The sequence below is a fragment of the Nansenia antarctica genome (genome assembly GCF_963989245.1).
Source record: "Nansenia antarctica genome assembly, chromosome: 5".
NCBI lineage: Eukaryota > Metazoa > Chordata > Actinopteri > Argentiniformes > Microstomatidae > Nansenia > Nansenia antarctica.
The window spans coordinates 25,054,169-25,124,339 of NC_137690.1; the positions used below are offsets into that span (position 1 = coordinate 25,054,169).

General features: G+C 45.7%; 5 protein-coding genes across 5 annotated transcripts in view; 4 read left to right on the top strand and 1 right to left on the bottom strand.

Moving 5' to 3' along the window:
• Nucleotides 1-6,916: 6,916 nt before the first annotated feature.
• LOC308157916 (neurofilament medium polypeptide-like) lies at nt 6,917-12,950 on the top strand (the record flags this gene model as incomplete). The annotated part of the gene is made up of 4 exons (XM_080531511.1): nt 6,917-7,702; nt 7,957-8,081; nt 8,411-8,925; nt 12,886-12,950. 4 exons carry the CDS (start codon nt 6,917-6,919, stop codon nt 12,948-12,950), a joined length of 1,491 nt encoding a protein of 496 aa, XP_080387637.1.
• A 215-nt stretch (nt 12,951-13,165) lies between these two features.
• On the top strand, nt 13,166-36,974 carry niban2b (niban apoptosis regulator 2b). Its single transcript, XM_080530779.1, has 14 exons — nt 13,166-13,281; nt 21,054-21,184; nt 22,234-22,362; nt 22,683-22,788; nt 23,101-23,268; nt 28,471-28,586; nt 30,175-30,279; nt 30,375-30,537; nt 31,071-31,258; nt 31,507-31,662; nt 32,546-32,659; nt 32,808-32,915; nt 33,315-33,426; nt 33,861-36,974. The coding sequence occupies exons 1-14, from the start codon at nt 13,227-13,229 to the stop codon at nt 35,594-35,596; spliced, it is 3,387 nt and encodes a 1,128-aa protein (XP_080386905.1). The 5' UTR covers nt 13,166-13,226; the 3' UTR covers nt 35,597-36,974.
• Nucleotides 36,975-38,049: 1,075 nt separating this feature from the next.
• On the top strand, nt 38,050-55,929 carry npdc1b (neural proliferation, differentiation and control, 1b; the record flags this gene model as incomplete). The annotated part of the gene is made up of 9 exons (XM_080531513.1): nt 38,050-38,155; nt 47,973-48,125; nt 52,032-52,136; nt 52,288-52,512; nt 53,880-53,946; nt 54,819-54,903; nt 55,289-55,368; nt 55,556-55,655; nt 55,858-55,929. The coding sequence occupies 9 exons, from the start codon at nt 38,050-38,052 to the stop codon at nt 55,927-55,929; spliced, it is 993 nt and encodes a 330-aa protein (XP_080387639.1).
• Nucleotides 55,930-59,443: 3,514 nt separating this feature from the next.
• Nucleotides 59,444-60,382, bottom strand: LOC308157207 (alpha-(1,3)-fucosyltransferase 7; the record flags this gene model as incomplete). Its single annotated transcript, XM_080530717.1, has 1 exon — nt 59,444-60,382. The coding sequence occupies one exon, from the start codon at nt 60,380-60,382 to the stop codon at nt 59,444-59,446; it is 939 nt and encodes a 312-aa protein (XP_080386843.1).
• A 4,335-nt stretch (nt 60,383-64,717) lies between these two features.
• Nucleotides 64,718-70,171, top strand: part of abca2 (ATP-binding cassette, sub-family A (ABC1), member 2) — a gene marked incomplete at its 5' end in the record, with an annotated part of 58,585 nt that continues 53,131 nt past the window's right edge. Inside the window, one exon of the mRNA XM_080530983.1 lies at nt 64,718-64,783. Within this exon, the coding sequence (XP_080387109.1) occupies nt 64,718-64,783 (66 nt within the window). The remainder of the gene's footprint in view (nt 64,784-70,171) is intronic.

The window sequence follows — 70,171 nt, forward strand, 5'->3', positions numbered from 1 at the left end:
ACTGTGTGATAGATAGATAATTTGATATTTTGAAAGTGTGATCGATCGATAGATAGTTTGATTGTGTAATAGATAACTTGATATTTTGAAAGTGTGATAGATAGATCGATAGATAAATAAATTAAAAAGTGTAAAAAATAAAATAAAATAAATAGGTATCTTTATTAACTTGCATTGCTTTTGTCACAGCGGTCTGGCTGGCGCAGTGGTTAAGGCAACCAGCTAGAGTTCCGAAGGTTGCGAGTTTGAGACTTGATTTTAGCGATTTTTTAATTTATTTTTTACATTTAACCGAAACCTTCATGCAAAGGCTTCAAACACCATTGTAATCGTGTCAGTTCTTGTAAATTAGCCTGCACCATAATTTTATAGCCTACATACTTTTTTAGATTAGATTTTAGATTAGATTCAGACAACGAAATGCAGTGAAAAGTGCGTCTGAAGAGGGATTTGAACCATCGATTTAAAATGACGATTAAATACTATGGCAGCGGTCGATACCACTAGGCCATTGTGACGATATGACGGCTTGTAGCCTGCTGCTGATATCACCACAGTAGTAAATATTAATTTATTAAAATATGAACATATAACAATAACTGGGGCTAGTATGACCTACGCATTTAATCGGTCAGCAATTTCTTGCCAAACCATTTCCATCGCCTTGTTAATTGCGGCAGTATTGCACTATTTTACATCTTATTTTTCCGTCCTCATAAAGATCAATAATTCGGAATGCTGCGCAAATGTAGGACCCCTGCAGAGTGGAGTATCTTCATTTCGACAGATCGACTCTTCGGGGCTCTTTATGTCTGCGTGCACGCGCCCATATCGAGGATTTCGAAGCTGGTGTTCTGTGAACACTGATGACACAAGCCTGATCCTCGTTCGAGGAATCACCTGAGGCTTGAATTCCAATCCCGAGTTGCCTGATCGCCTGATTTATTTAAATCGCCGATATACTAATCCACTTTAGTGGAACGGCCCCCAGGCGATAACATTCGCCACAATACTGAATTTCATCAATATTAATCAACGGCGGCCAATCAAAAGAATACGTTGAGGTCTGAGCTGCCTTGTGCGCATGCACTGATGTTATACCAACGAACCAGATGTGCCAACAACGAATTGCAATTTCAGTTTATTCACAATTGTATGTTTAGAACTTATTGGGGTACATTCCATTCCTCTGATGTACATTTTTACGTTCACTCATAGTAATTTAAATGTTCCTGTCTGAACAATTCAGAATACTAACTCTACTGAATAAAGCGTAGTTGGTTTTGTTGGGAATTTGTATTAAAATAACTAGAAGTGATAAATCATGTACTATGTGCTCATTTAAATAATATGTGACTGAGGTCAGTTGAGAAAAATAAGAAGGTCACGCAAAGCCAAAAGAGAGTTTCTGTTTTTGAGCGACATGAAGAAGAAAAGCTCCTGACTAAAAGAAAGTATTATGATTCAAACCGCCTGTAAATTACTTATTTTTACCTATGTGCTAACAACCATTTTACACCTGCTGTTATGATATTCTATTTTCCTGTACTGATTTTATACTTTCATAACTAATGATTAATGATAAGTCTATTCTTATATACTGTATTTTAACTTGTTAATCGAATCCCAAGTCTTGGGACTCTGTGGGCCGGGCAACAGTATGTTTTCACAAGCTATTCTGATAAAGGACACACTGACCTATGAGGGAATGGGTTTGAAGATCAAATAACTGGCCAATTAGTGCTTTAGAACGCACATAGAATTAACTGTATAAAAATGTCTGTTCATCCTAAAAATATAACTGTGCTTAGGCTACTGATTTCTTAATGCTTACTGATTTCTTAAAAACATAACAGAATGTGTGTGTGTCTAACGTTGCGCAAGATTAGGCTGCTCCCACAGGTGGATACAGCCGACAAAGTGTGCAACCACTCTCACCATGACTAACGGCCGGGGGCCAGAAGAAGAAGATAACACACAGTACACTCGCACACACACCGAAAGGAGTTGAAGGCCACATAACTAATTAAAACACTTGCTTACTAATCAAATGGTCACAGCTGCAACAGATTTAATGCTGACAATTAAAAACTACCAGATAGGGGGAGGAGGGACAGCCCAGCCCCAAATGTTAAATAAAAAATGTATAAAGACTATGTATCAAGGCGAAACAGGTCTCTTGTCTGGTGAAGCTTCTGCAGTTAACCTATTGACGACTAGCTGATACTGGCCTGCGGAGGTGAAACTAGATAGGACCCCTTTCCATGGAATGAAATGCTATTGCTTGCTGATGCTATTGCATGCTGATGTGCTCGAATAAATATTCTCTTAAAGAACAGTTCAGTAGTGGTGCCTAATATTTGATTGAATCATTTTATCTTAGAAGTTATATCAAGGACGTCAGACGCTTATGAATGATTGACGGTTGAGAGATGATTCAAAGTAAATTATTGCTCTTAGAACTTTTCAGTCAAAACCCACCACTAAAGCCGTACACAAATGTCCCTTTCACACAAAAAGACAATTACAGTACCAAAGGCTTTCACAACATCAAATGAAAATAAACAAAATTAGTGCAATCTGATCTAATACATAGACCTGACCATTTTTTTACACACCAACCAATTTCAGATTATACCAAAGCAAATCATTAATGCACTGTTCCATCCCATAGGGGCTAAAATAGTCATCAAGGTTCATCATTCCATATGGGCTGACAGTCACACAACACAGCAACACTATTGGATGCCAGCTAGAGGCCAATATTCAATGCAGAAACAGATGTACATCAATCAAATCAGTGACTGAGATGCATATGCTTCATACACATGTTTGAGGGGGAACAGATTAAGGCTTGAAGATTGATCAATTTGGACTCCACAAAGGCAAAGTGAGGTCATCCCATTCTCTTGCGCACTCACAGAAAATGTGCACGTGCCAAGTAGCGTAGATCTGCTGTTGAATGACACACATTTTGATCATGATATTATTTTCGAGGGCTTTAATGCTTTAATGATCGGAATGAGAGATGAATAGATATGGGGATTTTAAATATTGTAATTTTTATTATTATAATTTGGTAAAACGAACAAACAATGGAGCTGTTACAGTCCCATTAAGAGGGAATTTAAGGAATCAAATGAATTTTACTGTATTTCGCTTCTTACACTTTCCATTAAAGTGTACTGCTTGGGTATTGTAACGTATTTATAATAATATTATAAAGAATCCTAGAGGAGAAAGAAATGGAAGTGAAAGAATGGAAAGAGAGGATGGAGCAACAGGTGAAACAGATGAGAAAGATTACAGAAGATGATGTGAAGAGGATGAAAACAGAAATGGAGAGAGAGAAGGAGAAGATTGAAAAGGAGAAAGAAATGGAAGCGAAAGAAGTGGAAGAGACAAAGAGGTTAGAAGTCGAGAGAGAAATGGAGAGAGAGAGGGAGAATATTGAAAAGCAAAGACTAATGGCAGCAAACCTGGAGTTTGCCAGAGAGAGCATGGAAAGGGCTTTCCCTAAAGGGTAACAAAATACAGGTATGCCCGCCATTATCTGCTAGCATGATTCTATTGGCTTCTCAAATGACCTCAAAGTAATTTATATTTTATCTACACGAATGATAAGACAGTTCTTCTATTTCAGATATTTCAAGGCTGAGGCAATTCTGGCAATTCTTGAAAGGAAGTGTTCGACTTACACATCACACCCCCTCACCCCAACAACTCTTTCCAGCATGCTAAAAAAATAACGTGACACTTTGTGAGTTAAATACAAATGTTGCCAAGACAAAAAAAGCAGAGACAGCTAAGAGAAATGGTCTCATTGGCCGTCTCTTAACCTCTCACAGACAGGGAGCTGGCCAAGCAGGAGATGGCCAAGGAGAGCGAGGTTGGACAAGGACAGAGCCTGCTTGAAGTCACAACCAAAAGTCTTCAACCAAAGGTATATCACTTATTTGACAAAAGACTGGCATTTCTTCTTCTATTGTACTGCAAATAACAAGTCTAGCTTCATACTACACCATCAACTTTAACCCAACTAGTTGAGAAAACATCTTTCAACAAGATCATTTCAAGCATTTAATTGTTGACCACATTCTCATCTCAGAGGGAAAAATATTTAATTGGCCTGTACTTGTTTTGTTTGAGGGTGAATGTTTCCCAGTGATAAGCAATGGCCATCTGATGCTTTTTAGTAAGTGATTTGGTTATGTTTTTGAGTTTTTTAAAATAATCTTTAAACAGCTTGTGTTTCGCTTCAAACCTCATACACCACATATGTAATAAGGGCCCAATTGTCCTTATAGAAGATGGGTAATGGATCATATAATGATGCTTTGGTATCAAGTTTCTATGTTTGATACAAGTGCTTAAATAGTTTGTGGTGGTCAGCAGTCAAACGCTTTAAATATATTGTCATACCTACAGTGAGAGAAGGTGAAAAAACAAATTCAAGTTTTTGTTTCCTAAAACACTATCTCAGAGGTGCTGTCGTTTCCTAATTTTAATCATATAGTTATGAAAATAATGAATGAAGTCACTGTAACTGCAATTATAGAAAATGTTTTAAAACATGCAAAACAAGTACACTTGTTGCCTCATCTTTCAGCAATTCATGTAGTCCCACAATTAGTCATCACACACACACACACACACACACACACACACACACACACACACACACACACTTACAGGTTAGAGAGGTCTACTCATCTCACCTTATGAGGTCAGGAAAGGTACGACTCTGGTTGGGAAAGAAGGGGTCATCAACAATGATCGCCAGTGAAACACATTGAACTTGCTGTAGGCCATATAAGTAACAAAAATAATAGGCATAATACAAGATAAAGGTACAGGTAAGACAGGATACACTAGGGGTGCAAATAGTGATAATAGATAGTTCAGTAGAAAAGTGTCTGTGAGCTTAAGGTTTCTGTAGTCCGTATACATGTGCAGTGTTTGGGGAAGATAGTCAATTGTCTACAGTGGGCTTGTTCATGAGCCTGATCGCCTGGTCCAAATGCTGATTAGACAGCATGATTATTGCACAGATGTGCCTTAGGCTGGTCACAATAAAAGGTCACTCTAAAATGTGCAGTTTTATCACACAGCACAATGCCACAGATGTCGCAGGTTTTGAGGGACACAGATTAACACACTAACACAGATTTAAACAGATTTGTGGACACAATTCAAGAGAAATAGTTTGCTACATTTTCCAAACATTAGCCTACATGTTTTATGTGTCAGAATATAACTCCTTGGTAAAACTAAGGAAAATGTATAATCAGGAAAGTAATATCAGTCATATAATATTCCAATTTCTATTATTCACTCAAACATATACCAGATACTGTATAGGGCTTGGTACAAGGTGTGAAGTCTGCAGAGTTGGAACCCATCCAGGACATTTGCATTGGCTTTTCAGCGTGCCAAGCTGACTCATCCTTTCCTCTTGTAGACTTGTCAATTTTTAAAAAGGTGCTGTGAAATGAGAGCTTATGTCAAATTGACTATACTCCACCAACCAATAATAATTAACACAAAGGTCTACAAACCTTTACACAGGTCTATAATCTGGATAGACTGATTATAGAATATAGATGTGCTTAATTTACTGAAGTTTTCAGACTGTTATTAACGCTTACGTGCATCCACTTGCACTGAGATAGGGATGAACCAAGTGTAGAATCTTCTTGTCGGTAATTAGATGTTATGGATCGATCTATCGAGGATTTCGTGATCTTAAATGCGTTGTGTCATCTCAGAATAGATCAGGTGCGCAGCATACACGATTTGACAAGAAAATAGAATGTTCAACACGGGTCGGAATCTCTGTACTTGATTTATTAAGACAGTCAGCGAATGGTTCATCAGCACAGTACCACAGCATCCGGCATTCCACGACATCATTATGAAATACAGACAGGCTTAAATACTCTCTCTACCAAGGACAGATTGACTCCTCGGCAGCTTAACCCATCTATCTTGACCACCCTCTGTCTGTGCCCTGGCGCCTACCACCCCCAAGGCCTTAAGATAACAACCTCCCGAATCTGTATATTGTGGCGTTATTGCTGTATATTGTGGCGTTATTGCTGTATATTGTGGCGTTATTGCTAACCCTGAAGAGCAGGCTGACCTGGAAGGAACAGAATGTGTGTGTCTGAGTGACCTGAGAATAGAGTATATGTGTGTGTGTGGGTCTGTGTCATGTGTGTGTCTGAGTGACAGAAGCATAAATGTTGCTAGACAATCAGTAAGATCTAACACAAGTAAATGCATTGATATAGATGCTGTTATTGTGTTTACAACATAGGTCTCTGAGTATCTTGGGCATCCTGGTTGAAACTGTTGCAGTACAGTAGAGGCCTAAAGTATTTATTTGTCACGTACTTCACCAATCCACAAATAGCATTATCAATGACTCAAGACAACTGTGGGGTCTCATTGTGCAGCTTCAGACGTTTAAAGGTAAATGATGAGCTACGTCACAGCTGTCTGTAACAAAAAAGGAAAAGAAGTGATGGACAGAACGCGTGCACTGACAGACAGTCTGGCAACCAGCTGATTCTATACATTTTCAGCAGCATGAACAGTTTGATTCTGCAGCTTGAGTGGAAGAGGGAGGTATAAAAGGCTTGAGGCATCGCCTATCCTTCACATCTTCACTGCTGTTCTACACAGCAACACCATGAGCCACAGAATGGAGTTTGAATCGGGTTCTCCTCATAGAACAACTCAATCCTATTCACGATACCAGACAAAACTGACTGGGTTCTCCACTGCATCGCAACAGACTTCAAGGATTTTTGAGGCAGCAGCCGCATCTCTGAACAGAGGCAATGCACTGCAGAAGAGAGAGTTTGGCTCGGTTTTGAGAGCATCAGAGAGCTTAGATTTAGATAAACAGAAAATGAACGAGAAGGAATTGCTCCATGGGCTGAATGACCGTTTTGCTGGGTTTATCGAAAAGGTGCGTGATTTGGAGCATCAGAATCAATTGCTAGAGAGCGAAATTGAGGACATTAGGCAGAAGGCACAATCCTCTTCGTCTTTGGCACAGAAGTACGAACCGGAGATAAGGGATCTGAGAAAACAAGTCAATGACATCACTCTTCAGAAGTGTCAGATTGAAATAGAACATCAGGTCCTGGAGGAAGATCTCCTCAACTTGAGGGCAAAATATGACCAAGAGGCATGTAGCAGATCAGACGCTGAGAGCAACATTATAGTGCTGAAAAAGGACATCAACAACACATATTTGGCTAAGCTTCAGCTGGACAAGAAAGCCCAGTCAATGGTGGATGAGATACATTTCTTGAAGAAAAACCATGAGATTGAGGTGTCAGAGATGTTGGCCCAGATACAAGAGACTCAGCTAAAGGTCGAAGCACACCACTTTGACAAGCCAGACATCACTGCAGCTCTCAGGGAGATCCGGGCACAATTAGAAGGTCAATCCGTATCAGACATCCAGCAAGCAGACACATGTTTCCATGCCCAGTTTGCAAAGTTGAACAAAGCTGCTGAGACAAAGAGAGAAGCACTGAAGGCGACCAAACAAGAGATCCAGGAGCACAAATGGCGCCTGCAAGAAAAGAACATGGAATTGGACTGTGCAAAAGGCACGAGAGAGGCACTGGCAAAGCAACTTGACGAGCTGGAGAACTGCCACAATGCAGAAATGGTTGATTACCAGGTACAGTATGCTGCGATTTATTGTGTAGGCCTAACTCTACCCACTGTAAATAAATCCATAAAATCATTATAAAGATGTATTTCCGTATTAAAGACTCATATACGAGTACCCTCCTAAGTTAATGCACCGTTTGGGCCTGCCCTGTAGGCCTACACTTAGAGGATGAACTTTCTTCACCTTTTTATTAAAGGCCTAGGCCTAATAGCCTCAGAGGCTGATGAGATTAAACCCATGTCTTGATTGTTTTTATCCAGGATACCATCAGACAGCTGGAGAATGAGCTGACAAATGCCAAATGTGACATGTCCGGTCACCTGCGGGAACACCAGGACCTGCTGAATGTAAACATGGCTTTGGATGTGGAGATTCTTTCCTTCAGGTAAAACTTTTGCCTTGCATGTCTCAGCCGGTACAAATTACAATAATTCATAGTGACTTTCAAAGACAGTAAGAGACCACTATAACTACTATAGACTAAATAATAATAATACCTGAACAAGAAAATTACACTTGACAACATGAAACTATTAATTACACTGTTTAATGAATGACTTAAATGAACAGACCATAAATGACTCATGATCTCACAATTTTACACTCATTCAATCAATGATTTCATGCATACTGTACAATGTGCTTTACAGGACAAATGAATAAATACAACTGTAACTTTTATAAATGAAGACCTAATTATGTCTCTACCTGTAGGGAACTCCTGGAGGGTGAGGAGAGTCGTCTGTCCACCATCTCTGACACCTACATCTCAATGCCAAACATCTACCGCCAGTCCCCCATCTACACTCTCCCATGCCTGCCCCAGCAGGGGGGGCCCACCAGGAGAGCCGAGCCCCAGAAGTTTGTGGAAGAGATCATCACAGAGACCATCAGACAAGTAGAGATGTCTGAGTTTGAGGAGACAAGGTCAGAGGACACAGTTGGAGGAGAAGAAGTGTATCAGAGGAAGGGGGAGGAACATGACAAATCTGAGAGGGGAAGGAATGAGGAAAAGGAGGAGGAGGAGGAAGATAAGTCTGGTCTCTGTGAGGAGGCCCCAGAGAAAGAGGATGAAAAGGAGGCTGAAGATCAGCAGGTAGAAACATCCATGAAGCATGGAGGTGAAGTTAGCCCTGCAGAGTCAGAAGAGGGTGATGAAGGAAAAGAGGAAATAGCGGATGAGGCAGAGGCAGTTGAGAGGAAGGAGGACACTGACAAACCTATACAGAGTGAGGTTAAATCAGTTGAGGCCACCAGTGACGAAGAAAAGGATCAACTTAACACAGAAGAGTATATAGATAGTGAGCAATTCCAAAAAGATGATTCCTCAAAAGGAGAGATTCACAAAGATTCACAAATCGAGGCTCCCATTGACGATGAAATCTCAAAAGAGCCCAAAAAATCGGAGACAGAGGATAGCCTAAAACAATGTGCCTTTGAGGAGAAAAAAGATCTTGACCTGAAAGAGGAGAGTGCCTCAGCAGAGGAAAAGCAGGGTAGCAAAAAAGAGAGTCCATTAAAGGAAAGTCCATTAATAGAGAGAAAAGAGGTAGATCTAAACAAGGACATAACTCCTCTGCTAGAGCAAAAACCTGAGTTGGAGTCTACCGACCTGAAGGAGCTCAAAGATACAGACCAGAGTACAGAGCCAGCCAGCACTGTTACAGTACAAGAGGAGGCTGTCCCTGTGCTCTCAGAGGAGACATTCACTGACAAAACATCCACTGCGGTTACGACAGAGATGAAAACTACTCCAACGATTTGGGAGCCTTTGAAGTCATCAGAGGACACCAAAGCACCAGAACTCCCTAGCACAACACCTGAAAAGGAGGAAACGGAACCTATTCCCACAGAACCAAAGGTGAGCAGCAAGGATGAGAGTTTCAAAACCACTGAAGAGGACAGTGTAAAAATAACAAAAGATGAAACAAAGGATGAGAACATTTTGAAAGAATCTGCACAGTCCCCAAAACTAGACTTGACAGCCACTCCTGAAGGCAAGGATATAAAAGAGACCAGCGGTGGACATCATTTGGCAACAGGTGCAGAGGAATCTATTATTACAGATAAAATTACTGCAGTTGCAGAGAGCAAGGACTCACACAGCATGGCACCAGATGACAATGAAACTCAGTGCGACAAAGCACAAGAAATTCCAAGCACACCTGAAAGGGAGGAAAAGTCACCTAGTCTCACAGAACCAAAGGGGATCAGCAAGGATGGGAGTTTAAAAACCACTGAAGAAGAAATACCCAAGGGCAGTGTAAAGATAACAAAAGATGAAACAAAGGATGACTTAATAGCTGAGAAAAAGGTGAAAGAATCTGAGACTTTACCAAAACCAGATCTGACAGCCATTGCTAAAGACGAAAAGATTAAAGAGTCCAGCAGTGAAGACAAAGCGATGGCAGGTGCAGAGGAATCTATAATACCAGATCAAATGAAAACGACTGCAGTTGCAGAGAGCAAGGACTCACACAGCATGGCGCTAGAGAGCGATGCAACTCAGCGTGACAAAGCACCAGAAATCCCAAGCACAACACCTGAAAAGGAAGAAAAAAAATCTAGTCCCACAGAACCAAAGGGGATCAGCAAGGATGAGAGTTTAAAAACCACTGAAGAGGACAGTGTGAAAATAACAAAAGATGAAACAAAGGATGAGAACAATTTGAAAGAATCTGCAACGTCCCCAAAACCAGACTTAATAACGGCCATTCCTAAAGACGAGGAGATGGAAAAGGCATCCAAGAGTCCATCCAAGAGTCCAACAGAGCCAAAGGTGAGCAGCAACAAAGATAGTATCAAAACCACTGAAGAAGAAAGACTCAAAGGCAGTGAGATAACAAAAGATGAAACAAAGGATGACATGAAAGCTGTGAAGAAGATAAAAGAATCTGAGACTTTACCAAAATCAGACCTGACAGACAGTCCTAAAGAGGAGAAGATTAAAGAGACCAGCAGTGGAGACAAAGTGATGACAGCTGGAGAGGAATTGATAATACCAGATAAAACCGAAACTACTGCAGTTGTGGAGAGCAAGGACTCACACAGTGTTGTGCCAGAGAGCAATGAAACTCAAGGCCACAAAGCACGTGAATTTCCAAGCACAACAAGCAATACAACTCAGGAGAAATCAGAGGAAATTGCGAAATCAGAGGAAGAGCCTGAGAAAGTTCTGGATCCCAAAGATGTTCCTACAAAAACAGAGAGTTTCAAGACCAAGGAGTCTGAGGTACTAATTAAAAGCCAAAACGATGCAAAACCTGAACAGGTGGAAATGTCTATCATTAAGACATCACCATTGAAAGAGGATGTGGCAGCCATGGATTTGAAAGAGAAGGCAGTTGATGAGAAGACAGAGGAAGAAAATTTCAAAAGAGAGAATGTCTTTTCTGAAGATGGAGTGAGCAAAGATGAGATAACTGGGTCCAAAACTAAGGAGCAAGCTCAGCCAATCAAAGAGCTGAAAACTGAACCTAAATCCTCTCTCTAGAATCACCAGTGGATAGTTGTTCTAAATAACAGCATGATTACTACAAGCACTTAAATCAATATGAATCCCTCTTTTGCAATTGCCTGGTCTTACTCAACTGAAAGTTATAATGAATCACACATGCTTTATGCATATACTTCTGAGAAATGTGCTGTAATATTGAATGTAACAAATCAAATGTTGCATTCTCTTCTGCCCCACTGATGTAAATGGGGGTGTCTGGAAGGGTTCTGAAATAAATGCAATTCAAAGAGGAGTTTCCAGCTGTTGTTATATATAACCATGTTATTTCATCTTTAGTATGTATTACATTTTCTGAGGTGAGTTAGGTCGTTCCCAAAAAGAAATCGTCGTTCAAAAAATACATGTCTGGCTCAAAGACCTTATCCTTCTGCTCCCACCCTAACTCCAGTTCAGCACCATCATCTCCATTAGAGCACAGCATGTTGGAGGCACAACCAGATAGCTTGCTAGCCCCACTGCCATTGTCCACCTCATTAAACTTCATACCCATTCAGACAATGAGTCACTTAGCCAACTGAGAGAAAACTGTATCAAACCATATCAGAAATGAATCAATAAGGAGAGGGTCTCAGTTTCAACCATATCTGATGATTGTAGTCATGGTGGTAATTGTAAGATGGAGGCATAGATAGATAAAGTAAATTAATTAAGAGTAATTACACCCTTAATTGGTGTAAAGTCTAGCACAGGGGTGCCCACACTTTTTTGAACCAAGATCTACTTTTCAAGTAGCCAGTCTGCCAAGATCTACCACAACAAGCAATCATTATAATAGTAAATACCATTTCCATTCACTTTCATATGAACTACGAGAGTAGGATACAGGTCAGGTGGAACGGAAATGTACTTTTGAATGATTACCAGTGTCTTTAGAATGGCTTAAAGGTGACGTGAAGTGTCCAACAAAATCCCTCTGAATTTAAAGTGTGGAAAGTCCTCTATTTCAGTCTTCAATCACAAAATACTGAAAAAGAAATGAAATAGCAGCTAGTATTGATTTTTAAAAAAAAATGTTTTGAGAATTTTATTCTGTAGGGAGTAGAGTGCCCCCCAAATTTCACAATTAACTGAATTACCCGTTGACAAGATTATAGAATATAACCAGGTACTGCAGCTGCCTAGATGTGTTTGAAACTTCTCATCTGTGCTATAGGACGTCCACCGTCTATTATCTTTAAGTAAGTTGTGTTGCCATATTCGGTTAAATTACATGGTCTTTCCCAAACGTGGATAAATATTATTATAATTATAATAATTATAATTATTATTGGATTTGATGTTTGAACTTTAATGATGTTCAATGCATTAACATTAGCAATATCCACAGATGTCCACACAGGGGCAGCAGTGCCTATGCTAAAAGGGCTTCGCTTGCGCGTGTTGAAGGCTCTGTTCCAAAACCTCCAGTTTCTGCCGACCTTCATTAGTTTCCATCGGACCTACCCTATAGGCTACTCATTTGACAGGCAGCATACAACACGTTTATTGTTTTTATTTGTAATTAGACATAGAACAAATACCACATAATTAGAAAAGATATACATTATTTTGGGGGAATACTGTAGCCTATTGCTCTTATGATTCACATGCGATTATCAGACATTTGACACAAAAAACGATACGAAGTTTTCGTAATAGGTAAACAGGTAAACACATCTCCCGCCCTTGATAGGGGATTGGCCTCATCTGTCATTGCTCTGTCGAAACCACACCTTCGCCATGCCTTTAGAAATGTAAAAGTGGCATATTAAGTCAACACGCTCAACCAGTCGTGAGTCATATCGAGGGTGTGTCGATGTGAAATAGACGGCAGCTTGGGGCTCAACCTCTCCACAGACAGTTCTTTCACTAGTTTTCTTTCAGCCTCACACACTTATGTTAGGAGTTCTAGGCTGAGGGTGAGAAAGGTCCACCCGAGTTAAAGTTTGCTGCTTGTTCATTGTTGGTATACATATTTTTTCGCCCCTTGAACGAACGGGAGTGTTGTCATTGGATTAGGTTTGATTTGTCGCCATGGGGGATGTGATTTCGAGCCACCTGGATGAGGGCAAACGGGAGATTATCACAGGTGAGTGGGTGACTTGATAATGCGTGGACGTGATCACATTTGTCTGAACAGTTGCCTAGAAAATATAAACCATAAAGCGGTAGCGGTTGTATTAGAAACACTGGGTGTCGAATAGCCCCTATGATGCAGTGATATGGACATGGAAACTTGTGACGTTAGAATTATAAGGTTCTATCTCCATTTTGGGCAAAATTTAGTTTTTTACATAAGCTGATCCATTAGGTGTTTATTAATGCCTGTGTGGTGTTCTTTTTAAAATGTTTACATTTTTGAGTTAGTAATTCATAAAATACAAAGGTTCCATCTCACAAAACATAATGGAATGTAAAAACTTTGACGCTCAATATCTCTGAACTACCCTAAACGGAGATAGAACCTTATCATTCTAAGCTCACGAACTGTTGCAGACTGCATCGTAGTCACAAGTCAAGAGTAATGTTTGTGGACCAAGTTTTGCGAATTATTGAACTTGGAGTGTATATTCTTCAGTTAACTTTCTTAATTATTACACGTTATTGGGATTTGTTCATCTAAAAATCAGGCTTACAAGTTGATGATTCCTTTTATGCGTAGTAATATGGCCATGGGCGAGTCTTATCTGATTGTATGATCAAGTTGTAATGCATGTTGCGGTCTGCAGAATATCAGCTCCATGGATCTTTAGGCCTGTGGAAACGTGTTTGCAGGCGGCTTGTTGGATGTTGCTTGATCTGAGAAATATAAACTGTCATTTAGGCAGGTGAAGAAGGGTGTGGTGAGAGACCACCTATTAACACTGCCATTCAGTATCGACTTCATTGTCCTTCTTTGATCCTTGTTCCAAGTATCACTTTAAAGTGTACTCATTTAATTCAAATGTTTAATGGTGTTAGCAAGATTAATTAAACAGCACATAATAAATCAATATCAGCAATGTTCAATTGTCTATGAAAAGCCATCTATTGGGGATGAAAACGGAATCCCTATTTCAAGAGATATTCCAAGATGAGGCTGGGAGAACGGCCATGTTCTTGGATCAGGAGTCGTACTTTTAATGTCTTGGCTAGCTTATCCAGAGACACACATCAGATGTGGAATTTGAGGAATGCATGAAAAAAGGATGGCTGCCTGTGTGGCTGGAAAACTCTGGGCCTTGGGCCGGAGTCTCTCTCCTAGGACAGAGCGCCACACTGTCTCTGAAGAGCTGGGGGCCAGAATTAACACAAGCCAGCGTCTCCTCTGAACACACCGGTGGATTCTTCAGTCTGCTTAGGCCGGGGAAGTGTCTGTATTCATCATTATGTGCTGAGGCACTGACACACACACAAGGTTTACTTAACCAGCGTGCCACACTGCTGCCTGCTTTTTACTTCTCGGGCAGTACATGGGGAGTGTGAGAGAAAGAGAAAGGGAAAATCCCAGCCTCTGGATTTAAACTAATCAAAGAGGCCGTTGCCTTTATTAATAGGAAAGGATTAATCATTATATCCTGTCACTGACTTATGGGGTGCAGTTCAAAAGCCATGCTTATCTCTGAAAAGCCACGCCTGTCATCTTTCTGTTGAAAGAGCATTGCCTGGACTTGATAAGAACAGCGGTTTGGGAATCCCTTCATGCGGCCCCGTTGTTGTCTTCCCTTAACCTCTCCAGTGAGGTCAGCGTCTTGAGTGGGCAAGGATAGGATAGGATTTCAGCACCGCTAACCTTTCACTTCCTGTTTAGAGATGGTACGAGGATGTACCAGTAAGTCGCTAGAAACCTTTGCTGAGAGGAATGTTTCTCTCACACACACACACACACACACACACACACACACACACACACACACACACACACACACACACACACACACAGGGGTCTTAGTTGCAGGGGCTACTGATTCACAGGTAGTTCTAATTCAGTGGGTGGGGGCTGAAATACAGGAAATACAAGAGTGGAATGTTTGCCCTATGGCAGAAACAGGGGCTGTTTTAAGGTTTCTCTGTGTGGTGGGCCGCTAACAGGGTGGGTTTGTGTGGTGTGCCAAGGCGGGGCACTCTCACTCACACACACAACCTTTTGAGGACAGAGAGGCCTGTTTGAAAGAACAGGTACTGTAGCAGAAACACCCATGGGTTAGTCAGAGTGACTCCCACCCCCCCACTCATTTGTGTAGCACAACACATTAGACTAATCCAGTTTGTTCTCATTTACCCTATTATGTCTTTACAGCAGCATTTAAATGTAGCCCCCCCCCCGCCCCCTTTAACTGAGCTTTGATGGGAACAGGGTCTAAATTTATGAGTCAGCCTACGGGACCATCGCATTGGAATGTTTTTGTAAAGCTCTGTGGTGAGAGAGAAACATGGGATTCTATGTGCTTGTTAAAGAGGAGTCTTTTTTTTGGCCTTGCTTGACTTCTCTTGAATTTCATCACAGTTAGCTTGCAAATAGTACTTCAGAATTGTTTAATTGGCCACAGAATGTTGCTTATGTGTTGTGAAGCTGAATCTATGGCTGGGGAAGGAGCCTTTCGGCGAGGCCATTAACAGGTTGGTATCGTTTCCACTGCCATTGCCCCACACTCAGCACTGCTGAGGCCCCAGTGAGGCAATTAGTCTCGGGGGGTGGGGGGGGGGGGGGGGGTCAAGTCGGCGCACCATAATGAACTGCACAACAAGGAGTCAGCCAGACTCACAGAAACAGAGCTGATAGATGACAACTCTCTCTTCCTCTCATTCCCTTTCTCGCACTCCCTCACCACTCTCCCAAAATGGAGGAATAGGTGGAAAACAAAGGTTTTCTTTGAAAGGAGGTTTTTTTTTGTGTTTAAGGAGACCTATTTGGTCAAATGTGATGACTCTATTTCCCTCTCCACCATTGGTGGTACCACAGAGGTCTGGGGAGAGGGATCCTATAGTGAACACCGTCATAGACCTGTGATGTACTGCCTGACACTGACACATTCACACACGTTCAAGAATGTGACCCTTGGTGCCAAGTCTCAACTCTGGAGATGGGCTGGAGATGTGTACACAATGAATGCACAGAAAGATCCACTTCTTGAAAGTGTTTTGACCCCTGCCCCGTCCTGCACTATAACTTACTCTCCATCTGCCTAATTTGCTGTAATAGTGATTGAATTACGGCACTCTGATATGCTCTGCTTCAATTGCTCTTTTGTGCTTCGTAATTTGGTTTATACGATATCCTTTACAATTCCATGCTGGACTTCATGTCGCTGCAGTAGATGCATCAATAGGATTCAATACGTCACATGACAGCAGTAGAATTCATGCCTGCCTAGTACGAGTCTGACTCCAGCCTATTATCTGATTATCTAGAACCTGAGCCTAAGAAGTTTACTCTTGTGTACCCGTACATTGGATGTAATAAAAGCCATTCTGATTCTTAATCTGATTCAAATTCTGATCATCACGGTGTGAACATGACAGAATGTGTTAGAAATCCCACCACTACTCCTTACAAATCAGTGATCCCATGGATCTTCGAGTGCTTTAGGTGGACACATGGATTAGCTTGGGCGGGATGATTAACAATCTCCTCCAGAGCAATGGTGATCCAGTAAGTCCGTCATTGCTCATACTCTTTTTTTTTCTGTTGGTCTTTTTCCTCCACTCCTTCCCTCCCTTCTGTTCCTGAGAACTGTGCCTCCCCCACCTTGGCCTCTCATGCCCTGTCAGCACCCCTCCCTCCTCCCCCCCCCCCCCACACACACTGACATTGGGGGACGGACACTCCATCACTGCCAGCCCCCCCCCCCCCCCGTCCACACAACATGAAGAAACCCTTACCCTTCGCACTACAGAGAGAACTTCACACACACATCTCAACATCACATTTCTCACACGCCTGCTCCAGACTTCTGAGTCTCAAACGTATATGGGATCTGTCAAGTCAGTTTGGAGAGGCCCACAGCAGTTTACTTGACACAACCGAAGTTGTTGATTTTCCATTTGTGATTCATCAGAGGATAGAGGGAACAACATGGGCACAAGGCACCCGTTGGGCCACACTCAGTATTTAGGCAAGGGTCACCTGATTCGTCAGGAAAGTTCTCAGTTTAGACGTTCCTCCTCAGTGAAGTTCCAGGGGAGTTCACTCAAGTGTACAAGACACTATAACGACACTTGGAATAAGGACAGCATTGTCAGCAGACTCTCCAAGCTTAGCTCCCGCCGTCCGGTTTTACTTGTTCATAATGGACTAAAATGAATGAAGCCATTGATTTGTGTGTGTGTCTGTCCTATGAGGCCCTGGTCATCATGGGGTCATGCCAAGTGACAAACTCAGAGGACAGTGTGTTGAGTGTCTGTCAACCATGTTGAGCCCCCCCCCCAACTAACCACTGACAGCTCCTCTGTGACTCTTGCTACTAGTGCTATGAACTCTGCCAAAGGCAGTTCAGGGAGCGGTCTCACTGGATCTCATAGATGCAATTATAGAAGGCATGATAAATATGTCCACAAGGGTTCGAGATGTCATGCTGCCTCATGTTTCCCAAAGATTTCCTCTGTTCCTGCTAACTCACACGGTTTCAGAAGAAAAGTGTCTCCCTCGGATCACATGGAACTTAGTCAGTATGTGACACACACACACACAGAGTTGTCTCTTGTGGTTTAGGGCTAATTCCTCCGCCCCCCGACAGTCTCTTATTCTTTCTCATGGTTCCCGAGGCCATAGTCTACTGTAATGTTGTGGTTATGTCTCCTCTACTGTACATTGGGTCCCAGTCTAGCCCCTGTCGCTCCTTCCTTCACTCAGGGGGACCATAACCGATTGGACAGACTTCCAGCTTTTGTTCCACTGGCAGCACCCTGATGAAGATATAGGACTTTCACTTTCCCCCCGGAGCTAATGGTCACATTCCACGGAGACTTCCTCCCCAAATCAGCCAGCTGGCCAAGCGGTACATTCCCCCGGCTTTGTGTCATCATCACTTCCGCTAATAACTCTGGACGACCATCGTCGAGTGTCGCAGACTCTTTTTAAAAAGCTTTATTAACAAGACTGCTGACCGCTGACCGTAGCATTCACTTTGCCTGAAGTTAGAACAGACTCTCCCTAATGGTGACCTGAGAGAGACAAAGAAGTTGTGGAACTCAGTCGTTACCGACGTCCATGTCATTGGGCGTGAATTGTCAAAACGATGAAGGTAGTGTGTGTGAGAGTTTAGCAGGACTCTGTTAGTGGACTGTTGAGGACTGGGTTTGGGAGTGGACAGAACAGAGCGGCACGCAGCTTTGTCCACTTGCGGACAGGATGTTTACTCAAGATAATGTGTCATAGTTAGTCACTGCACTAACAGTGCTCCAGCTGCAGTCCAATAAGGCTGCCACCTGGATTACCTCCTCCTTATAACCCTGTCAGCCATGGTCCTTAAATCGTTCTCCACAGAATCAGTGGACCGATGCACAGGGAATGGACTGATAGTGGAGGGTTCAGTTGGGGAGAAGGAAGATGGATGGAGTTGTTCCAAAATGCATTATTTCACAGCACTGGCTGTCGCCAAAGTACACTACCTTTCTTGAAGGCCACAGTTGGGAGTGGCACAAGGTGCTGTATATTATACTCCAACACTTCCATTGCTCCATATACTATGGAAGAAATATAAAGGAAAATAGTCACCTTCTTGATCCTTTTCCTAGCCCAGTCCCTCTAGGCTACAGTATGACTGCCTGGCATGCTAATGGCTTTACCAGAGGGCCTAATTATATACCCCATGAAAAAAAAAGAATCTGATCCATCTCTCATTATTTCCCCCCCAACCACCTCTCCCAGCAAAAGAAACATTTCAGAACCACAATGCCGAACAGATGGGGGATCAAAAAGATGATCCCCTCTCTACTGTAATTAGAACTGTCAAACATTAGCATACTATACAACCGAAAGAGTTTAGAGTATGAAGGACACCCATTGAACACTTTATTAGGAACACTATACTAATGCTGGGTAGGGCCTCCCTTTGCTCTCAAAACAGCCTCGATTCTTCGTGGCATTGATTCCTCAAGATTTTTCAGGTGAACTTTCAAGCTGTGTGAGTCTCCCGTACTACCACTTCCCAAAGGTGTTCTATTGGATTCAGATCCGGTGACTGGGAAGGGCACTGAAGAACACTGAACTCATTGTCATGTTCATGAAACCAGTTTGAGACGACTTTTGCTTTGTGACATTGAATGTAATGGTGTGGGGAACACATTTAGGGCGGCTGTGGCGCAGGAGGGCGAGTCTAATGATCACAAGGTTGGCAGATCAGCGGTTTGAGACCCGCCTGGCCACATGTCGAAGTGTCCTTGGGCAAGACACTGAACCCCAAAATTGCTCCCAGTGAGCGGGCCAGCGCCTTGCATGGCAGCTTGCCGCCATTGGTGTGTGAATGTGTGTGTGAATGGGTGAATGAGAGGCCGTTGTAAAGCGCTTTGGAGCAGCTTTAGAGCAGCAAAAAAGGCGCTATATAAGTGCAGTCCATTTACCATTACACCACCTGAATGAATGAATGAATGAATGAATGAATGAATGAGATGGCGTACAGGTGTTCCTAATAAAGTGTCCCGGGAGTGTATTTGGCCCATTTCAGAAGTATCCTTTGGTGTGCATCCTGGATATGTACTGTAGAGATGTAGATGACTCATCATCTTGATTGACACTCCTGAGACAAGCTACAGCTAGTGGCACTTCACCTGGTTTGTGTTCATTGAGAGAGTGAATGTGGAGGCTGGACATTCACCCAGCTGGGTCCTGAAGGGTCTTAGGAAGAATAAGGTGTGTTGGCGGAAAATATAATTTTTGTTGGGAGGACCCTTGTGGTCCATCTCCTAGGAGAAGCCAAGCTGTTTGGCACCAGCAAGGCGGTTCTATCCCTCAGGCCTGGCTAAGGTCCAGCTCTCTCTCTCTCTCTCTCTCTCTCTCTCTCTCTCTCTCTCTCTCTCTCTCTCTCTCTCTCTCTCTCTCTCTCTCTCTCTCTCTCTCTCTCTCTCTCTCTCTGAGCTCCAGATCCCCTCCCCCTGCCAGCAAACTAATTCCTCCACACTACATTTACAGCTACGCACTTCTGAATAAAGAGGACTGAGCACAGAATTGTAAACAAACAAGGTATTTCTCTTTATTTCTGTGTCTACAAGACAGAAGTTAAGAGAGAGATTTGTACTAGGAATATCCTCTCTGGAGGAATATCTCACAAAGAAGGCTTAAACTGTGTGTTGGAGAGCTTCCAGGATATATATTTTGAAGTGAGGCCCTTTTTCAGTTTCATAAACAGGTTGATAATGTGCCTGGTTTGTTTCCATGCCAACTTCATTTTGGGCAACGTCACAGTGAAGGCTAACTCGGTGCAAGGCAAACATTGTAGTGTGGACTTTGTGATAAAGGACAAAAAGGACAGTGTGAAATGCTGTACCTTCTTGGAAGCCTGTGTTTAATTTTCAACTTGGACGTATTTGTTTGTTTGTTTAACTCAGTGATAAGCATAGTAGTGAGGTAACGCTGCATTGTCACCTTGGAAATGGTGATCATTTGCTCTCAAGGCCTATTATATTAAACTGAATATTACAATCATGCACTACTATTGAGGAAATGTTCATGTAATGTGGGGTGCTGCTTATTATCCTATATTTAGTCCAATGCTGTCTCTATTATCTTAATGATGGTCAAAGTTGGTGAATGAAAAATAAATGAATTAAGTCCTCCAGATATTATCCAATCCAGGATATCCAGTGGAGATGTTGGAGGAGATATTATGCTCTTGTAGAATGTCTTTGCTGTGTGAATAACCTCCTGCTCCTGTCTCTCCTCAGCGCGGACGGGCGAGGTTATGGGGGACTTTGGCCGCCTGTACGAGCAGCAGTATGCAGTGGCTCTCTTTAACAAGGTGCGCTTTGACATAGAGGGAGGAGGAGGGCCCCAGCCTCAGCTACTGCACCGCAAGGTAAGACATCCTCCTCTAAAGCCCTGCTGCTTTCCACATGGTCTGTTTTGGCTTGACACTGGTCACTGACATAATGTACACGTCCCCTGTAATGCAGTCTTCTACGAATGGCTGAAACGAAGGAACGTTAAGAGTTAACAGCGAGTTACACGTTTGCCCCCCGTGAATCACATTTCAGTGTAATGGAAATCTCTCTTCCCAGAGGACTGCAGGATCGATAGACGCGTGATTTACACTCATAGAACATCTGTTTATGCCTTGGGTTGTTCTAAAGATTTAATATGTTTAGAGTGGCAGACAGTGTATGGTAAATAAAACATGAGAGGGGCCCTGTTTTGCACTTCCACTGTAGTCTGGTGAATACAAGCGCACGGGAGGAGAGGGAGAGAGAGGGAGGGAGAAACAGAAACAGAGACTGAGAGAGAGCTCAATTTTCCTTGTTTGGTTCTAAGTTCTACCATGAATCTCCCCTCTCACGCCCATAACTGTTTACTGGGATTCTCTAGGGTGGCCAGTGTCTCCAGCCAGGGTTTATCCCAGCCCATTAAGGCCTCTAACAGTGGTTTCCTCCTTGTAAAGAGCAACAATGTTCCAGTCTGTGAACTGCTACGGCTACACAACGGCAACTGCGTGAAGCTGTGTGTTAATGAGTGGAGGTTCGGTAATGGGGGGGCTGGGTTAAGAGAGAGACTTTGGAGGAATGTGCAGCGTGCTGCAACTCTGCTCGCTGGGCGGGCGTGCGATGGGGTAAACACAGCTACTTACTCCACCGTCTAGGACGTTCAATTGAGACATCACTTTCATTCCTCACACGTCTAGTCGTGACGTTTACGCGCGTCTGGTTTTCAAGATGAAAGCGTGTCGTCGTTTTCGTCGCCTTCCGTTTTCTGCCTACAATATTGTGACATATGATACTGTATGTTTGTTGACATGAATACATACCAACCCCTACTGTAAGGGGTGAGGTCCCTTCATCTGGTTCACTATGGAGCTCTGACACTGACTCTCTCTCTGTCTCTCTCTCTCTCTCTCGCCCCTGTCCGGTGCAGGTTCCCCTGGCTGATAAGTCCATCTTCTCTGGGGCTCTGTTCCAGTACCTGGAGGAGAACAAGAAGTGGCGCAACCGCTTCCTCTTCGTCCCGGACTCCTATAACATCAACTACTATGACAACAAAGCGGTGAGGCTTCTCCCTCAGACATGCACACACACCTCAGCTCTTCTTCAACATGTTTATGATGCATCAGTAGTAATCGTAAGGAAAACAACAATAAAGAAAAGGCGTGCTCGACTCTAAAAAAAAGTTCTGATGAATGTGTCTTTGGGTGCTGTCACCCAGGGGGTTGATTGAGTAAGGCGATTATGATAGGAATTGTCCCATTTGAATAATAAGGATTCCTGCCAAGTACAAACTGTGGTAGATGTGGATGTTTGTGTCATGTTTCATTCATTCATTCTCTTGCTGTATGTCTTCTCTTGCCTTTTGTGTTCCCCTACCAGTCCCACGAGAGAGGGTTGCATCCCAAGGGGACCATCAACTGTGCTGGGTACAAAGTGCTGACCTCCTTGGAGCAGTACATGGAGCTGCTGAGCAACAGTCTGCCTGGTGAGAGGCTTGGGGGGAGGGGAGCGAGGTGGGGGGGGAGCAGGGGGGCATGGAGGCATGGAGGCTGGGGAGAGGTGAGAGGGAGGCTGGAGAAAGGAATGGGGTGGGGGAGAGGCCCACGTTGGGGCTGCTCACCCAAATGTCACGTGTAATCCTTTAAACAGGAAGAGGGGAGAGGGCTCTGACTGTACTTGTTATGGAGCGCTCGAGGCTCGAGGCATTCACCTACGGTGGAAGTTGTTTTTGTGTGAGCCTGGTAGAAAAGGGCCACCTGCTGACACAGGGAACGTTTGCTTTGTGTTTGTGTTTCAGGGGTAAAGGCCAAAGTAGGCAACGCTCCCTTCATAAAGTGTGCCACCCAGTTCCCGCTGATCCTGTGGCACCCGTACGCCCGCCACTACTATTTCTGTGTGGTCACTGAGAAGGAGCAGCAGAAGTGGCATGCTGTGTTTCAGGACTGCGTGAGACATGCCAACGACGGTGAGTCTTCCTGTCAAAACACACACAATCTCAAACGTTCCAAACATATTCATGCACACTATCCCAATCCAAACAAATGGGAATGAATACAGTATATTTTTGTAGTCGGTTTCGTGTTTTTCGAACAGAAGTGTTCAAACACACTGACGCCTCGCTTGTTGACACACTGTTATGGTTCCCAGCCTTGTTGTTTTGACGGATGTGGAAGAGACATGATTGGGCAATGCGATACGGTCACATGAAGGCAAGAGCGCACATGTCCCCTGTACCAATGACATCACAGTTGGAGTCATGTCAGGTTCTGATGACAGGTAGACGTTGTTTTGATGTGATGATTATGTATCAAACGGAACAATTTCTAGACGCATTCGTGAAGAAACTGTGGATGGATTTCTCTGTGAGTAGGCGTTCATATAAACTAGTTGGCGTACACCAGACCCAACATACAGGTTTGGAAGGGACTTCATTGAAGCCTTGCGGTCACACAGTGTTTTGGCTCTCGTACTGGAGCTCCCCTTGACTGTTGGCTCAGTGAGTTCAGTTGCGCAAGATGCACTCTCAATATTCCAGTCAGCATATTTTTCCCACCCAGTCATTGTCTACATTGGTAACTCCCCCCCCCTCCCCCCCACACACACACACCCCTCAAATATGCTGTATCCCACATTCTTCCTTCTTTTTCCATCGTCTTAACTTCCTCCTTACTCATTCTTTGCTTGCGTTTCTCATCATCTGCATGGCCCCCGAACCCTCTTTTTTTTCTTTTCTTTTTTCCTCTCTCTCCGCCTCCGCTATCCAAGTCCTCTAATCCATTCCTCCTTTTGACAATAAAAAAACCCTGACCGTCATAGCGTCCCGTATGGAGGGAGTACCACCAGAGCCAGTTGCTCTGTGCCTCTCTCTCACTCTCTGTTCTCCATCTCACGGTGGCGTTGCTCGGCTGCTCTGGTCTCCAGCGCTGCTCCTCTACGGGCCGTGTGCGGTTCTGAAGGGGACTCCAGCAGGGCAGCAGCGGTCACAGCTGCTCGGTAATACCAGACTACTATAACTCACGCAGCCAGGGAGTGAGGGAGTGAGGGAGAGAGAGAGAGAGGTATGAGATATGAGTGCGGGGGAGTGAGTGCAGGCCTCGTTTCACCGATGGTGATGTGCTGACGTCTCCGCTAAAGGCATTATGGCTTCCATCTGACCCCCCCCCCCCCCCCCGCCAAAGTCTGTGTGTTCTCACCAGTGTGGGTGTGAGTGTGTGGTGTGTGTGTGTATGTGAGCATCTGGACAGTGTTTCCTCACGATGGCTCTCATGAAAGCTCTTCTCCTCAGGGGTACTCTTTTTGAGTTCAGCGGGTTTACTCGAAAAAGTACAAGTAAGGTATGATCCGAATTGTAAACTGTTGACAATCTACAGGAGTTATTACGAATGTATGATGTGTCGTGTGCGTGATCCGTCCCAGGCCACCCAAGGATCGGCGGTGTCGGGCTGTGTTGGCACAGAATGAAGCGCACATAGTTTATACATAGTTCTTGGGTTTTGGCACGATGACATCGGGGTGTCATTTTCGTCTCTGCCGTGTAATTAGTGGCCAGAGCACTTGAACGCTGGCATCTGCACTGCAGTAACATCATTACATCGGGTCGTAAATATGTTCACGCAGACAGAAACTCAGGTGGATGATGACGGATGTGTCGGCGAGGTTTCGACCGTGGAACTGACTGTGCAGGTTAAGTATTCACCTGGTTCCCGTAGTGACAGGGGGAGACAAAGCGACTCAGGTAGAGTACCCAGCCATGCTTGTCACTCATAACTGGCGGCTTTGTTGTCTTTCCTGATGAGCTGTCTCCAGCGATGTTGACTCTTTGCGAAATTACGTAGTCGTTTTCTCACATGGATCATCCCCGAGAACCTGTATATTCATGACGAACGACTCATTCGTCATCGCTGGGTAGGCACCTGTCTGTGCAAGGTTTAACCACAGGTTTCTTCATGTATACTGGTATGTTAATCCCATTGTTTTAAATGTCCCTGTCGGTTATGTTTAAGGAACAGTACTTCCATCAGACCTAGTAGCATCAGAGGCGCACGGCGGGCAGCGCATGGGCCTTTACTCAGGGGGTGCTTTAATCCAAAACGTCTGGGATGGCGTAATGGGCATCATTATGGGGCTTAATTGAGTTCTGACCGGCCGTAGGTATGCCAAGCGCTGTTGGCATCGGTGCAGCCACTCCGTTGTGTGACTTGTATAACAGGCAAGGGTCTGCAGGGAATTTAACCTAAACTGGAAGCATGCGTCGGCCACATGTTGCTGCATGACTGAGTTATGAGTCCGAGGACAGGACCCAGGGGCTTTAGCCATCTCCTTTCTAAGAAAATGGCTCAATCAGACCTTTAACTCAATAGAGACAGGAGAGAGTCTGGTGAAGGGATCTTTGAGGAGTTGCCATTCCTGGGATTCCCCGCATAGTTATTTGTTCTCTCCTTCAGCGAGAGATGTCGACACACTGTAGAGTACAGTACCTCTTTTCTCATGCCAGGGAGTTTAGGTCATGTCACACAACTCTGCTACTCTGTCCATTTAAAGGAGCACCATGTTGTTTGGCGCTTTGCAGCCATCTTTGGCTGCACAACAAATGTAAACCCCCCCAAAAACATACTGTCCTGTATGCTAGGTTTTCTAAAAAGAGCAATTGTACGACCATAGCAAACCACAACCAACACCAAATGTAAGAAAACGCTTTATCGTGATCAAGACAACGCTCTTCACTTGAACATTCTTTAGCATTTGTGGTCTCATTCCTTGGTCGCTACTGATTTTATCATGGCCATTTAGCACTATTTGGTGGTTGTTGGAATCGACATACAGGACCTTTAAGCATTGTGATGTCTCTGTGCATCTGGGATCTCCATGACACAGACCTGGCTGCGGCCTACACCTGATGACATATTATCGGTGTTGAGGACAACCATGCTGTGTCGAAGCTCGAAGCCTGTGTCTTCTCATTGGTCCATGATCATAAAAGGGAGCCGGCGACGTTTGAAGCCAGTCAGGGTAGCGCAGTAGGCCTATACACACGTCTGGCCTGAGTGGTCAGAGCTGTGCTGTCGTCCTGCCCAGCACAGCACCATGTTTAGACTGGAGCCTCTATAAAGTCTGGTATGTGGCAGCAATTAATTTTTCCCCGGCTGCTTCTTTCTCTCTCTCTCTCTCTCTCTCTCTCTCTCTCTCTCTCTCTCTCTCTCCCTCCCTCTCTGGACCCCCCCCCCCCCCCCCCCCCCCCCCCCCCCCCACACACACACACACACCCCACGTAGGGCTAGGGGCATGGTCATGGTAGGACACAGAGGGGGCCCTGTCCAGCAGACACCCTGCTGACCCCACCCGCCACCCCACCCAAATGTAAACCTCTCCTTCAGGGGCCACAGGATCTAGCCCTCCTTCGTCACCTGTGGCCAGCTGTCTTACTTAGAGGGGTTATGATTTTCATCAGGTCGTTCGTCTTGTGTATCCACTGTTTGTTACAGTACAGTATTGTAATCCTCGTGCATGGTTCCTCGTGCAAGGTTTTTTAAACGAAGGAAAAGATCCCATTAACATGTAGCTTTTTACTGACAACTCTGACAACAAAAACAGACTATTAAAAAAAAACACAAAAAAACCCCAGAGTGAACAGAAACGCCAAGACCTCTGGGAACACAGGCGGAGGAAATACCCATAATAGCTAACATGCTTCAGCTGTGACACAGGCCTGCGTAATGTGTGTGTGTGTGGGGGGGTGTGTGAATAACTCCATATGTTTCCTATATGTGCCACACAGATGAAGGTTTGCAGGGTTCATTGCAACAATGTAACAAGGTGTTGCTCAAAGCCATTACCAGTCTCCAACAACATTTTCTTGTTGATTTTAATTGATTTTATGTACCTTTTTCCAGCATATTTTTGCGGAGGTGGGAATATCTTTTACTTTTAGACTTGTCGAAACCTAGGGTGGCAGAAATCCCCTTCATATTCTCATAAGGCAGTGCCAAAATAAATATGACCCCCTCCCTAACACACACACACACACACACACACACACACACACACTCTCGCTCTCTCTCTCTCTCTCAAAAAAGTCCACACAGAACTTTCTGAGAGGGAGTCTGGGGCTGTGGACTTCCTGCCTCTAGCAACACACACACACACACACACACACACACAGCCCTCTCACCCCACCCCACTCACCCCACCCCACTCACTTCCTGGCTTTGTCATGACTAGAGTCCACCACACACTCTTAACAAACACTCAGAACTAACACACTCTGATAACACACAAACCCACACTGCAATTTCTCTCTTGAATTCCCTCAGTTTTATCACAACACAGGATTTCACATGATTGTTCTGTTGTTTGGGAGTAGATCTCCCATCCTTTAGGGGCTGTTTTGGTGGTTACATGCCAGTATTTCACTTTAATGTACAAACACAGCTGGATAAATGAGTAAACACAACTGCTTTCTGTGGAGTTGAGGGATAATCAGTGTAAGAGAGGTCTCTGTAATCAGGGAATCAGGCGTAGTCTCTCGCCAACAACGTCTCAAAGCGTGACCAGGGCGACTCCTTGAGCGCCGACACAAAGCACTGTTAAGTTTCAGGCTATTTATAGTGGTCCTGCGGTTATTACGGACGCATTCTGTTCTTCAATATCCGTAAAACGATCCGGTGCATTTTAGAGAAGACGAGGGTTCGCTTCCTCAAAAAACCCTGTAACACTGGAACATCCCGGGGTCGCCATGGCAATGTTTTGAAAAAACAATTTTGGCAAGAAAGGGGGTGGTGGTGGTGGTGGCGGGGGGGGGGTGACCCAGGTCATACTGACATCACACTGCATGATCATCTCTGAGTCACTTTAGGGAGTTCTGAAACTGCTTTCCATATTTAGACCGGGTGACCCTCCACATCATTCTAGAGACGTCGGCGGTCAAGTTTCCACAGACTTTTCCGAGTCCTTCCTGAATTCCTGAATCCCAAGACTTTGTCTGAGTCTTCACAGCACTAACTAATCGAGAAACTAGTTCCATGGGAACGCATTCAAAAACCATAAGATGTACGGTATACCCAATTCTAGAATTGAGAAGGATTGGAACCTGTGTTGACGATCATAAACCTCACCCCTAATGAACCCGATTATAAAATGTTTTCTTCTTTCTTTCTCTGTGCCCCTGCAGGTCTGTCAGAGGAGAGCAAAGTGCAGACGCCGGCCTTCACAGATGCAGTGAGGCTCTACCGCCAAGCCCACGGCCAATACGGCACCTGGGACATGATGTGTGGCGTGCCGGCACAGGTAAAAAAACATGGCATGGCCTGCCAGCACCACTCTCTTTCAGGGCAATACTGTGTGAATGTCACTTTCTCTCTCTCGTCACTAATCAGCCAGTTAGCAATGTGGCTAAACCAGGCCCTCAGGGGCAGAGTAGAACAGTATATTCATAGGCAGCGCCTCTCGTTTTTTTGTTGTTTTCTTTTCACATTCATTTCATTCATGCTTTGTCTCTGCTGGAAGGCATAACCGAGGGTTTATATAGGCCCCTTCATTACAGTACTTAACCTTCTCAGGTGTGGTCGGTACTGTGAGTTTCTATAGCTCCACCACCAACCATCAGAACAGGTTTTTCGAGAACAATTTTTTTTTGCCGTCAACCCAGATATTCATTTCACAAGATGAGAGCACCACGTGATGTCATCTGACTTTCTCTCCCGTGTCTCGGGGGCTTTTTGAAGTCCAGAGTCCTCGGATTACCAGCGGGGTTGCGTCGGGGTTGACGTCCACACGGCAGAACCGACCTCACAGGTGGACGTTTGTGCGCAGGATAACGCTGAGCACCCAGTTTGTCAATGAGTCTCTCTGTTCCTCCCCTATTCCGCCTCATTTGGGGTTGGATGACTCACTGGCAGAATTGGCGCGTGCCGCTCTTATCAGTGTGTGTGCGCCTCGTTCTCGGGTCACACGGTGCGATGAATGCCTGCCACTGTTCTGTTTAACTCGCCGTGCCGTAGTGTTTGCGTTAGGGGCGGTGGCGGGGGCGGCCCCTGGTCTCTCCTGGTCGTATGGTGCTGGCGCTGCACGCCTGGGAGTGCATGTGCGTGTGCGGTGGGGAGGTCATCATCTATTTTCTGCCTGTTCTTGCTGGCACAATGGCTAGCTGTTCTGTAAGGGTGCGTGAGTGTGAGTGACACCACAGTTAAATGGATAATACTGCATAATAACATTATTTAGTTCCCGGTTGAGATATTGCAGTAATGCAGTTGTATGTCCCGTCACGGGCCACATGTGGTCTAGATTCTAGAGGAGTTACATAAGGGAAGGATGCAGTTTTATATCGGGTCATCCCCGTCCTCCATATCCACTTAGGATATTTCTGTAGTTGTGACGTGTTTGGCCGTGTGTGTGTGTGTGTGTGTGGTTGGTCGGTCGGTCGGTCGGTCAATGCCTCGAGAGTCTAGACTAGAGTCTCAGCTGACCTTTGCCTCCATTAGTAGTCTGTCTGGCAGCAATTCTAAGTCAAAGCCTGGAGGCCTTGCAACAGCAGCCCCAGCCATTCAGCCCAGCCCCCCCCCCCACACACACACACAGCTCTCCTCCTGTCTGACTCACTGTTCTGTGCGTCAGATCCCAGTGAGCTCATGACCACAGGATGCTGGGGTGAATCCAGGACAGGCGGTGGAAGGGGCAGGCATAATCACCTTGGTGACATCACCTCTCAGCTGCCCTCCTCTCTAATGTGCTTCCTGTTACTGTGGTCTGTGTGGTCGCCGTTCAGGAAATACACTTGTCATGACATTGGTGAACTGTTCAGCTTTTTGCTGACCAAGGGTTTTGTATCCATGTACTCATCCAATTGTGTGTGTGTGTGTGTCTCCCTGTACTGTAGATCCTGGCCAACCTGGCGATGGAGACCCTTCTCCCTGAGCTGAGGGACCTCATCTCCCCCCGACTGAAGGGCAAGATGCACGAGAGGCAGAGGAACTGGATGCTGGTAAGTCGCTGTCTCCGTCCAGACAAAGTCAGCTCCCGCTGTAGGAGGGAAAGCACACTGGATCACACTCGCGTCCCTCCGTGTGTCTTTGTCAGATCTCGGACGCGGTGTACAGCCTGGTCCAGAGGCAGACCCAGGCCCAGTACGAGGCGGTGCTGCAGGCCTGTGAGGCGGGGCGCCCCCCGCTGGAGGCTCTCATACGCACAGACATGGACCAGATCATCACCTCCAAGGAGCACGTCACCAACAAGATCAGAGGTCAGCCTCTCCTCCTCTCCCCTCTTCTCCTCTTCTCTCCCCTCTCCTCCTCACCCCTTCTTCTCCTCACTCCTCCTCACCCCACTCCCCTCTCCTCCTCACCTCTCTTCTCCTCCTCTCCCCTCTCCTCCTCCCCCCTCTCCTCCTCTCCCCTCTCCTCTTCACCCCTCTTTTCTTCAATCGTCTTTTCTTCACCCCTTTCCTCCTCCTCACCCCTCTTCTCCTCTCCTCCTCCTCACCTCTCTCCTCCTCCTCACCTCTCTCCTCCTCCTCACCCCTCTCCTCCTCCTCACCCCTCTCCTCCTCCTCACCCTTCTTCTCCTGTTCTAAACTCAAAGCATTGGAGGAGAAGAACCAGTTACCTCCCCCTTTTTTAGATATTCACCTCCAAGGCCTTTTGAGTAGGAAGCGAGTGGAGGAATCGAGGACAGAGGGCACGACGAATCGAGTTTCTAATTGAGAAATGGCCCATAGAGACCAGCAGTCGGTGCTGTTATGTACTGACGACCTCTCTCTGTGCCCCCCCCCCCCAGCGGTGGTCCAGCCCAAGGCAGAGAAGCTGCTGAAGGTGAGTATCCAGCCTTACATCAGCTCCATCCTGGATGCCCTGATGGAGCCCACCAGCCGAGGCTTCTCCGAGGTGCGAGACGTGTTCTTCCGTGAGCTGGTGGAGATGAGCAAGAACACGGTGAACGACGGCAGCAAGGAGAAAGTGGGAGAGGTAAGAGAGAGAGAGAAAGAGAGAGCGCTCTGGGCTTCAGGCTGTGGGTGTTGTCCTTGTCACACATGACTCAGTTCCACAAAACTGTTTAGCGATTGATACCTTTAGAAAGTTAAGATAAGGCTGAGGTACCTTAGGAATCATTAATGGTGTACGCTTATTCAGTTCCTTAAGCTGAATGTAGAATATTCTGTTTACCCACTGTCTCCCCTCCCTTCCTTCCCTCCCTTCCCTCCCTCCCTCCTCAGCACATGGAGAAGGTGTCCATGCTGGCGTTCCACCCGGTGAAGATGCAGAGCTGCTATGAGAAGGTGGAGCAGCTGAGTCTGGAGGGCCTGCAGCAGAGGTTCGACGTGTCCAGTCCCTCTGTGTTCGTCCAGAGGGCCCAGATCCTCATGAGAGAGGTAGGTCTCTGACGCTACGCTACGCCCACACACGCTGCAGTAACGGACACTCCCTCTCAGTTCAAACAGGGAAGCCTTTCGCTAACAAGAAAACAAATAGGGAAAGTTAATCTATCACCCACCCTACTACAGAGTGTGGTGAGGTCATCTTTGAAACAAGTGCTACAAATGTGTGTGTGTGTGTGTGTGTGTGTGTGTGTGTGTTGAAATGTAGCAGCTTCCAGGCGTTTGTTGTGGTTGGTAGCTCTGCTGTTTTGTTTGAACCTAAGAGCCTGGGGAGAACTGTTGTGGTTGTAAACACACACTGGCCTCTCGGCGGTGCAGCTAGGGTCGGCTGTAATTGGCTGACTTGTCTGTGTTGACGGGCCCTGTGATCCAACAAGAGCCAAGCATTCGCGACCCCCCCCCCTGTCCCGTCCCGTCGTGAACCACAAAGCGGCCCTCGCCATAGAGCCTGGAACCTGCTGGGGTTTTGAGCTGTCAGACAGGGGCCGGGGTCACGGCGAGTTCACGTATATAAACGCGAGTCCAAGATTCTGTTTATAATCCACATATACAAGAGCGGAAAATCTCCTCTTAGGGTCCGGAGTGTGTGTTGTTTTCAAAACCGAGGGAGGGGTTAGACAGGATTCAACTCGTATAGAAGGCAATCTTTAATTTGTGATGTTACACTTACAAATGAATGACTGGGAAGAGGGTTCCCCCTTGTGGTGAAATGGCAGAGCGGTTGTATTCTTTTGCTTGTGTTTTTGGAGATTTGGGCTCAAGGGGGAGGGGTTGGACAGCATTTTCAACAAATGAAGATAAGAATAATAATGGTGGTAAGATGGTACCTTAGTTCCGTAGTCGTTAAGCTGATGATTTAACCCTTTTGTGTCTGCAGCAAATGGACGACGCAGTGTACACGTTTGAGCAGATTCTCCACCAGAGTCTGGAGGGCCAGGCGCCAGAGGGGTTCTCTAAGACCATCCAGCGCTGCCAGGACCGGGTCATCAAGGTGAGACAGGACAGGGTGGGCACAGCCCTCCATGGCATGGGCAGAAGGTGGCACAATAGGACTAATACCACAGGCTATTTATTCTCACAAAATTAATAAAAATGAAAATGTTGTCTGATTTTCTTCTTTTCTTTTTTTTTTTCCTCAGAAATTTGACTATGACAGCAGCACAGTGCGTAAGCGCTTCTTCCGAGAGGCTCTCCTCCAGATCTTCATTCCTTACATGCTGAAGCAGCTCACCCCCTCTTGCGGCTCTGTAAGTCTCATCTGTCTGCTAGAGTCGTCGTTAGTCACACGGTCACATGGTCAGACAGGACAGACATATAACAGCGTCACTGTGTACGCACTACACTTTACCGTGACATCGTTCCTTGTTATTGTCAGCTATACTGCTAGCTTGACACCACTCATGACTCAGCTCAGTGACACTAAAGACCGTAACAATGAGACCAGGTGCCTCTCAGTGTTAACATGATGGATGGGGGGTAAGGCCCTGTGACAGACAAGCATCCTCCCCAGGGGGAGGACAGTACTTGTACATCAAGCTGCCTCCTGCCTACTTTTACTCATAGCAATAAAGTACCACAGTGCCTCCCCATGAAGTGTATATTGCCTTTTTACCAGTTCTTTTATCATATTTGTCTGTCATTCCCAGGAGCTGCCTCGCTTCCAGGAGCTCATCTTTGAGGACTTTGCCCGCTTCATCCTGGTGGAGAACATCTTTGAGGAGGTGGTGCTGCACTCGGTCATGAAGGACATCATGATGGGTAAGTCGAGAGAGAGAGAGAGAGAGATCTCCGCCCTTCTCTGTTGGAGGATATGGTTTATCCAGGATAAGAGACTAAATGAGTAATCAGGTCATGTGTTGTTGCTTTGATGAAGGAGCTTGCTCCGAAACGCTTCAGCAAATAAAACATAGGGGATCAAGGGATCAAGTTGCTCTCCAGAACCTCTTTTCTTGATATACATATATATACTTCATATTACATGGACTGACCACCCCTCCAGCGGTGAAAAACGTCAGCAATCTTTCAGTAATCCTGAGCTCTGCCAAAACTGGTTTTCCAATGAATCATCATGACAAGAACATTGTTGAACAGAATATTGCTCCTGTTGTCTGTGCACACTGTCTGAACACACTCTTTCTCTTCTCTCTCTCTCTCTTCTTCTTCTTTCTTTCCATCTCCCCGTCTCTCCGCAGCTGTGAAAGAGGCAGCCATCCAGAGGAGACACAACCTGTACAGGGACAGCATCGTGCTGACCAGCAGTGACCCCAACCTGCACCTACTGGGAGAGAACCCCTCCATCGACTGGGCAGGAGAGTACGGGGGACAGGAAGAGGAGGAAGGGGAGGAGCAGGAGGACGGCGGGGAGTCCCACAAGAGACGCAGGATGAAGCAGGTGGTGTCCATGATCCAGGTGGACGGGTCTCCTGTCCTGCTCAACGAGTCGTGTCTGGAGGTGCCTGGGGAGGACGGGATCCCGGAGGAGGGACAGGACCAGGACACAGATGTCCCGTCATCCCCAGAGAGCCTGCACCACCAGAATGGAACCAGTCTCAAGGCAGATTCTCCGGAGACCGCCCCTCCTGCCCTCACAAACGGGGCTGTCCTGAGAGAAGGTGAGCAAGCCGTCCCGAGTGAGGTCCCTGAGGTTCAGAGCGACGTCTCCCCCTCAGAGGGCAGGCCCCAGGAAGCTGAGGGTGAGAAACCCACAGAGGAGCCCCTGCAGGACCCCGAAAGCGCGTTAGCCATTGAGAGTGCCATTCAGGAGATTGAGAACGCCGTGCAAGGGGAGGACGGCGAACAAGTCACCGAGGGGGGCGCGCAAGAGGAGGCAGAGGCCGCACCCACAACCCAGGAAGTGGCCGCATCTTCACCTTCGGCCCTAGCGGTGGTGGAGGCAGCAAGCCCTGAAACCCAGGAGGAGACCCCCACACCCACGACCCCAGCCCCGGTTGAAGTAGCAACACCTGCACAATCAGAGGAGATCCCCACAGCCCCTGTCTCAGCTCCGGTTGAAGTAGCAACACCTGCACAACCAGAGGAGATCCCAACAGCCCCTGTCTCAGCTCCGGTTGAAGTAGCAACACCTGCACAACCAGAGGAGATCCCAACAGCCCCTGTCTCAGCCCCTGTCTCAGCTCCGGTTGAAGTAGCAACACCTGCACAACAAGAGGAGATCCCAACAGCCCCTGTCTCAGCCCCTGTCTCAGCTCCGGTTGAAGTAGCAACACCTGCACAACAAGAGGAGATCCCAACAGCCCCTGTCTCAGCTCCGGTTGAAGTAGCAACACCTGCACAACCAGAGGAGATCCCAACAGCCCCTGTCTCAGCCCCTGTCTCAGCTCCGGTTGAAGTAGCAACACCTGCACAACCAGAGGAGATCCCAACAGCCCCTGTCTCAGCTCCGGTTGAAGTAGCAACACCTGCACAACCAGAAAAGACCCCCACAGCCCCGGCCCCAGCCCTGGATGAAGTAGCAAAACCGGAGGGGACCCCAACACTACCAGCCCCGGTTGAGGGAGCAATCCAAGACGAGACCCCAACCCCCACAGCCCAGGTGGAGGTAATAACACCTGCAGCACAGGAGAAGACCCTCACACCCACAGCCGCCGGCACAGAGCAAGTCCCCATCCCGCTATCAGTGGAGTCTGAGAGCACTTCAGATGTCGTTCCAGAGTTGGACCAGTCGACGGTGGACTCCCCTCCCCCTCCCCACGACGACAGTGGCTTCCTGTCGCCCACCAGTCAGGCCGCGGAGAGGGACGAGGCTCGGGCTCCTGCCGCCCCCAGCTCAGAGGGCCCGCAGGCAGGAGAGGCAGCCCTTCAGACGGGGGTAGAAGCAGTGACTGTGAGCCAGGAGGGAGCCGCTCACCCTAACGACTGTGAAACTGGAGAGAAAGACTCAGGAAAGGGAGAAGCCAGTGAGGATTAAGCCTTTAAGCCAAAAGAGAACATCTAATTTCACTCATAGACAATTTCATAGTGGGCAGTTAGTTTGTTGATCAGTCTTTCACTTCAGTCTGCGACAGTTTTGGTCCTCAAATAATTAGTGTGCAGTAACACACACTTGTTTGCACCAATATGATGCGTTACAACCAATATCTTGACTGAGCAGGGCTCAGGTGCAATTATTGTATTATCACAATCTATTGTTCTTATTTCATGCTACGATTTCTAGGACGAATAACGCATTTGACCGCATTCCACATTCATAGGATAGATTAGCATTTGTGTTGCATTCCATCCACTCGAGGGGAACTCCATGCACCTTGTTCTTTATTTGACCATGTATTCACCAGGTGGGGAAGTGAGCACCATGAAGAGACGCAACAGTCTCCATATGACGTTTTGTAAATATGAAATAAGATTGACGCCTTCCTTTATTATTTTTTTCTTTCTCTGTGGAATGTTTTGATATAATTGATTTTGATCAAGAGTCCATCCACTACTGTAGCCTGTACTGAGTTGTCTTCATCCACAATGCTGTCGTGTGTGACTGACTCACTTTGTGTTCCATTGCATTTAGTGTATGGACGTCAGCAAGGTTAGCAAAGCTAATAGCTAGCCATGGCTGAATGGAGAGCATGAGTTCATAGAGTATTTACGTCCTCCTCGTCATCTTTTTTGTGATGCTTTTTTCTATGTGCCGCTTGTTTCTTATGAACAATTTCTCTATTTGTCTTGTCTTATTTGTGATTTTAATTTTCTACAAAATTCAGACATTTAAAATAAAATTAAGGACACTATTTCTTATTGTTAATCATACATACAGCATTTCCAATTGTCAATAGTATTATTTTGAAATATATTTATTGAAATTATTAATTTAGGGGAAAGTTTTAGCATGTTGCTAATGCTTGGTGGCCTAAGAAATTCCATCGTGGAGTATAACAGTGGCCTTCAGACACTAGAAAACCTCTGACTCTAAGTACTTTTTATTTTCTCCATGGAATTTCAATTTCAATCCATCAATCATCATGATGTGCAAACTGCTCTATTTCCCTTGTAAACAAACTCTAAATATTACATCCAAATAATGGGAGTTCTCTTTGCTGTATGATATTTCATCCTTGATATTTGACAATTTCTTGTAGATCAATGGGAATACCTCTGTTTTGATCCAGAGTTATCCCCAACAGAGAAAGCTTATGTACATTATGTAAATGCTTTGATAGGTTCATACACTTGTGGCCCTTTTCACTACAATACCTTTTCACCAGTGCCTTCATTAATATAAAAAATATAAATAATGTTGTCCCTGTTTTTTTTATTTATTATCTATTGCACTCTGCATTGTATGTGTCCCTGTCTCCCCACCCTTTTTTATGAGTGTACTTTTAGATGTATTTTACTCAATGTAATACAATGTACTATTATTGATAATAAATAATTATCGATTAAATGTATTTGTCTCTGTGATTTTTGCTTTTGTTCACATAGGCTACTGTAGAATTGTGCAATGATCGATTTGGCCATGTGGGGAATACCTACATCCTACACAGTACATCCACATGTGATTACACAGATTTGAATACTACTAGAATTGTGTTTAATAAGGTAGCTCACCAGACCTTTTCCAGTTCAGTTGTTCATAGGTCATTATGTCTGAATACACGTACACTTCTCAGTATAGAACCATTGTTTTTATTGCACCACATTCATGTCCTGCAATAATATATAATCCCATGTCTATCCTCCCATCATACAGCCAATTACCTCCACCTGTTCTCCATCACTTGACTCCTCCTGTAAGCCTACATGACCATCAAACTATTCCAACACTGGTTATAAACCAAATAACAGAACAGATTAAATGATTGTACAAAGGAATATTGTTCTTCAATGTACTGTCACAATTGCAAAAATATATGCAGCAGCAATATCATCCAGAACATTTGATTCACTGTTTTCTGTTATTATTTATGTAGCATAGTAGTCATGTACTGTAGATTACTCATCAGTGTGCTGTTGTTACTCGTGGATATTTTTACACGAGCCATTCCGTTCATCAGAATACACCTGCTGGCAGCTGCTTTTTTGCGGCTGAGCGTAAACATTAGGAGAGCGGCGGCATGACGACACCGTGTACGTCCCTCTCTCACAGACAAGCTACAGACCTCCTCGCTTTAGTTTCACCATCAGCCACAAAGCGCTCGGAATGAGATCCTGCGCAAAACACGGAGGACCGCTTCAGAAGCCGGTCTTATGACACCCGCGACTGAGCGTCATCTTTGCTCTGTTGGCAACTCCGCATTATTCTGACTACTTGTTTGAAAAGCAGAGCGATTTTCCTGAGCTATTTTTTTTATCTAGGCGAGGGGAAGGGGGAATGATTACCCCCGTCTTCCCATCTCCGTCTCATCCGTCGTAGGAGCGCTTCGCAGCATGCCATCCTCCCCGTGCAGAGGGGTCGACCACCGGCCGCGGGCCTCGCTGCTCACCCAGGTGGTCCTGCTCGCAACACTCGTGGCTTTGAGCGACTGTCTGTCAGGTAAGGGGGGCAGCTGTTTGGAATGATAACGCAAAGGGCGCAATTTATTTTGAAAGCTGAAATGCTGATGATGCCATATGTTATGTTGTACATAGGTTCATACACTTGTGTACTTTCACCTATAGTAATGATTTGATTTCAAATCCAAACCATCTGAGTATAGAGTCAAAAGAAAGAACTAGATTACTTATGCATGGCACTATCACAATGATTGTTTTCTGCATAGGCTACATATATTCATTTGTTAATGTAAACATACTCGTAGGCTATTCGAACGCCCCTCCAGGATGATATGTCACATAACTAGAGGTGTGTGATATTGTAAATAAAATAGTTTCTGGTTGTTCATTATCATTGGAGCGGGTGTGTACACTGACGTTGCAAACTCAATGTGTCACATTGTGCCATGTGTTTGTGCAGCGACCTCAGAGCACCTGCCTTTATTCTTTGTTTTATTTGTTTGTCCTCCTGAGATGTTTGTTTACAAATTTGCATCATCATTTCATTTTTAAGAATGGTCATTTTCAAGTTTAAGAATTGTTGAATGCATTTGATTACTTAATGTGTTAAATATAACACTTATCAACACATCGTTGTGCTCATAATAAGTGTTGTAATATTTAAAATGTGTTTATGTTGGATAATGATTGACAGTGTTGGTCCCTCCCTCCCCCTATTTTGAAGAGATTATTTGATGCTATGCATTATCTCACTTATCCTCAAGCATATATTGTGATTTCACAATTAACATGAAAGTTAAGAGTACTCCAGTATGTATTTCATGAGTAGATGATGCATGTACACGTAGGGCAGAGCACAGAGCCCAGAGCTGAGCAGACGTGTGATTGAACTAGTGGCGTACATTGACAGGGCACAGTGAGGCATCTGACTCAGGGTGATCTGATAAACTGTGACAGAGTCATGTTTCTCCACTGTGTTGTCTGGACACAGACATAATAATGGCTAACTGCTGACCGAACTGCATGCAGAGGGCTTGAAGGCTGAATACTGACGTAGACACAAAGTCACAACACATTACACTTCAAGCAAAAGACATTACTCAGTGTCAATGCATATCGACCTAGATGGAGGGTGACCCGATTGTATGTCTAGTTCCTTGGACACATGCACACGCACACACACACACACACACACACACACACACACACACACACACACACACAAATGGTTATCAGCAGCCCGTACTCTGACACGTTCCCCCTGTCAGAAGCCACTCCAGTGCAGTTCAGCTGTGCCTCGGTAAGGGCATGGTGAATGTCACACATTAGAGGTGGATGCATTTCAAGACAAACACAAAAATAGATCCACTCACTGTGACGTGGTGTGTGTCATGGTGAATGCAGCTCTGGGGCATCTTCTCTTACCACCTGCCAAGCTCTGTGCTCTTGCTCTTGGTTGTTGTTTTCCCGTAATGGTAACCTATGTCATACCACGATGGCAGCTGGAGCATGTTTTTTGTAGGCAATCTAATTCAGTACCATATGCACAAAGAAAAATGATGATTTCACTCTGCAGTGGATGAGAACATGCTGTGCTCCCAGCTTTCACTCCAGACTCCCTGCATACATTGAAAACACTATCTCTACAATCTCCAGGACCTTTTGTGTACCCAGTTAGTCTGCTTTATTGGAGGGCTGTTCTTATCACTGTGCTTCTCACCCACCTTGATTCATTCTTTTCATCCCTGCCATGAATCGTTGAACTGATACCATCTATGATATGAAAAGAGCCGTGTGTGTGTGTGTGTGTGTGTGTTTGTATGTGTGTGTGTGTGTGGATTACAGAGAGTAATGTTAAAGCCAAGGCACTGATCTGGGTGTTAAGGTACCGTGTTTGAAGGGCAACGACGTCTTCCTGATGTGAGCACAGGCAGCACAGCAGAGGTTTGTGTCTGCGTGTGGGAGTGCTCTGGGAGATCTCTTACTTGGACTATGCTATGTGAGTAGGCTGGTTCAAGCTGTAAAATAAATAAATAGATAACCTGATTAGGACCGTGGAGGAAAGCCTACAATAGTTCTCTCCTCCTAAAGGATATGTGCTGGACTGGCCCTCCTACACTGACAGACCAACGCTAACCATATGGTATTATGTTCTAGAGAAGAACGTAAACAGGCTAGTGTGCAGTTTTCTCTATGTGCCAAAACGTACTCAGTGTGCCGGATTTCAGATCAATTTGGGAAAAATACAAATGGTAGGCTTAGCCTTCAGTCTCTGTGCTGCCTATTCAGGTAGAGCATAAAGGAGCATTGTCCCTCACTATTGACATGCAGATGTAGATGTTTGTTTTTCGAAGTGTCTTCTGTCTGTTGGAGGACAATAGCGGCTTGATATATACGTGAGGTACTTCATAAATCCACCTGGAGAAGCATACATTTTAGAGAATTCAATCGTACTTTGGAGAATTGAGGTATTGCCTCGGCTTTGAGAGAAAATGTTGATTTTTGAAGGGAAAAAGCTCATGCAACCCTGATGAGCGGCTGGCTGTATTGATTGTTTTGACGCATTGGAGATGTCGAGGATGTTGTATTGCTGCTCTGAGAGGGAGGGCCCCCCATTGGAGTGTGTGTGTGTGTGTGTGTGGTGGGGGTGAAAAGGTTAGCTGCCAAGCTTCATTAGGTGGGGCCTGTTGCTCAAAGGTGATGTTTTAGCATCTAATCAGACTCAAATCAAATCCAACTTTATTTATACAGCACATTTCATCCACCGATGCAATTCAGAGAGAGAAAAGAGACAGTCACCTCTCCATGTCTCACCTTCACCTTTCTGTTTGAGGTTTGTGCTCAGCAGCCTTACTGTAGTATCTTCAACTAGAACTGGACTGTAGCTACGCAGGCCACAGTCTTACATATGGGGCGGCTGTGGTGCAGGAGGTAGAGCCGCCGTCTAATGATCGCAAGGTTGGCAGATCGGCGGTTCGAGCCCCAGCTGGCCACATGTCGAAGTGTCCTTGGGCAAGACACTGAACCCCAAATTGCTCCCAGTGAGCGGGCCGGCGCCTTGCATGGTAGCTTGCCGCCATTGGTGTGTGAATGTGTGTGTGAATGGGTGAATGAGAGGCCGTTGTAAAGCGCTTTGGATAAAGGCGCTATATAAGTCAGTCCATTTACCATTTACCATTACCATTTACATTATAGGGTTAGGGTTAAGTGTTTCCAGGTACTGTTTTGTGAGAAGGTGAGTGGAAATGTCAATAGAGAAACCCTGCTGTTTTGAATGGCTTTCAGATCGTATCGTATCACTGAAAAAAGAAGCCCATTCCAAAAACGGGTCTGTTCGACCCTGAAGTACTTTAGGTAGCATTCGCTACAGGATTAGACTGACAATGTGTCAGTGGGATATTTGGGCTTTCTGCTGATGTGGCCTTGTGCAATGGTACTGGGAGGGCCAGCACTGCAGCGTCTCTCTCTCTCAATCACAATCCTCTTCCTCCTGAGAGCCAGCTGAGCTGCTCTCGTGCGTTTCTGGATTGCCTGTCTGGGTGTGCTCTCTGTGGCACATGCGCGTCTCCACGCACTAGATCCTTCCGCACCTAATAGAGATGATCGTCCCGTAGGCTGTGGGCTGAGAAGTCGGCTGTAAGCCACCGCCAGTTGTTTAGACATTAAGCCCTCGTCGGGTACTGAGGGGTGGCAGTAATCGCAAAACGTGACAGGCTTCGTCCGTATGTCTGTTTGTCTGTGTGTCTGACAACCTGTCTCTCCGTCTGTCCGTCTTCCTGTCGGAGGAATGTCAACAGGTAGATGTCCTCCACTGGCATCTTTTTTCTCTCATCGAGGCTAATTGTTTCTCTCCCAATGCTGTTCACTGCTATCTAGCTCCCTGATACAGGTGTCTTTGTCCACACAAAATGATACCATAGCATTTATTGCCTGTCCCCTGTAATATGATAATGTACATCAATAATTGGATTGAATATGAGGCTATTTTCATTACCTTGGCTATACCGGTTGTGGCCAATGGCACTGTACGGTTATGACGCAAGCCGAATGCCTCTCTCAGTGGTACATTAGGTGTCTATTGATAGCAGGACACAATGCATTAGAGACGTGCAATTTAGAAGAAAAGGTTGCCCCTGCCACTCATATGAGGCAAGATGCAGATCTCTGGTAATCCTCCAGCACTCTGGTGGCCGCAGTTAAAGCCCTCTCGGGCTCTTCTTCTCACACATTGTATTGATTGTTATGGGCGATGCTAAAAGACTCGGTGCTGTCGCTGTAACGTTGTGTTTTCCTTTGAGCTATTTCTCCTCCTCTGAACCCCATCCAGAAACCCCCATGCACACACAGTAACAAGACACACCCGTTATGGCTCGTCCACTCTCCATGTAATCACTCCGTCACATTTGTATTGCATATAAATATTTTTGATTGCCTTTTTGCCGAAGAAGAGCAGTGTCTGGTCTGCACATGCATCTCCGCCAATGTCGGCCTGTTTTCTTCAAAGGAAAGAGCCTGACGGTGACATGCTGTTTGAGCAAATGTCCCCAGCAGCCACGCTCTCAAGCATTCCAGTATGGCCAGATGTTGTTTTTCCCCCCAGTGTGTCAGCTTGGGTCAGCTCAGCTTTGAAGCCCTGAAATATTGATGTTGACTGTTCTGGTTGCAGACAGGATAACATCTCTGGATGAGGATACTGTAGGTCTGGAACTTCTGGCACTATTTTCCAGAGATATAATGAGTCATGACTCGTCTGTCCGCTCCGTAATTCACATTGAACATATTTTCATGTATAATGTAGCAACTCTCACGGCTCTGTCCACTAGGAAGGATCCATCCGCTCCCCTGAGAGAATGAGAAGAACACATCCTCACAATGGGAATTGGAATCAGAAGCGATTCTGTTTTCCGATTTGAATTCTGATTCTGAGAATGTGTTTGCTCCATGTGGACTTTGAAAGGGCATGTGGGCTCCTCTGAGAGTACTCTGGAACAAATATACCCCCCCATGTGTTTTGGCATTTCCCTGCTTTATCATGAAATGTCAGATGTGCTACATGATGGAGTCAAACCGACGTTTCATTATGCAATATGCAAGGTGGATGTCCTGAGGTAGTCCAATACTGAATGTCATGTCTGCCTCAGGAGAGGAGAGAAATGAAAAAACCCCCTCACACTTGGCTGAAAGTAATAGCAAATACATTTTAGTGTCTTCAGTGGGTCCAGATTGCAGAGAGCGTTCCCTGTGCAAATAAGGTAACGGATCAATTTGATATCCTCAATTGTTTGTGCAAATGAAAGAAATGATTCCAAATCCGCCACGGTACTGCATTACATTACATTTACTTTTTGGGCATTTAGCAAGACGCCTTCCTCCAAAGTGACTTACAACAAATACATTTGGTAAGTGAATCATCTACCCACCAGTCATGGCAGGAAAAAGTAATCTATGCTCAAGCCGGGGGGTGGCCATTGGCAGTCATCGTGCTAGAAGAAGGAAGATCTTTATTTATTTGTGTACTGGGACATAGGATTAACTGATCACGATTAAGTATTTATTCACAGATTCAGGCATTGCAGCATTGGTGTGTACTACTGTAAAATGAGACTAGTAGTGAATCATTTGAACTCAGAATCACTCCCCGATGAAGTAAATAAAGCATGAAATAAAGTGAAAACTGGAAAGTAAACGACGAGACTGACTTAAATAGAATTCACATCAATTTGTGTGACAGCTACTCCAGTGATGCGTCTGTTCCTGTGCCTGTGTATTATTAGAAAAGGTCTCTTAACCTTGGATTGAAATGTGGATTGAATTACTTTAATAGGAAACAACCTTATAATAGGCATGCCTTATAATAGAAATCGGGAATAGCGGTGGAAAATTCATTGTCAAGCTAAATAATGTACGGCACCTAAATGAGCTGAGATGAGCTGCACTCTCACCATCCTTCGTTCTGAGTCAGAAGGCCAGACTCAGTCTAGAAGAGTGAAGATTGATTTAGATATACAAGTTTATTCAGAAATGGACCCTGTTATAGAAAACTGTAGTAGACATATTGGGGACGGGGGGCAGGTGCAGGGGGTCATAAAATACAGCATGGATGATCTAAGAAGCAACAGGAGGCAGGAAAGAGGAGAGAGGAGAAAGAGAGAGAGAGAGGCTGTGGTGAGCTGGGAGAGAGAAGGGGGCACTTGAACATGTACCGACAGTAGAGCCACAGGAGAGGTGTTCTCTTACCACAGCCAAGAGATGGTGTGAAGGAGCGGAATGACTCAGAGGAGAGAGGGAGAACGTCGAGTCTTGCAGGCCCTGCTTCGCATTCCTGTGTTCAAACGCCAGGACAGAGGAGGATTGCCGAGCGACTCTTTGATTTGTAATGTGGAAGTGAGCTGCCTGTGCCTCTGTGGGAATGTTTCTTGACTGTTATGGATTGCTAGGTTTGATTGAGTGAGTGAGTGAGTGAGTGGCGGAACAGACAAGACCTAAAGCTTTACTTTTGTCACCGCTTTAGAAACTGTGGTCTAACTGTTCCATTTCCTAATTGCTTCGATAATCCTCAAGCACTTGAATTCATTTAATGACAGTAAATTAAAGGTTCGGTGTATGAATACGCTGGAGGCAATGATTGGCATTCTTCTATTCCAATTGCGACTGCAGTTTGAAATGTAATGGACTCTGGCAGCCAGCTAACAGCCATAAAACACTACCTCAAACCCACACAAAACAGTCTAATCCATTGTGGGTTAAGGAACCGTTGGATATATGTTGTACTAATGCATTCAATCTCCCAGTCATTTGGTAGTCAAGCTTTGCATAGATTTGCTGCTGGTATAGCCTGCTGTACAGATGGACCAGGTAACCTCCAAGTATACCTCCAGAGCAGGGGAGGCTGGTGGAGGTAGAAATCAGAGGACTGGCTTCTAGCAATGCAGGGAATGGAATGAGGAATGGTGTCCAACACACGTCTGATGCCATTCCTCATCCCATTGCGTGCGTTACACTGAGCCCGTCCTCTGGTTTCCACCTCCACCAGCCTCCCCTGCTACAGAACATTTGGTTATATGCTTGAGTTGTGAATTTATGACACTATAGATAGGAATGGAGATTGCAAGTCTGCTTCACTCAAATTGTAGAGCTCCGTGGTCGGGACACAGAGCAGCTGGAGACTGCTTTTACAAGAAGCCCATCAAGTTGAAATGCATTCCACTGTGCTTGCGCTGTAGGCGGCCATTCACATTCAGCAGCCTATTTATCCTTTTGTAAACTTGCCAATATGCTTCCGTTGTATATGTGAGCACTCGTGTCGTATGTTTACTTTGTAGGATTGATTGATTGATTGATTGAAAACTTTATTAGAAAATTTGCAGAAGTAGGTACATGAAAGTACATATTACATACAAGGTCAACTAACAGGATAAAAACCCAAGAAAGCCACTGGCTTATTTCAATTGGGGTCCTTGATCCTAGGATAGGCCTACGGGTTCTAACGGGTCCCACTGTGCTTTTGCTGTTACAGAAAAATGTGCTTAACCAACCATACGTGATCCATGCTGAGAGTATTAGTCCTAATCCTTATTCTTTCTTGTTGTTTCCCCTCAACAAACAAACAAACAAGTCTGGCAATGCACAGGGTCTAGCTGAGGGTAAAGTGGCTGTTCTCTGTGAAAATAGCGTCCGGCCTTTATGACATGATGCTAAATGAGGAACGGGAGCGGGTCTGCTCTCTGCCATGTCCAATAGAGGGATCTGATTTGTCAAATGGAAAAAAAAAACAGTCATTTAGGTCAGACATCAGGTTTATCAGTCAGCTCGGTAGGAGAATGAGGGAGAATGAATGTTGTCCATTATCCTCCATTATATTTCCAGTAGGGCTCTTGTTATTATTATTTATTTATTTATTTGTATTTATCAGTAGTCTGCTGTGCAGCTCCTGAGAGCTATGCGTTGTTGATAACCCTGATCAGGAATACTAGAGACATTCAAGGACATTCTTAATGACACATGAATGCTACTTTCTCCAGCCCCCTTTGCCTTCGTCCTTCTCGTCTGTCCCCTGCTTGCCTATTTTGACAACACAAATAGAGAGACTCCCCTCCCTCCCCTCCCCCCCCCCCCCTCCCCTCCCCTCCCCTCCCCTCCCCACACCATCTCCAGCTTCAGCTTCTGGCATCCACACAATGACTCACACCTGATGATGATGTCATGCTGTCTCAGTTGCCATGGCAGTCGTTATAGCAACCGGAGAGCCCTAGGTTTCAGTCGCAGAGCGGTGAGCAATTCAGAAGAAGAAGTCAGAGGGGTTAATGTCGATGGCTGGCTTCTTAATTATTGTTTGCTTCCCGCAGTTTCACTGAATGCATACAGAGCCTCAGATGCTAGAACAATCTTCCTCGAAGCCGAGGCCTCGCACAAAGAGAAGATTCTTGCCAGGAGGCTTTGAGGTGTTTTTAACACTGAGCACCCATCAACTGACCCTGCATGACACCATACATACAACCCTGCAGGAGCCTGAGGCATAGGCAGCCTGATTCATTGTTTTTCTCTCAGTGAGGGCTATTATATATATTATTATATATATATATATATATGTGTGTGTATATATATATGTCTCAAAGGACCTGTCTGCTCCCTTGTCCCTGCACACACCTGCTGAGCCAGAAGGCTCCCCAGAGAGTGGCTCTCTCACCCGGCTGCACGCCGCCATATATCACGACAGACAGACAGACAGACAGACAGGCCGTGACCCCAGCACCAAAACAATATCAACGACCCAGCTGAGACGTAGGCCTTGGCTTCCAGGAGTCCTCTGTTACCGTGGCAGTGAAACATTCAGACTTTATTAGTGGTTGTTTCTATGACTTGGATCAGCTGCACCGGGTGGAACTCGGTTCAAAACCGGAACTGGTACACAACGAACTGTCACTGATGTGTGATTTGCATAAGCCGGGTAGGGAGAAGGATTTCAATGCCGTGTGTAGATATTCTAAGGTGGGACTATACTCCTCGAGTAGAACAGCTGCGCCTTTTAAAATGAAATTCGAATCGAACTTCATTTAGATGACGCGCGTCCGTTGCCGTCTCTTGATTGGCTGCAGCTCCAGACCCTGGTGCTCGCCTACCAGGTGGCAAAAGGGACAGCCCCTGCCTACCTGCAAGCAGTGGTCACCCCCCAAACAAACCCGTTCACTCCGCTCCTCCACCTCTCTGCCGATGTGGCAGTCACACTGCCCGGTCATGTCTCTTCACTGTACTGGCTCCCCACTGGTGGAACAAGCTTCCCACAGCTGTCAGAACTGCAGAATCACTCCCCCTCTCTTCAGGCTACACCTTAACTGTCCCTCCTGAGACACCTACTTCACCCCTGTACTGTTTCTCCTGTGTCTTTAAATATAGAAAACGTCCTTCTTCTAGCACGACGACTGCCAATGGCCCCAGGCGTGAGCATAGATTACCTTTTCCTGCTATGACTGGTGGATAGATGATTCACTTACTTAGTCAAATGTATTGATTGTAAGTGGCTTTGTAATAAGGCGTCTGCTAAATGACAAAAATGTAAATGTAAAGCCCGGAGGCGTCAAAATGTATTCAGGTGCTTCTAATTATACACACGCTGTTCTCTCCTCTTCTCTTTTTCATTCTCACTTCCATTGTTCCACTTCCTTACTTTTAATATGCTATGATCTCTTTTTTTTTTTCCCCAATTGGTTTCAAAGGCCCTAACAGTTCCATCTCTTACCGTCTATTGGCTTGGGGAGGTACTCGGAATTAAAAGCTATGGAGTGTGTTTTGAATTCGGGGACGTTGACATTGAATGTTTTTTTGTTTGTTTCGTCTCGTCTCGTCTCGTCTCCGTACAGGTCCTCGATTATGCCCGCGGAGTCTGGACTGTGCCCGAGAGGGCCGTCACTTCTGCCAGAAGGGCTCCTCTCGCTGCGGGCCCTGCCTCCACCCTCTGGTGGAGACCTCCCACGGCAGATGTGTGGTGAAGAGGAGGCACGCCTCCCATGTTGGTGAGTCATCATCACCCCCTACCTCACCCCACCCCTCCAAGAACCAGCATCACACTGCAGTTTCACTGCCTCTTTAGGTCCGTTTCATTGTTGTTACGGATATGAAACTGGGTCCAGATAAGAGATTGTGTAAGTCACCCCCCCCGCGCTCGTTCTGCTGCTCCTAATAAGTGCTAATGAACCAGGCGTAGGTGGTGCGTCGTTAGGGCCCCTAAGAGCTGCTGGCTCATGAGAAAGGGAAGGCCCAGCTGTTTAGAGACCGTGGGACCGCTGTAGAAAGCATGCCCTTGGTGGTTTAATTCCAAACGAGAGAGGGAGAGTTTGATGAATGTGCGTCCGATACAGCGTCATTGGCACTGCAACCTTTAAGATGTCTTGTATTTTAGGTTCTAGTTCCCCACTTTTTTTCCCCCCTCATGTGGTTTAATTAGTGAAAAGGACACGGCGGTAAAGTCACAGCGTTAAAGTCAGATTAATGATCAATTATTATTATTATTATTATTATTATTAATAATTATATCTGCTATTGTACGTCGCGTGGGTTCCATTGTGTTGAATGTTGTTTAGAATCTCTAGCTAAATTCAGATGAGTGGAATAAGCATCCTGTAGGTTTAGAATCATTTGAGATACTGTATGTCTGTTGGATAAAGTGCTGAGGAGTGTCCTGGCTGTGTATTAGCCCCCCATTCAGACAGTCAGCTCTGACTCACCAGCCAGTCAGGACAGCCTTAAGAGAGCATCCCTCTCTCTCTCTCTCTCTCTCTCTCTCTCCCTCCCTCTCTCTCTCTCTCTCTCTCTCTCTCTCTCTCTCTCTCTCTCTCTCTCTCTCTCTCTCTCTCTCTCTCTCTCTCTCTCTCCCTCTCTCCCTCTCTCCCTCTCTCCCTCTCTCCCTCTCTCCCTCTCTCCCTCTCTCGTCACGGCTTAGAATGATAAAGAGTGAAGCCTCTGCCAAGCTGGCTTCCCTGGTCTGGCTGGCACTGTTAGCAGCCCACTACAAACAAGAGAACCCAGGAATGGTCGTCCACTCCTCCACCTCCCTCTCCTTTTATCTCTTGCTCTCCTCTTCTCCTCACCCTATATTTTTTTCCCCTCCTCCTTTCCCCTCCCGAGTGTGTTTAGTGGTACGTGGTACGGCTGCCATTCGAAAGGCGAGTACGATGACTAAATGTAATGGCCCGTTGGAAACACTGTCCCTCGTATGGATGTCACTGTTGCCAGTGTGAGATGGATCATCCTATTACCAACCATTTAGTTGATGACGAGAGGACTGCAGCTGCAGTACAGTCCGAAAAATCTTGACCAGGGTTTGCAGGTATAACCACCCTCTGACTGAGCCCCGGGGCATTTCAAATTGACCCATTTTCCCCTCATGTCCATTATCCCTCCCTCTATTATCCCTCACTCTCTCTCCTTCCATCCTCCCCTTTTTCCATCTTCCTGCAGCCACATGCAGCTCAGGCACATGGCTGAATTGAATGACGAGCATATGCACGAGCCCCCCCCCCCTCTACTCTTTATGTTTTCCCCTTTATATATATATATATTTGCCCTTACGTCTCTCCCACGCACTTTCTCTCTCTCTCGCACACACTCACTCTCTCTCTCTCTCTTTTCTTCCCTCTATCTCTCCCCCTCCACACTGCTTCAGTTAACTGCAGAAAGGGGTTGGGGCGGAGACAGTTCAGCAGGTGTTAGCGTGGGGTTAGAAGTGATAACATTTGATTCGGTGCTGGTGTTTGACACGATGTTATCTTTGGATCTGGAGGTCTGTTTTAGTGTGACTCACAGTGCCAGAGCAAGGTCACTGCCTCACTTCATCCCTCTCTCTCTCTCTCTCTCTCTCTCTCTCTCTCTCTCTCTCTCTCTCTCTCTCTCTCTCTCTCTCTTTCTCCCCCTCTACATAAACATACTGTCCTCTGCTCAAAACAACACCCCCCCGCGCACCTGCATATATTCTGTCTTTCGCTCCCAGTGACATCACACCCCAGTACTTCCATCGGTTGATGGCTGTTGTTGTTGTTGTTGGTTTTTTGTTGTTGTTGCTGTTGTTTTTTTCAAAAAAATATAATTCATTCCCTTCAGAGAGGGATGAGCAACGGATGTGCTTGAACGGTGGGAAAAAAACAATGCAGTCTTTTCCCGCTGCTAACACTGACGTTTTCTGAGCTGCTATGATTTTCATCTCTGAGTGATTTTCATCTCTGAGAAAGGGTATTGTTATTCTAGACGTTTCTGTCTGGGGGGGGGTTTGCTTGAGATAATTGGAGTCGCTGTCCAGGTCGTCGTAGTTCCATTGCTCTCTAGATTGAAGGCATTGATTACACGGCACACAGCCGATCCATACTTATGTATTATTCAGAAATGGGAGCCACATGCCAATCTGTCTGTTATTATATCTTGGCACTCTGCTGACCTCCATGCCAGGCACTAGCACTTGTGGTGTGGTTTAAAGGCTGGGAGTGAGGTATGACACAGACTTTCAACAATTACAAATAGTAATGGCATCAGACTAACTAATGCCCTACTTTAATGCGCCCTTCAGAAGCGGGTTCTTCGGGGCATGGTTTGAGGGTCTGTTTTCTTTCCTTCTCCCCGCCACGTCACACATTTAATTGGATTTCTCCCCCCTCTCTTGGCTCCTCTCTCTCTCTGTTGCCCTGGTGACGGTTTTCATTCATGAATCTGGGGGAGCAGTCGTCACCCCCCCCCCGCGCGCGCCTTCTCTCTCTCTCTCTCTCTCTCGTCCTCTCTCTCTTTCACCCTCTCTCTGGCTCTCTCCCTTCTCATTGCCCTCCACCCACACGTTCAGAGCAGCGCTGCATGACAGACGCTGACCCATCCACCCACACACTGCACCACACTCATTCACCCACTCTCACTAATACATATGCACACACACACGCGCACACACACACACACACACTCTGCATCACACTCATTTACCCACTCTCACTAATACATACTGTACACAAACACACACACACACACACACACACACACACACACCCACACACACACTGCACCACTTTCACTCTGCTGCCTCGCGTGCATATGCAGAGCTCCTCACGTTCCCTCCGTCATACACACACACCCACCCAGCGTACACAGAGCCCCTCTGACACCCAGCACCACGCAGCCACTGGCTTTTTACTTCATCTCAAGCACACATGCAAAGGCGTTACCGGAACACTGCATCATCATCATCATCATCATCATCAGCAGCAGCAGCAGCAGCAGCACCATCCAGCAGACTGAACTCTCCCTTCCAACGCGCGCTACGCCAACACACCCTGCCGAACACACGCCGAACACACCCTCACATCATTGTACAGTCCCTCTCCAAATACGGTAATCACCCGCTCTCACTAGGCTCTGGTGTACTCAGGGAGACCAAGCGGATGAATCAAGCCTGGTTACTGTTGACTTTGGAGCCTTTTATGAGGGATGCCAGCACACATCCCCATCCAAACGTGCTGCGTGTTGTCTCTCTGCAAACACGAGCTGATACTGTCATAGTGTTTGCTCTGGGCTGTTAGTAGCTGATGATTATGGTGTGGAATGCTAAATCTAACAGTAATGTACCTGTTTTCATGGGGTATTGGTTCACACTTACCACATGGGGGCAGTAGAGAGCGGTTCTCAGTGACCTGGCAAACTTCACTTTTCAAATTTCCATGTGGAGAGTGGGGGGGGGGGGGGGGGGTATCGACCTGACTCACAGCAGAGAATATGCCTCAAACGATGAGTAAGTTAGATGACTGTGCTTCAGAGAAGAGGCAGTCAGGGTGGTGACTCTTCATTCTGTTTTTCCCCCTCACACACACACACACACACACACACACACCGCAGTGCATAATCATAGAACATATTAATGACCAATGTCTTCCTCCTCCTCCTCTTCACAGGTAAAGAGACCAATTTACCTGAGTTGGATGAAGAGATTGATTTCCTCTCCACCATTATCAGTGAGCAGAAGCTGGAGTCAGGAACCTCTGAGGCCAAACACTCAGGTGAGAGAGGACACACACAGGCCCCCCCCCATCCCCATTACCAGCATTCTGTCTCACTGAAGTACCTTTTGATAACTGCATTATAGATTATAGAACCTCAGAATGAGAGCTGTGTAGAGTGACCATCAATTACTTTTTTTTCATCTCCCAGCTCCGCTCTCTCAGGACGTCCCCGAAGCCACGGATGAGGTCCCTGCACCACGGAGACCCACCCGTCGGCCCACCACAGATCACCCCACCACCCGCAGCCCTTCCACAGCCCCTCCCGCCAACGCAACCAACGCGACCTCTCTTCCCGTGACCAGCTCCGCCCCGGCTGTCCGCAGTGGTGGCCCGGAGGTCATCCCCTACACCTCCAACGATCACGCCTTCCTCAGTAGGTTACTCTGCTCACTGATCCCCTGTATGCTTGATGTCATGTTGATCTGGAGTTGTTTATTGGCATAGGTTCATACTGTCTAGAGAGAGATTTGGTATTTGATTGAATGTGTGTGTGTGGGGGGGGGGCATTGTTTGATGTTGATGGAACAGGGGTGGGTTGAGTCATTTAGAGAATGTATGAATCTGTGTCATCCTAAAATGAAGATGAGTTGAAGTGAGACTTAGCTACCCTCCCGAGACCTGATATCCCTTGGTCTTATTGTCATATGCTTAGTTGGCAAACTATCCGAGGACTGGATTCTCTGAATACTGTGCACATAACAGCAACAACAACCATGCATCACATAACAGCAACAACAACCATGCATCACATAACAGACCATAACAACCATGCATCACATAACAGCAACAACAACCATGCATCACATAACAGCAACAACAACCATGCATCACATAACACACCTTAACAACCATGCATCACATAACAGCCATGCATCACATAACAGACCATAACAACCATGCATCACATAACAGACCATAACAACCATGCATCACATAACAGACCATAACAACCATGCATCACATAACAGGCCTTAACAACCATGCATCACATAACAGACCATAACAACCATGCATCACATAACAGGCCTTAACAACCATGCATCACATAACACACCATAACAACCATGCATCACATAACACACCATAACAACTGTGCATCCCGTAACAGACCATAACAACCATGCATCACATAACAGACCATAACAACCATGCATCACATAACAACCATGCATCACATAACAGACCATAACAACCATGCATCACATAACACACCATAACAACCATGCATCCCGTAACAGACCATAATAACCATGCATCACATAACACACCATAACAACCATGCATCACATAACAACCATGCATCCCGTAACAGACCATAACAACCATGCATCACATAACAGACCATAACAACCATGCATCACATAACAGACCTTAACAACCGTGCATCACATAACAGACCTTAACAACCATCATACCTACCAGTCATATTGTGTCAGAAATTCCAAATGGTTATGAATGGAAACCCATGACCCCCCCCAACCACACTATTGGCAAACCTCCCATGGGATGGTGAATAAGTGGGACCGTTATTCACCAGTATGTGTTGAGAGAGAGTTTCTCCACACCCTGGTGCTTTTGTGAAGGCTGTTATTGGTCAGGAGTGCTCTTGGGTTTTTGTAGGGACTCTTCCTCCCTCGCCTCCCTCCCCTTTCTCCATACAAAAAAAATGTCTTCCCTATCCTCCTAGGGGTAGTCCCATTCTCTCCTTCGCTCTGACGCTCAGTTTTGATCTCTCCTCAGTCATGACCAGTGTGTTCGTCGTGGCGGGGTCAGTGGCCTTGCTCCTGGCAGGGTTCTGTTGGATCAGGTAAGACTCTTGGAATTATAAATGAATGATGTTTAGCCATTGGTTCTTGAAGAATTTGACTTCTAGCTGGCTCATGAAGTTCAACAGTCTTACCCTATCAGAACCCAACATATAAGCTTGTTTTACTCGTTGTTGTTGTTGTTGTTGTTGTTGTTGTTGTAATCAAACACTGTATAGCTTTCATAACATGGTTAAAACTGTCATTTTGACCTCATGGATGGTCAGTCATGGCATCCATACTTCTATTCGTGAATTTGAGAGTGGTGACATTTCTCCAGCCCCATCGCTCAAAAAAGTGGCGACGAGACAGCTTTGTTATTGTTTAAATCCTAGTTTAAGCCCTTTAAAAGTAGCCTACATTAACCATTGATTGCTTCAATCATGGCTTTGTCTGGTTTGTTCCAAACAGACAAGTCATTGCTCGCTATGATATTATACTGAATGTGGGTCACTTTAGTGGAATGTAGAATTCAGTTGTTCTTTGTCAGCCTTTGTGCTGGTTGAGAGCAGATTAAATTGATTCGTATTTTGAATAGCTTGACCTTGGCCTTTTCAGGTTGCAATAGACTCTAAATGGTTACACTAAATGGTTACATACAGGACATCTTTTTCCTAAAATACAGTTAGGTTAACAGTTTACCCTTCCTTCCTGTATAAGGTGCTGACTGCACAATGTAGAGGTTGATATACAATGTGCAATAAAAGGTACAGTGTGCAGGGTAAACCATATAGCATGCGTATGTTTTTGATCGACTATTTTAATTCATGAATTTGAATGACTCCTTCAGGTATGACCTCCAGCTGAATCATGTGAGATTTGAGATGTACAGTAAAATTAGTTCAGCAGTCTAATGATGGTTTCTCAATTGCAGATTGCAGAGGGGTGTGCGTCTTGCACAGAAGGTGGACTACCAGGCTTATGGGGGGAAGGGGCCGCATGCCTACGACAACAATGTGGTGAGTACAGCACCGCACACAAACAAGACAGACTTAAATCTGTTTTATTTCTGACTTTCACACGCAGTTGCCTTTGACCGATTTGGTTGACCAATATTTACAATAGATTAGGTTACAGACAATACTAAAATGAGATTAGATTAGATTAGATTCAACTTTGTTGTCATTGAGTACTGAAACGAAATAGAAAGATTGTAGACAGTGGTATTAAAGTATAATTTATTACAGTGAGTATAAATAAATAAATATAATAAGTGATTTATACATGAGCTATATCAATATGATATATTCAGTTGGACACACACACACACACACACACACACACACACACACCAGCTGAATTTGGTTGCGTGCCACATTGTCTCATGGCTCTGTGTCCCTGCAGCCTGGGGACAAGAAGCTGGCTCACAGTGCCCAGATGTACCACTACCAGCACCAGAAGCAGCAGATGCTCTCCCTGGAAAAGTGAGTCCTCTCACATCCGGATGTGTCTTGCCAGTCTGTCCGTCCACCGTCCTCCTCGCCTCTGTCTGTCTGTCTGTCTGTCTGTCTGTCTGTCTGTCTGTCTGTCTGTCTGGATCAATGTCCTCTCCTGAGCTGGAGTGCACTGGATCCTCCATGACTCCATGTTCCATGGGTGCTTCTTGTGCAGACACAGAGAGGAGCCCACGGTTCCTGACTCGGGCGCCACGTCAGATGAGGAGAACGAGGACGGAGACTTCACGGTGTACGAGTGCCCTGGTCTGGCCCCGGTCAGTGACACGTGTTACACGCATACTATACACACTGGGTTACTGCACAAACACAACACACACACACACACGCACACATAGCACTGTTGACCTTTATTTTTTTTCCCCTACTCAAACACACACTTCAGCATTAGAGATATTGTTTGTATTCGGTTGTTTTCTTTCTGAAAAAACAGTGTACCCATGTTTCCTCTCGTTTCAGACAGGGGAGATGGAGGTGAAGAATCCTTTGTTTGACGACTCAACCCTTTATCTCCAGAGGAGCCACAAGTAACCCTGGACATTCTGATATGCACATATAAAACATATCCTATATACAGAGAGATCAACTTACTCACACACACACACACAAACACACTCACACTCTAACATGCATCAGGTTTCTCTTCCCCTCCGAACTATCCCACATACACACTAAATAGGGTGGGACAGGTGTGCCAAGAGAGGAGATGATTAGGAGATGTGTGGAAGACGGACTTGAAAGGGAAGAGGAGAAGTGGGCCGTATGGACACTTGGAGCGGCATGTGACTGAATATCCTCTCGTCTTGGACTGAAATCTGTGACCAAAGTCTCACACTTTCAGTAAAGTCACATACTATTTCCTTACTGGCCTAACATATCTTTTTTTTATTTTTTTTTATTCATGTTTACTTTTTGTTCTCTTGTTGACTTGTGATATCCCCTATCTCTGCCGTTCAATCATTTACACAGCAACAAACGAACAAATAGACATTATTGTGGATGATGACTGGTAAATGAGGGATCTTCTACACAGGTATACGACACTCAGAAGTCTGCAAACGAGTAAGAAACTGCAGTAGAGGAAGAAAGATTTGAATATGGGCGTCTGCGTCCTCCCAGAACCTCCAAAAGACATCTGACACGTACCAGTAATTTCAATACTCCCATTATAATTTGTGACGCACGCCATGACTTACAGTACAATGAGTATATGTAGTTATGCAAGCCATCCATTTCTTCAACAGTAGTGTGGTGACACACAACCCTGTCTCAGTTACACATTTTTTTGTGCAGATTTGAATCATCAATCCAGAGATGCACTGTGTTGGCAATGATATTGATAATACATACAAAATATACACACTGCCATTTAGCATGACGTCTACAGGCAGATAAAGACTGAGCCAGGAGCTTAGGGACTTTGATGGGCGGACAGGGGCATAGTGCAATAGTGAGACTGTCCATATAATCATTGGCCAGAGTAAATACATTTGAATCAACCCATCTTTGACTTTCTTCATTACCATGGTTTTGGTGCTTTTAAATACGAAAATGTGATTTTAATATTTTTCCTAAATGTAAACACATGCAGCACCGTAAATCCTTTAAAGTATGTTATGTAGCCATTGTATTCCTCAGTATGGTCCCTCTATGCATGACTTGATGAAGCTGTGTTATGAAAAATGGAAGTCGATATGCATTCATTCTTACAGGTTTCTTGTGTAAACTTGCGTATGATATATAAATAACGTGAATGATTTCAAAGCAATTTGAAACTTCTTTACAGAACTCTGAAACAGAGCGACCCATTGTATACACTCACTGAACACTTTATTAGGAACATCTGTACACCGTCTCATTCATTCAGGTTGTGTAATGGTGTGGGGAATGTTTTCTTGGCACACTTTGGGCCTGTTAATACCAATCAATCATCGCTTGTATGCCACAGCCTATTTGAGTGTTGTTGCTGACTATGTGCATCCCTTCAAGGACACCATTTACCTATCTTCTAATGGCTACTTCCAGCATAGCATAAGTCGTCTCAAACTGGTTTCATGAACATGACAATGCGTTAAGTGTTCTTCAGTGGCCTAATAGAACACCTTAGGGAAGTGGTAGAACGGTTGATTCACAGCTTCAAAGTGCACCTGAAAAATGTGCAGGAATTGCGTGATGCAATCATGTCATCATGGACCAGAATCTCAAAGGAATGTTTCCAACATCTTGTGGAATCAATGCCACAAAGAGAATTTAGCCCTACTCAGTATTAGTATAGTGTTCCTAATAAAGTGTCCGGTGAGTGTGTATATATCTATATGTATATCAGACTAACATGGCTTGTCCCCATGTTATGTAAATAGCCACTGATGTGTACAGAGAGATAGAAAGAGAGCGCAATCTGTCACTGACCAATGTATTTGTACACACTTATTCTATATTTCCGATTGCCGTGTCAAATGAACCACAGTTTTCATTTTGTGTGGAAGTGTGTTCAGAAGTTGCCTATGGTCGTTGTCTCTCAGGAAAGCTGCTGTCAGCAACTCTTCTACAGCATGTCCTCTAGACCTCACTCTCTCCTTTCCAACACTCCCATACTAGTACAGTAACACTGGTCAGATCAGTGACCCTGTCACGTGTGTTTTGAAGACAATGTCATGATTATGGATTGCTTACTTGCTGGACCTCAAGAACAAAGTGAGAGGGAAAGAGGTTCATTCGTTGAATGTGCTCTGGGAACAGACCCATCAGTTGATGTGACCTGAGTAAATGACGAGATGCTGAACATCAAACCTATTTCTTATTAGACTGTTTTACCATGTACCTCTCTGAAGTCTCCTTCCCCCCCATACTGAGTGAGAGAGAACTCGACAGGAACTCAAGGATGAATCCGTTTTGGGACATGCAAAAACCATTGTTTACCTTGTTGTGTTCATGCTTTCCCTTATGAATGTGGCTTGTTGGTAAGATTAACTTGGTGTGATCAGGCTAGCTATTATGAAGCTTTGGATGTTCTAATGGACACTGACTGACTTGACCAGAGGGACAAATGTCCACCAACCTGAGATGAACAACCTCCTTTACCACGACTGGGATTGTTTGACATGCATGTAGACATATCAGAGAGGAAAATGACAAATAAATATTTATATTATCTTAAATGAAACATGGTCTGCTGTTTTTATTTTATTTTACACTGTAAGATTACCAAACTGGGTTGCAACCTCAAGTCACAAGTGATGGAAAAAGTGTAATTGGATTACAAAACCAAGCCTGCCATCTGGTGGCCAGAGCAGCAAGGATGTGATTTGTTTAGTTTATTTAAACAGATCCCCATTAGTCATCAGCCTAATGACTTGAAGACTATTCTTCCTGGGGTCCACATGAAAGACAGTCAATCAAACATAACAAAATCGATTGATTGTAGATGGATAGATTGAAGAAGTGAGATTTGCCAACTTCCAGGAAGAACCATCTTTTTAATTTGTGTGTAAAGGTATTTTCTAAGAAATAGGTATGCATATTTTCTGTATAGTATACAATGTGTAATATATTCTCCTATTTCATTTTATACCCTATAGTATCAAAGACAAGCACGGATGCATGATTTCCTTAGTTATTGGCACAGAGTGCACAGCTTCCACTATAGTTTTGGAGGTATATCATTGGAGGTAGTTGAACTGTATAAGAGGTAGTTGAACTGTATTTCATTTATTCATGGAATCTATTTTAAAATGTTTTATTTCTCCTTTCCATATACTGTACATTTCTATGTAAATGAGGAAGTCACTAGCAGTTTGACACCTCCTTTTAACCAGGCCAAGCATATTTTTTTCTGTGGTGTGTTTTGAAAAAGTTTCCAGTTTCAGTTTGTTAATCTGATGGTGTGCATATGAATATGAAAGAAAAAAAAAACACATACTGAAAATATGTATTAGTTGTCAGTTTATAGTACAAACATAGATCATTCCTTGTGTATGGTAAGTATTTGAACTTGTCTTGTAGTGTAAAACAACTAGTGATAGGTTACAGAAAATCACCATCTCACTTATCTATTTGCCCAGCTCTCTAAATCATGGTACACCTTGTTAGCTGGCAATCTGTCATAATTCACACATATCTTACAAAGCCTCTCTCTCCAGTCTGTATAGGTCTTGATGCTGTAATCCTGGCGCCACTCAAAGTAAGACTCATAGGCCTCCCTATCGGATGACAACTTCTGCAGGAAGGTAGCCAGTCCTGCAGTGTTGTTGAAGTCATCCACATGGATGAAGGAACTTGAGGGCACCAGGGCTTCATAATTAGCCCGATTGGGGCCCAACACCACAGGCACCGCCCCTGCCTGGTAGCCATTTCTCCACAGTTTCTCGCTGATGTAGTCCATGGCCTCAGAGTTCTCAAAGGCCAGGTAGAAGAGACAGCGCCCAATGGTGGGTAACAAGCTCTGCTCTTTCAGGGGTTTCTTGACCGAGTGTCCATAGACTTGTATAGGGATAAGCTGCTTCAGGCTGTGGTAGACTCGAGACCTGGCCTGGTCAGGCCTATACCTGCTGACTACCCAGCTGGCCAGGCAGTTGCCCTTCTTAGGGATCACATAACTACTGTTGCTGTTTAATAACGGAATCGTCTGTCCGTAAGGCATGAACACGTCTGCGTCGTGGCGGTAGCTCATGGTCCAGTTGAAGACTCCGTTGTAAGGCGTCAGGTTGCCGTTGTTGACGGGGGGCTCCAGTGAGAGCCAGAGCCAGTGTTGTGAGGCTGGGCGGGGGAGGTGGTGAGGCAGAGAGGAGCGGCCTGTCTTCAGCTCATGGTGGTGGAAGACCACCACGTCAGCCTGGGGGAACAAGGAGGTGTTATCACTGAGGTGACAGCCGCTGATCCCGTACATGTCCCTGCACACGTCCCCCTCCAGGCTGTAGGGGGAGCCGAAGGGCCAGTGCCACAGCAGGATGGTGACGTTCTTCTGGCGGACATGTGGATGGCTCATCTCCCTCTGAACCAGCAGCACATGTTGGAGCACATAGGAGGAGATACTCAGGAGCAGGATGACTGAGAAGAGCCTGGGCATGGAGGCTGGCATCTTTCACCAATAGAATATACTGTAGGTGGTAAGGTGGTTTTTAGTCCAAAAAGTCTCCTTAGGTTCAAGTGTGCTGCCCTAGGTTAAAGAAAATAAACTCAATTGTAACAGATGCAATTTAGAAAACAGGATGAACATTGCCAAAATCAGGGTAAATCATGAATTGATACATCATGAATAAGTCACAACTCTTAAGAAGAGTATGTTTATGGATGGAACCATCATTATTCAAGTTCAACATACCAAATTCCTAGGTGTCATTGTTGATGAAGGTTTAAACTGGAATATTCACATCGATCAGGTCTGCAAGACATCCATGAAGATGCTTGGTATAATGAGAAGGGTCTGCCCCCTGATCCACTCCTCTGCTCATTTAACCTTGTACTATAGCTTCTTATTTCCTTACATCAACTACTGTAATATAGTCTGGGCTGCTACTTATCCTTCATACCTCAACAAATTACTTGTTATCCAGAAGAGGTTCCTTAGGATGATCTCTCACTCTAACAGATTCGAACCGTCTGCACCACTATTTAGGAAATATTCATTATTACCCATCAATAAACTGAATATTTTGCAAACATGCTTATTCATACACAAATTCATCAACAACAAGCAAGATCTTCCTTCTACTTTCCATAGTTTCTTTATTTTCTCATCTGACATCCACTCTTATCCAACAAGATTCAATAATGACCTCCACTTACCTTTCTGTCGAACTTCTAGCCACCAATTTAACATTTGCTATAGAGGTCTGAAAATCTGGAACACCTTGAGCTCGCCACTGAGATCAACACCTCGATCGGCTTTCAAAAAGCAGTTGAAAAAATATTTAATCTCGTTATAAGCTGTTTATTTTATATTGTAGTGCTTTTCCCATTGAAAGGTGGGCTAGATGGAAATCTATGTTTATTTTTTTACTAATCTTACTATCCTTGTATCTATTTTCAGTTATTTTTGTTTGTTTTGTTTTTGTCTTGTGTGTTTGTATGTGCTATCCTACCTTTCTGTCCGATGGATATGATTTTGTTTGTGGTTTCTTTTCTCCTATTGATGTGCAGTAAGTGTCCCTTGATTTTCATTTGAAACAATGACATGGACGTGGAGTGGAACTCTGTACAAGCCTTCTGGGCTTCGTTCCCTCCTTGCACAATTTTTTGTGTGCTAAATAAATAAACTAAACTAAACTAAACTACATTGCACTAGTTTTACCTTCACCGTGACAATACCATTTCCTCAAAAATTGTGCAAAATCTGCATTTCACAATTCCCTATTCCCGGCCACAAACAGTCAAAAACCTCAAAGAATGACACCATAAACAATTAGTTTTCAAGCCCTAATTGTTGTGCCAGCCACTCAGAGAATAGAAAGCATGTTCCAGTTTCTCTGTACTACACTAATAATTAATGTGGACTTTTCCCCAAACTGATGATGACAAATGGAAAAAAGTGGCACAGAATCAGTTGAAGATGGCACATGCTGAAGTGCCCAAGCCACAATATGTGTAAGTTGCCAGACAGGCTCACTGATACTTACCTGGGCGAGGTATGGCTGTTAGTCCGTCTGTCTGTCTTATCAGTCTGATTTACTGTGGAGGCATGGAAATTAAGAGATTAAGACTCCCGGACAATGGACAAAGGAGATTTCATTCTTGGTTGGTACTAGTGAAGGAGGCAGTCACACAGCTGTGAGTGCAGGAAATCCTGTTGTGCCCCTTCTCATCAAATCTCTCCATGTTACTCACATACACCACACCCCTGGTTGTGACTGTTTGATAAGGTGTGGATACTTTCCACAGACACTGGCACTCTTTTAGCCACTTTACTTTAATAGAACATGAAATCTGTTGTAATTCTGTCATTATTAACTCATCTGTCTCTCTTAAAGTTCCACTTTTTTAACAGTATTTGAACATTGCTACATTACTTTTTTTCTCACACTGATGACTGATAACTTCATGCCATTCAGATTGGCATCAAAAGCGGGTGACAAAACCACAGTGTTTTCCTGTTATCGCTAGGCTGAAGTGAGGAAAGAGGCCACTTCACACGCTTATCTGATCAGGTGTCTCTGCGCTGTAGATGAACTGCCTGCTGATTACATTTTTTACATTTTACATTTTGGGCATTTAGCAGATGCCTTATACCAAAGCGACATACAATCTATACAGTTGAATCATCAATTCACCAGTCGCAGCAGGAAGAGTAATCTAGCTCAGGCCAGGGGCCATTGGCAGTCGTCATGATAGAAGAAAGATATTTTTATTTTTTTATAGACACTGGAGAAACAGTACAAGGGTTGATTCAAATCTGTAAAAGCACATAGGTATCAGTAGATAGTCAAAGCCAGTAAACTCCAAGCTGAACTGAGATGAGCCGAGCTGAGCATCAATAGTTGCTGAAAGAGTGCAGGGAAAGGACAATGTGAAAGGAAAATATCTGAGCCAGTGTAAATGAGTTGAGATGTTCAACTCTGGTACAGCAGCTGGCCCGCCCTCGACCGCAAGAGTCTGCAGAGGGTGGTGAAGACGCACAGTCCATCACTGGGAGGAAGCTCCCAGCCGCTCAGAACGGCTACACCAGGCGGTGTCTGAGGAAGCAAATTCCACTAGATGGCAGTATTTGTTAAGACTTCTCTTCAAGTAGGCCATTGTCGAAAATCACAATCCTCAAGTGGTTGAAGTTCATTGATTTGAATTTTATTAAATTGTAGTGGTTGTACCCTGTTGATGGAATGGATGGAATTTGTCTGTGAGTTTCTCTGTCTGTCTCTGATTGAGTGCAACACCTTTAACAAACGAATAAAGAGCACTCCTATCAAACTACTGCATGAGCTCATACAAGAGGTTACAGTGATACATTCTGTCTGAACTCCACCTTTACACACTAAGGCACTGAGTAAGCTTCACTTGGAAACAGTTATGATGACCTTGAAATCCTGGAGTGATGTCACATTGCAATCTTAGGCTTAGAATTGCACAAAGCTCTAGAAATATGTACAAATAAGCACACAAATAACATCTGGCCGAGGCAATCCAGTGCCATGGCAGTCACTGATCCACAGGGGAGGGAATTAATTATTGGCATTTTATTACCCTACCAGAGCCATTGCTTTCATATGCTACTTCATGCCTCAGGAGGGCATTTTCCTTCTGAAATCATTCAACCACTGCATTCAGTGTGCATCATATTTTCTCTCTCTCTACTCACACTCTTGTATAGACACAGACGCACAAGTACAGGCACACGCACCTACACACACACACACACACACACACGCACACACACACACACACACACACACACACACACACACACACACACACACACACACACACACACACACACACACACTGTATAGGGAGTAGTATTCACAGTGACATGTGATATCTAATATTGCAATAATTGTCGACATTATTCGGGAGAGAAGAGCAAAGTATTTTTTTTTACATGAGTGATAGCCTATCTAAGATTTTTATTTTAGCCGTGGCAAAAGACTAGGTTGGTTATTCCAGGCTCATTTTTCAACCAGTTTATTGTAGACTGTTTGACTATACAATATAACCAGTGTTTTCTCAAATGTGAGGTAACTTTTGTTTCTGTATTGCTTTTATAATAAGAGCAGATCAGACACGGTGGATAGCAGAGATGGGAGTATGGAGGACCAAGTCTGCCAAAATTAACAATACATATATAGACACATAAATGAATGTATGAACAAATAAATCAAATGTATTCATTGATTTATTTGTTCATACATTCATTTATGTGTCTATATATTTATTGTTAATTTTGGCAGACTTGGTCCTCCATATGGGAGTTCCGTCTCCGCCCACAAAACTGCATGACGCCGAGAATTCTGTTCACCGGTGCCACTCGGTGGATTCTAACGCAGTGGACGATCTCTCTGTCCATTGGCCGCTGCTGTGTGTTTGCGCCGATGCTGATCGCATAGATAGGGTACACGATAACCGATAACAACGTGGCTTGTCATTGAAACATAGTCATATTTTGCTGATCTATGGTTAGTGGCGGAAAAAAACATTCGTCTTGATGAGAGCAAGCCAGATGAAATTGAGCAAGCCTGTGTAGCTTGCTCCATCTAGAACGTATGTAAATCCGTTATTTAAATAAGGCGGAATGGTTCGTTATCCGTTATTAATAATCCATTATTGCAACTTAATTACCAATAGGCCTATTATCATTTGACAGTATCGGGGGCAAAACGCAAAGCCTGCAAACATGGGATTCCTTCACCAGCTACAGCTGCTGTTGTGGAAGAATATCGCTTTGAAGCGGAGGGGACCGGTAAGATAAACATTTTTCTTTTAATATGAATAGAAAAATTAAATAGGTGGATTATGCGCTTGAAAATATGGGCCTTTAATGTCTTGTGCTTCCCCGGTTGGGAAACATCGTGAGAGCAGACGGGCGTCGGTCTACACAATTCGTGTTACTGCATTGCCTGTGTATACAGGCTGGCATCATCAGCTGAGCACTTTACCACGACCATAACCTGTATTTTTAACACTGTCATTTATTGATCATTTATGAAAGTAAAAGTGTTGATAGTCAAGGTAGATTCCAAGGTGTGTTTGGACATATTATTGTAGGCTGACTGGCTAAAAGTCGTACACTCACACACACACCTGAACCGAACAGGTTGTTGTCATTAAACAGGAATTCACAAGCGCCCCCGCCCCAGAGCAGTATTAGAATAATAGTATAGACGAATTAAACCCACTTTTAAAATGCAAGTCTGGTCGTTTAAAATGTAATTACGGAAACACAGTGATTTGATGAAGACCATAGTCCTGTTCATGTCACAATTAGTAACCGTTAGAAGCGATACTTATGTAGTATGCAGTCTTTGGGCGTCACACCTCACACACCTGGAGACAACAGGACTGACTGGGGCAACGCTGGGCATGAGGATGGCCGTCCTAAGATGCTCTGGTGTGGAATCCTATAGCCCAGTGGTTCTCAACCCTCTCCTCGGGGACCCCCAGCCGCTCCACATGTTTGATCTGTTCCACCACCAGCACACCTGATTCAACTGATCAAGTACAAACCATAATTGCTTTATACTTGATCAGTTGAATCAGGTGTGCTGGTGGTGGAACAGATCAAATATGTGGAGCGGCTGGGGGTCCCAGGCCAGAGGAGAGGGTTGAGAACCTCTGCTATAGCCTGTCAGAGAGGACACGGAAGGAACCCCACAGTCCAGTGTCTATGAGCCATTTAAATGTTGGGCCTAATTCAGTAATGGGCGAAATTGACTGGCTTTAGTGTGGTCATTGGTCAATCTGTCCCTTTTTCATAGAACCCCGATGTGATGACCGTTTATCAGTGCATGTAATCACTTCACAAGTTTGTCAGATTAGTGACAGCCCTATGGCTACTGGGGGTATTTGAGCAATACTGTGACTGTTTTAACAGTTTTAATGCTTGTAATGAATAACTCCATTTGAATGATTCATGCCTATATGGATGATGCATAACTTAATAACTTCTTAATTTCATTGTCTGAAGATGATTCCTTCCTAATGCATAGTCAGAATGCACAGGTGCTGTTGAATGTTGAAGCATCTGACAAACATTGATTATGTAGTGAACTACGCCTTTTATTGTCCAAAGTGCATACTGTGTGAAGCTCCAAAGTGCTAGCCTATATGCAGTTTAATGATACTTGCAATCCATGGTTTCGTAATCTAGAGAGCACAATCCATTTCCATGCGTTTTTATAACTCCTTTACCCTTGTTTTTGGTCTCAGGCTCCTAAACGTTGATATACCATTTTCCATTAGAAAACCACAGTATTTACCTAAGTGCTGCATGTGCTATTTTGGGCAAGATTGTCTTTGTCCTATCGACACCGTACCACTTTACTTTCTGCTCTTTTATAGACGTCTTTGCCGGTGTCCCTTTTATGGGATATTTTTAGCTGCAGTTACCTTTAGAGATCACACTCAGTAGAGACACGGCTTCCCTGGAGCACAGGGTTGCTGTTAATGTAACAATAATAGTAACAGCCAGCCACATCATTCTGTAGGTTAATCATGCAGCCCTGCTTCTTCAAGATGTCCACCGCTGCGTGGATTGATGGATTCTTTGGAATCGGCTAGTCAGCAGTTGTCAGGACTCAGGACAGGGGCTTGTCTGGTCTCCTAATGGTCGCTGAATGAAGTCCTGCTAATGTATTGGACGTTGAACACTGTATGTTTTGCCATTTACACTTTCTGTACAATCCATCTCTTTCATCTTGAGCCACGGTAACACTACAGACACTGGTATTGCTGTGCCTGGAAACATTTGACATTTTATGAAAAGCACAATGTTTGCATTTATCGTTTATTGTTTTATGGGCAGAGGCTCTGTAAATATCCTTGTTCCTTATTTGCATAACAGCCAACTGACAGCCCCGCACTGGGGAGTGGGGGTCATCTTTTGTCGGCTGCATGCATACTGCCAGAGTAAGCTTGAGCTTGTGAATATTGTCAATGGCACAGGACAACGTTGTTCTACAGGAAGCCTTTTGCTCTTTTCCCTGTCTATATGCCCCTCCTCCCCCCAACCCCCCTATCTCTCTCTCTAACAGCTTTGTTCTGTGGGGTGGAAAACAGACTCATGTTGATGTGGGTCCTCTGAGAGAAAGGTGAGGGTGGTCAAACCCTAGCCCAGCGTCTTATCTCCTCCCCTCTCCTCTCCTCTCCTGTCCCCTCCTCTCCCCTCCTCCCTTCTCTCACTCCTCTCCCCTCCTCTCCTGTCCCCTCCCCTCTCCTCCTCCCTTCTCTCACTCCTCTCCCCTCCTCTCCTGTCCCCTCCCCTCTCCTCCTCCCTTCTCTCACTCCTCTCCCCTCCTCTCCTGTCCTCTCCTCCACCCAACTGTGTGTTACCTCACGCCTAGTGCAGCAGCACCAACACTGCCTGACCTAGATCTTCCAACGTCCCTGAATGATTGTTGATTTGTTCTGTGAGGTGGAAAACAGACACATGTTGATGTGGGTCCTCTGAGAGAAAGGTGAGGTGGTCAAAGCCTAGCCCAGCGTCGTATCTCCTCTCCTCTCCTCTCCTCTCCTCTCCTCTCCTCTCCTCTCCTCTCCTGTCCCCTCCCTTCTCTCACTCCTCTCCCCTCCTCTCCTGTCCCCTCCCCTCCCCTCCTGTCCCCTCCCCTCCTCCCTTCTCTCACTCCTCTCCCCTCCTCTCCTGTCCCCTCCCCTCCTGTCCCCTCCCCTCCTCCCTTCTCTCACTCCTCTCCCCTCCTCTCCTGTCCCCTCCCCTCCTCTCCTGTCCCCTCCCCTCCTCCCTTCTCTCACTCCTCTCCCCTCCTCTCCTGTCCCCTCCCCTCCCCTCCTCCCTTCTCTCACTCCTCTCCCCTCCTCTCCTGTCCCCTCCCCTCCCCTCCTCCCTTCTCTCACTCCTCTCCCCTCCTCTCCTGTCCCCTCCCCTCCCCTCCTCCCTTCTCTCACTCCTCTCCCCTCCTCTCCTGTCCCCTCCTCTCCTGTCCCCTCCCTTCTTTCACTCCTCCTCTCCCCTCCTCTCCTGTCCCCTCCTCTCCCCTCCCCTCCCCTCCTCCCTTCTCTCACTCCTCTCCCCTCCTCTCCTGTCCCCTCCCCTCCCCTCCTCCCTTCTCTCACTCCTCTCCCCTCCTCTCCTGTCCCCTCCCCTCCTCCCTTCTCTCACTCCTCTCCCCTCCTCTCCTGTCCCCTCCCCTCCCCTCCTCCCTTCTCTCACTCCTCTCCCCTCCTCTCCTGTCCCCTCCTCTCCTGTCCCCTCCCTTCTCTCACTCCTCCTCTCCCCTCCTCTCCTGTCCCCTCCTCTCCCCTCCCCTCCCCTCCTCCCTTCTCTCACTCCTCTCCCCTCCTCTCCTGTCCCCTCCTCTCCTGTCCCCTCCCCTCCCCTCCCCTCCCCTCCTCTCCTGTCCCCTCCCCTCCCCTCCCCTCCTCTCCTGTCCCCTCCTCTCCCCTCCCCTCCCCTCCTCCCTTCTCTCACTCCTCTCCCCTCCTCTCCTGTCCCCTCCTCTCCTGTCCCCTCCCTTCTCTCACTCCTCCTCTCCCCTCCTCTCCTGTCCCCTCCCCATCCCCTCCTCCCTTCTCTCACTCCTCTCCCCTCCTCTCCTGTCCCCTCCTCTCCTGTCCCCTCCCTTCTCTCACTCCTCTCCCCTCCTCTCCTGTCCCCTCCCCTCCCCTCCTCCCTTCTCTCACTCCTCTCCCCTCCTCTCCTGTCCCCTCCTCTCCTGTCCCCTCCCTTCTCTCACTCCTCCTCTCCCCTCCTCTCCTGTCCCCTCCTCTCCCCTCCCCTCCCCTCCTCCCTTCTCTCACTCCTCTCCCCTCCTCTCCTGTCCCCTCCTCTCCTGTCCCCTCCCCTCCCCTCCCCTCCCCTCCTCTCCTGTCCCCTCCTCTCCCCTCCCCTCCCCTCCTCCCTTCTCTCACTCCTCTCCCCTCCTCTCCTGTCCCCTCCTCTCCTGTCCCCTCCCTTCTCTCACTCCTCCTCTCCCCTCCTCTCCTGTCCCCTCCCCATCCCCTCCTCCCTTCTCTCACTCCTCTCCCCTCCTCTCCTGTCCCCTCCTCTCCTGTCCCCTCCCTTCTCTCACTCCTCTCCCCTCCTCTCCTGTCCCCTCCCCTCCTGTCCCCTCCTCTCCTGTCCCCTCCCCTCCCCTCCTCCCTTCTCTCACTCCTCTCCCCTCCTCTCCTGTCCCCTCCCCTCCTCCCTTCTCTCACTCCTCTCCCCTCCTCTCCTGTCCCCTCCCCTCCTCCCTTCTCTCACTCCTCTCCCCTCCTCTCCTGTCCCCTCCCCTCCCCTCCTCCCTTCTCTCACTCCTCTCCCCTCCTCTCCTGTCCCCTCCCCTCCTCCCTTCTCTCACTCCTCTCCCCTCCTCTCCTGTCCCCTCCCCTCCTCCCTTCTCTCACTCCTCTCCCCTCCTCTCCTGTCCCCTCCCCTCCCCTCCTCCCTTCTCTCACTCCTCTCCCCTCCTCTCCTGTCCTCTCCTCCACCCAACGCCGTGTTACCTCACGCCTAGTGCAGCAGCACCAGGACTGCCTGACCTAGATCTTCCAACGTCCCTGAATGATTGGTTGACAGAGGGCCGGCCAGAGTAGAGCTGGCTGGCTGGGTCTCTATGGAGACAGGGGAGGGAGGGAGGGAGGGAGGGAGGGAGGGAGGGAGAGAGAGAGGGGGGGGGGGGGGGGGGTTGAATGAGGGACAACGACCTGACTGATAAGAGCAGAACTACAGAGGAGAGAGTTAAATGCCAGGCAAATTAATTATACATGCTGTCTGTAAACTCTATGAAGCACCACTACGCTAGCTCGTGGATGCCAGGGATGTTAGTCCTGAGCCATGTCTGTATGCTCATCTCACAGGAGGGACGGGGGGGGGACGGGACGGACGGACGTTAGTCTGTCTGCAGGGGCTAGGCCCAGATTTCTTCATCTGCAGAGAAAAACATAGCTTGATATGTTCCTCTGATAATCCTTATTCCTTGCCAGACTGTTGTGGAGGCTGTAGCACAGATCCTAGGACTACTCACATGATTACATCTTTTACAATGATTGGGCCCCAACCGGAAAGTTCTAGATCGAGTTTCCCCACAGTAACCAGTAGGGCTTTCATCTGACGTGAATGGATTTAATTTTTCTGTTATAGTGGACCTGAATTTATGTCTTTTTCATTTAGTTGTCTTTTTATCTGACTTGA

What these genes read in the sequence shown, in the direction of transcription:
- niban2b (XM_080530779.1), top strand. Translation starts at nt 13,227, where the DNA reads ATGGGGGATGTGATTTCGAGCCACCTGGATGAGGGCAAACGGGAGATT. An exon ending in GCAAGGAGAAAGTGGGAGAG is followed by an intron (nt 31,259 to 31,506) that starts GTAAGAGAGAGA and finishes CTCCCTCCTCAG; the next exon opens with CACATGGAGAAGGTGTCCAT. An exon ending in GCCAGGACCGGGTCATCAAG is followed by an intron (nt 32,660 to 32,807) that starts GTGAGACAGGAC and finishes TTTTTTCCTCAG; the next exon opens with AAATTTGACTATGACAGCAG.